The following is a 72,089-nucleotide window of genomic DNA, read 5'->3' on the forward strand; positions in this document are numbered from 1 at the left end:
AACCTAAGAAAACTTTGCCCTTTTAAACAGAGAGAAAACCAGCTTTTTTATACTAGTGTCTTTTCTCTTTTTTTTTTCAAACAACCATTTTATTTAGGATAAAATTATCTTTTAGCTTTAATAAAATGCATTTCCATTCCTTAAATATTTCTTACCTATCATCTACTTTTCCATAGAGTTGTTTCCCTTATTTCCATCAGTCTTAGTTACACTTAGCAGAATTTTGTACTCTTAGAAACACCTTAATCTCTAGTGAAGACTAAGTATTAACCAATTGTGAATTGTTACAACAGAATTCTTTAGATGGCAAATTTATGAATCAGTTAAGCACAAAACATGTTTACCAACAGATTTAAATATTCTTAGTTTCCTGCAATAAGAAATCAAAAGCACAAACCTATGTTCAGTAATCAATGACTTAGCATTTTATTTTCTTTGGAAAAGACCAAGATGTCCAACAAATTTAATTTTATTTCTTATTCAAGCAAAAGTTTAAACTTTTAGGTTACCAAAGACTTTGAAAGCTACTTTAACAATTACCAATTAAAACTGTGAGACAGATAATTAACCATCAGTTTAGTCATTTATTTGCTAACAAATTTTAACAAATAACATGAACTTATTTGACCTTCAGTAAACTTTGAAGTTTTACATTTACTGCTGATAACTTAAAAGACATGTCTATCTTAATTAAACCACCAAACTTAACTTAGGGTTAAGCAGTCCAAGTCAGGCCAGAGAAAGTAGGGAACGTCCCCAAAACAAAGGGAGTTTTGGCAGCTGCTTGGGAATATTCCTTAAGGTCTCTGTCCTGAGTTAGACCAACCCCAGTTGGCTCCAGTTACAGCTATTGGCTCCCCATGTCAATCTCATCTGGAGGTTTCCAGGAAGCTATAGAAACCAGCTCAAAAGAGTGTTGTGGATCTAATGCCTCATAAATATCCTCCCAAATCTTCATTGTTCCTTCAGGGCAAGCACTTGGCCCCCTAATTTTTAATTGATTTTTTGTTTCTTGTCCCACCTTCTGCCAAGCTTGCAGATTTATAGTTCCCTCTTTAGGGAACCAAGGACAGAGATCTGAAACTATCTCAAAAAATTGATGCAAAGCCTTTTTAGAGACTTTGGACCCTTTCTGCTTTAAAAGGGCCTAGAATGCAGTGACAAAAGATCCTACTCTAAAGACTGAGAATGCCCCATGTTATTTTACTCCTGCTGTTGCCCGTCATCCCGGGCTCCTCTTACCTGACTGTCGGTAACTACTTACCTGTATGTGCACTCCCTTGAAATGTGCTCAAGTCCCTGTTTGGATGCCACTTATCACAGCTGGCATGGCAAATCCACCAGAAACTTGAGGGTAAGAGGATGGTGAAAAGAATAAGTTCAGAGATAAAGAGATGGGACAGGAGGAGCACTGAGGAGGATGTCCAACAGTGCCAACTTTATTCAAGGCAGCAAGGCATTAATATAGCTAGCAGAAACAATTACAAGGAAGTTTCTTACTTGACTGATTGTAAAGGAAATTACTACATGTACATGCTAGCCCTCCAGGCCTCCCCTTGTCCTGTTTCCCATGCCCTAGCAACAGACCCTCTAACGCCAGTGATCTTTGTCTTTAAGTAATCTATTAACCAGGTACACTATCTTCCAAGTAACTCATGATCTTACAATGGTATGATTTATGGTCCGTGCAAGAACAGTACAAACCCACAATAGCTTAGTAGCCTAGCTAAAGACATGCAGGCAGTCATGTCGGGGAGTCTTGGAATCCATAGCTCAAGCCCCTTCTCAAGCATACTCTACTTTTACACCCACAAGGTTATTAACCCTTGAGCTTCAAGGAGGCGCGAGTTAGGGCCTGGTTTGGTCTCCTGACTCCAGCTCAGTCCATGGCTGCCTACAGTCTCTTCAACAAATGGCGTAGGGAAAATTGGACAACCACATGCAGAAGAATGAAACTGGACCATTTCCTTATACCACACACAAAAATAGACTCCAAATGGATGAAAGACCTCAATGTGAGAAAGGAATCCATCAAACTCCTTGAGGAGAACACAGGCAGCAACCTCTTTGACCTCAGCCGCAGCAACTCCTTCCTAGAAACATCACCAGAGGCAAAGGAAGCAAGGGGAAAAATGAACTATTGGGAATTTATCAAGATCAAAAGCTTTTGCAGAGTAAAGGAAATAGTCAACAAAACCAAAAGACAACCAACAGAATAGGAGAATATATTTGCAAAAGACATATCAGATAAAGGGTTAGTATCCAATATCTACAAAGAACTTATCAAACTCAGCACTCAAAGAATAAAGAATCTAATCAAGAAATGGCAGAGGACATGAACAGACATTTCTGCAAAGTGGACATCCAGATGGCCAACAGACACATGAAATAGTGCTCAACATACTCTGCATCAAGGAAATACAAATCGAAACCACAATGAGATACCACCTCACAAAAGTCAGAAGGACTAAAATTAACAGGTCAGGAAATGACAGACACTGGTGAGGATGTGGAGAAAGGGGAAACCTCCTACGCTGTTGGTGAGAAAGTAGCTGATGCAACCACTCTGGAAAACAGCATGGAGTTTCCTCAGAAAGCTCAGAATAGAGCTACCCTACAACTCTGCAATAACACTAATGGGTGTTTATCCTTAAGATACAAATGTAGTGATCTAGTGGGGCATGTGCATCTGAAAGTTTATAGCAACAATGTCCACAATAGTCAAACTATGGAAAGAACCTAGATGTCCATCAACAGATGAATGGATAAAGAAGAGGTGGTATATACAATGGAATACTATACAGCCATCAAAAGAAATGAAATCTTGCCATTTGCAAAGACGTGTATGGAAATAGAGGGTATTATACTAAACAAAATAAGTTAATCAGAGAAAGACAATAATCAGGTGACCTCTCTGATATGAGGAATTTGAGAGAAAAGGTGGAGGGTTTTGGGTGGGCAGTGAAGGAAAAAATGAAACAAGATGGGATCAGGAGAGAGGAAGACCACAAGAGACTCTTAATCTCATGAAACAAACTGAGGGATGCTGGTGGGTGGAGAGGTAGGGATAGGGTGGCTGGGTTATGGACATTGGGGTGGGTATGTGCTACCGTGAATGCTGTGAAATGTCAAGCCTGATGATTCACAGACCTATATCCCTGGGGGAAATAATACATCATATGTTAATTTAAAAAGTATGAAAGAAATTAAAAATTTCACAACCAAATTGAAAAACATGCATTATCACAGACTAGAAGAGGTAATAGTTTTAAAGTGTTCATACTACTCAAAGCAATCTACAGAGACAAAGCAATATCTATCATACCACCAATAGCATATTTTATAGAAACAAAAGAATAATAAAATTTGTATGGGACCACAGAAGACCCAAAATAACCAAAGCAATCCTGAGAAAGAAGAACAAAGCTGGACATATCACAATTGCACATTTTAAGATACACTACAAACTATACTAATCAAAACAGCATGGTACTGGTACAAAAGCAGACACAAAAATAAGTGGAACTGAATAGAGAGCTCAGATAGAAACCCACACTTATATGGTCAATTAATCTAAAAGGAATGAAGACTATATGATTGGGAAAAGACAGTCCTTCAATTAATGGTGCTGAAAAAACTGTACAGATACATGTAAAAGAATAAAACTGAACCACTTTCTTATACCATACAGAAAGATAAGCTCAAAATGGATTAAAGACCTAACTGTGTGACATGAAATCATAAAGCTCCTAAAAGAAAATAAAGGCAGGAATTTCTCTGACATTGTTTGCAGCAACATTCTTCTCGAATGTCTCCTCAAGCAAGGAAAACAAAAGCAAAAATAAACTATTGGGACTACACCAAAATAAGTTTTTGCACAGGGTAGAAAAGCATCAGCAAACCAAATAAGCAAGTAACAGAATGAGAGATGATATCCACAAATGACATATCCAATAAGGGGTTAATATCCAAAAAATGTAAAGAACTTATACAATGCAACACCAAGAAATGAAATAATCCTATTAAAAAATGGGCAAAGGACCAGAATGGACATTTCCCAAAGAAGACAGAGAGGAAGGGATGCGTGGCTGGCTCAGTCAGTAAAGCATGCAGCTCTTGATCTCAGGGTCATGAATTTAAGCCCCGCATTGGGCATGGAACCTTCTTCAGAAGAGGAAGGAGGAGAAGAAGAAGGAAGAGAAGGAGGAGGAGGAGGAGAAGGAGTAAAGAAGAAGAAGGAGAAGAGAAGGAGGAGGAGAAATAAAGGAAGGCACATAAAATAACTCCACATACTTTGAATGCGATATGTATTATATAATGTATTATTACAATAAAGCTAGAGAAAAAGAAAAAAAAATCATATGATCCAGTAATTCCACTACTGGACATTTACTTAAAGAAAACAAAAACACTAATTCAAAAAGATACATACACCCTATGTTTACTGTAGCATTATTTGCCATAGTCAGCATATGGAAGCAACCCAAGAGTACATTAATAAATCAATGGATAAAGAAGATGTAGTATATGTAGACAATGCAATATTATTCCACTGTAAAAAAAAATTATGTTAACTTACCATTTGTGATAACATGGACAGACTGTGAGAGTATTACGCTAAGAGAAGTAAGTCAGAGGGAGAAAGACAAATGTCATATGATGCCACTTATATACAGAAACTAAAAAAAAAAAAACAAAAGCAGAAAGACTCATCAATACAGAGAACTGATGGTTGCTAAAAAAAAAAAAAACAAAAAACAAAAACAAAAACAAAAAACAATACCCATGAGAGGGAAAGCAAAATGGGTAAGAAGAGTGGGAGATACAGGCTTCCAGTTATTAAATGAATGTCAGGAGGAAAAAAGGTATAACATAAGGAATATAGTCAAAGTTTTGGTAATAGTTGTGTACTGACAAATGGAATTTACACTTGTGAGAACAACATAGCAGAGAGACTTGCCGAGTCACTATGTTGTAACCTGAGACTAATGTAACAATATGTGTTAACTATGCTTTTAAAAAAGTAATAAAAAAAGATTTTTAAAAAGTCCTCACCACACACACACACAAATTCATGAGGTGTTGGATGTGTTAAATAATCCAGTGGTGCAAATATTTCACAGTATATAAGTGAAGCAAGTCAGCATGTTGTACACCTTAAATATGCACAATGTTATAATAATGATATCCCAATAAACTCAGAAAACAAATTCCTAATGTAAAACATTATGCTAATAAAGGGAGCCAGTCACAAAAGACAACATGTTGTATAATTTCATTTATATGAAATGTACAGAACAGATGGTAAATATGACAAAAAGTAGACAAAATATTGACTAAGGCTGGGAGATGAAGAAAATGCAGTTTCATTAGGGGGTAAAAGTTCCCATTTGAGGTGACAAAAGTGCTCTACAATTGATCATCATGGTGGTTGCACAATTCTGTGAATATAAGATGAACCACTGAATTGTACACTTAAAATCTGACAATTATATAGCATATGAATTACATGTCAACCAAATTTTTATGAACAAAACAAAACAAAAATCTCTTGAACCATCATATCCAAGAAATAATATTCACCTATAAAATACTTTTAATTCTTCTGTCAATGGGACTGCAATCAGTGACCTCTCAACACTGTCACTGACATTCTTTCAAAATATATTACATAAGACAGGTGACTTGCACATGTTCGGTCATTGGATCTTAATCAGATGACAGAACTTAAAAGCATGAAACAAATATTAAATGCATATGTGTACAGATGAAATCATCTGCCTTTGCATTTTTCCATTTGCCATCCAAATAATCTGACTGTTCACATCATCTGTTTACTTTGAAATGTAAGAGTTATACTTTAACTTACTGAGTGATTTCTCCTTGACTATAAATAGAGGCAATGGTACAAGGAAACAGGAATTTGAAAAGAAGCATTGCATTCCACCAGGATGTCTAAGAAGTGGATTTCCATTCTTCTGCTGCTACAGCTGAGTTGTTACTTCAGCTCTGGGAGTTGTGGAAAGGTGCTGGTGTGGCCCACAGAATATAGCCACTGGATCAATATAAAGGCAATCCTGGATGAACTTGTCCAGAGAGGTCATGAAGTGACTGTTCTGACATCTTCAGCTTCCATTCTTGTTGATCCGAGCAAATCATCTGCTATCAAATATGAGATTTTCCCTGCATCCATACTTAAAGATGATTTTAAGGATGTTTTCAGAAAAATGCTCACTACATGGATATATAATTTGCCAAGAGATACATTTTGGACATATTTTTCACAAATGCAAGACATGTTGTGGAAATATTCTGACTGTATTCAAAAGCTCTGTAAAGATGTAGTTTTGAATAGGAATCTCATGACCAAACTACGAGAATCGAGGTTTGATGTCATTCTTGCAGATACCGTTGGACCCTGTGGTGAGCTGCTGGCTGAGCTACTTAAAATACCTTTAGTGTACACTCTCCGCTTCTCTCCTGGCTATGAGTTTGAAAAGCACAGTGGAGGACTTCCTTTCCCTCCGTCCTATGTGCCTATTATCTTGTCAGAATTAAGTGATCAAATGACATTCATGGAGAGAGTAAAAAATATGATCTATGTGCTTTATTTTGACTTTTGGTTCCAGACATTTAATGAGAAGAGTTGGGATCAGTTTTACAGTGAAGTACTAGGTAAGTCATGTTTCTAGTTGGTAACATAAAGTCTTAATTCCTAGTGCCTAGGAAGGTGAGTTTGTATTAAGTCAGAGGAATTTATCTTTTATAAATGAAATGATGAAAGGATAATATAAAATGATCTTCCAATATCACAAATATTATGGAAAGACTTATATGACAGGACCAGTTCCAACTGTGTCATCCATTATTGAGTACATTACACTCCAGGAATTCAATAACCACAAATTAAAGCACTAAGAATTTCTTGAAGCAATTACATATCTATTCATTGTGTGTTTGTTTCTAATACTTTAAATTTTTTTTTAATTTTTTTCTAGATAAAGTGTTTTAAACTTCCTTTGTTATTTATTAAATACAGGCTGAAAATATTACTTTTGGTATGCTTTACTTTTTAGAATAATTTTAAATGACAGCATATGGAGTCAAGATTTCCCAGATAACCGTTGCCCCCACACATGCATAAGGTCCCCCATTATCAGCATCCCCCACCAGAGTGGTACATTTTTTACAACTGATGAACCTACACTGACACATTATCATCCAAGGTCTATAATTTATAGTGGAGTTCACTTTTGGTGGTGTATATTCTATAGGTTTTAGGAAATTTATAATGGTATGTATACACCACTATTACATAAGAGTAGTTTCACTGCCTTAAAAATCCTCTCTGCTGTGCCTATTTCCAACATATCCATTTTACTTTACTTTTCCCATTTAAAAAAAAAAAGGCATTAGAGGGATTCCTGGGTGGCTCAGTTGTTTAAACGTCTGCCTTCAGCTCAGGTCATGATCCCAGGGACCTCAGACTGAGCCCTGAATTGGGCTCTCTCTCAGCAGGGAGCCTGTTCCTCTCTCTTGTTCTGCCTGCCTCTTCCCCTGCTTGTGTGCGCTCTCTCTCTCTCTCTCTCTCTCTCTCTCTGTCAAATTGATAAAAACTTTTTTAAAGAAGACGTTAGAAATTTCACTATCTTGATGAAAGCAGAGATGTTAATTGAGGAGTCACATATTGCTAGTACAATTGTCTATAGAGTATTGAGGATATTATGTCCACTTGTTTCCCTTTTTTAATTTAAAAATAAAAATGTTTTGTCATATTACCTGAAAGATTCCTTCATAACTGGAAGAAATATTGGCTCTATTCCAGATTCAGGAATCTATGATAAGAATTTTCTAACGATCACAAATTCTTTCATCAGGGTTTATAAATCATGCTTTAAAGGCCTAAAATCTTGTTGAAGGGTGCACATACACATTAACAGTTCACATGTTTTGAAAGCTATGTTACTCCATTAAAGGAAACATGAGTCAAAATTAATAGTGCCCATATCTATTTCCATACTTGATGAAAATATTCCAGCTGTTATTTGCAAATATTATTTAATACACAGATACTATTATGCTCCTAATAAGAACTAAGGGCAATGATAAGTAGAAGGAGTCAAGCCATACTTTCAAAACTTCACAGTTTTCTTGGAAAATCTACAATCAAGGGAATAACTTGCTAAATTATAGAAACAGGACTGAGTATTCTGAGGAAGGAGTTTCCATTGCTTAATTGAGTGGGGAGCTCAAATAATTGTTTACATTTGCATCTGTTACTTCTGCAGCATTTCAAAGGAAATAAATGCATGCTTAATTTGATAGTGGCTTAGGCTTAATAATTGTTTATGATTTTGAATGCACTACAGTGTGATGCATTATGCAAACATGTATAATGCAGCATTATACATGTTTGTATCATATATGTGTTCTATTATCAAACTACAAATATGTTTAAACATTTTTACTAAATTATTCCAAATTACTTTCAGAAAATTTCCTAGTATATTCACATTACATTACCATTACCATTACTTCATTTCCTCTACCTATTGCTTGTTGTAGAGTTCATTACTAATTTATTTATTTACTTTTATTTTGCATTTACTTTTATTTTGCATTTATTTTAATTTTAATTCCAGTATAGTTAACAGAGAGTGTTATATTAGTCTCAGGTATACAATATAGTTATTCAACAATTCTGGACAGCACTCTGTGCCCATCAGAAGTGCCCTCCTTAATCCCTCATCATCTATTGAAACCATCCACTTACCCACTGCACCTCTAGTAACAGTTTGTTCTTTATAGTTAAGACTCTTTTTCTTGGTTTCTCATTGCAAATTGTGATATTTTATTTTTTTTAGATTTTATTTATTTATTTGACAGATAGAGATCACAAGTAGGGAGAGAGGCAGGCATAGAGAGAGAGAGAGGAGGAAGCAGGCTCCCTGCCAAGCAGAGAGCCCCATGTGGGGCTTGATCCCAGGACCCTGGAATCATGACCCGAGCAAAAGGCAGAGGCTTTAACACACTGAGCCACCCAGGCTCCCCGATATTTCATTTAAAAAAATATTTTATTTCTTCACTTGAGAGAGAGAGAAAGAGTGGAAGAAAGAGAGAGAGAAAATCTGAAGTATACTCCACACTGAACACAGGGCCCCACTTGGGGCTCCATCCCACGACCACTAGATCAGGACCTGAGCCAAAACCAAGAGTTGGATGCTTAACCAACTGAGCCAGCTGGGTGCCTTAAGATCTCATTCTTTTTTTATGGCTGAGTTATATTCATTGTATAAATATAAAATTTCTTCTTTAGCCATTCATCAGTTGATGAACAATTAACCTGTTCCGTAATTTGGCCATTGTAGATAATGCTGCTCTAAACATTGGGGTTCATGTATCCCTTGAATAAGTATTTTTGTATACTTTGGGTAAATACCTAGTAGTGCAATTGTTTAATCATAAGGTTCTTCTATTTTGAACTTTTTGAGAAATCTCCACACTTGTTTCTTGTGGCTTTGATTTTAACCTTTCTGAAAGATGTGAGGTGATCTCTCATTGGAGTTTTGATTTGCATTTCCTGCTGATGAGTAGTGTTGAGCATCTTTTCATGAGTCTGTTGGCCAAGTGTGTGCCTTCTTTGGAGAAATGTGTGTTCATGTCTTCTATCCTTTTTTTTTTTTTTTTTTTTTTTTTTTCTCATTTTATTTTTTTCAGCGTAACAGTATTCATTCTTTTTGCACAACACCCAGTGCTCCATGCAAAACGTGCCCTCTCCATTACCCACCACCTGTTCCCCCAACCTCCCACCCCTGACCCTTCAAAACCCTCAGGTTGCCCCAACCTCCCACCCCTGACCCTTCAAAACCCTCAGGTTGTTTTTCAGAGTCCATAGTCTCTTATGGTTCGCTTCCCCTCCCCAATGTCCATAGCCCGCTCCCCCTCCCCCAATCCCACCTCCCCGCAGCAACCCCCAGTTTGTTTTGTGAGATTAAGAGTCATTTATGGTTTGTCTCCCTCCCAATCCCATCTTGTTTCATTTATTCTTCTCCTATCTCCTACCCCCCCATGTTGCTTCTCCATGTCCTCATATCAGGGAGATCATATGATAGTTGTCTTTCTCCGATTGACTTATTTCACTAAGCATGATACGCTCTAGTTCCATCCACGTCGTCGCAAATGGCAAGATTTCATTTCTTTTGATGGCTGCATAGTATTCCATTGTGTATATATACCACATCTTCTTGATCCATTCATCTGTTGATGGAATCCATCCAAATCCTTGAGGAGAATGCAGGCAGCAACCTCTTCGACCTCAGCCGTAGCAACATCTTCCTAGGAACAACGGCAAAGGCAAGGGAAGCAAGGGCAAAAATGAACTGTTGGGATTTCATCAAGATCAAAAGCTTTTGCACAGCAAAGGAAACAGTTAACAAAACCAAAAGACAACTGACAGAATGGGAGAAGATATTTGCAAACGACATATCAGATAAAGGGCTAGTATCCAAAATCTATAAGGAACTTAGCAAACTCAACACCCAAAGAACAAACAATCCAATCAAGAAATGGGCAGAGGACATGAACAGACATTTCTGCAAAGAAGACATCCAGATGGCCAACAGACACATGAAAAAGTGCTCCACGTCACTCGCCATCAGGGAAATACAAATCAAAACCACAATGAGATATCACCTCACACCAGTCAGAATGGCTAAAATTAACAAGTCAGGAAATGACAGATGCTGGCGAGGATGTGGAGAAAGGGGAACCCTCCTCCACTGTTGGTGGGAATGCAAGCTGGTGCAACCACTCTGGAAAACAGCATGGAGGTTCCTCAAAATGTCGAAAATAGAACTACCCTATGACCCAGCAATTGCACTACTGGGTATTTACCCTAAAGATACAAACATAGTGATCCGAAGGGGCACGTGTACCCGAATGTTTATAGCAGCAATGTCTACAATAGCCAGACTATGGAAAGAACCTATCCTTTTTTTTTAATTGGATCATTTGATTTTGTGGTATTGAGTTATATAAGTTCTTTATATATTTTGGATACTAACTCTTTCTTTAGGGTTTTCTATAATATCTTGTCATCTGCAAATAGTGAAAATTTTGCTTCTTCCTTACCAATTTGAATGGATTTTCTTTCTTATTGTTGTCTGATTGCTATACCCAGAACATGTAGTACTACATTGAATAAAACTCTTTTTTTTTTTTTTTTTCAAATTTATTTACTTGACAGACAGAGACCACAAGTAGATAGGCAGGCAGAGAGAGAGAGAGAGAGAGGGAAGCAGGCTCACCGCCAAGCAGAGAGCCCGATGCGGGACTCGATCCCAGGACCCTGAGATCATGACCTGAGCCGAAGGCAGCAGCTTAATCCACTGAGCCACCCAGGTGCCCCCATTGAATAAAACTCTTAAGAGTGGACATTCTTGTCTTCTTTCAGACTTTGGGGGAAAAGCTCTCAGTTGTTCCCAATTGAATATGATGTTCACTGTGGGTTTTCCATATAAGGTCTTTATTTTGTTGAGATGTGTTCCCTCTAAACCAACTTTGTTGAGAGTTTTTATCATGAATGGATGTGTACATGGTCAAACACTTTTTCTGCATATATGGAAATGATCATATGATTTTTCTCTTTTCTCTTACTAATGAGATGTTTGTTTTGATTTTTCACCATTCAGGAAGACCCACTACATTGTCTGAGTTAAGGAGGAAGGCTCAAATATGGCTCATTCGAACCTACTGGGATTTTGAATTTCCTCGCCCAATCCTACCAAATTTTGAGTTTGTTGGAGGACTCCACTGTAAACCTGCCAAACCCCTGCCTAAGGTAACTGATTCCTGTCTCTTTTGTTTTATTTGCTCTGAAGCATTTAACCAGCATTCTACTTTGAAATATCATTCCTCAACAATGTTTGTGTGTCCCAACAATATCTGCAGTCAAATCCAATGTTCACTTGCTGTCACTCCAACATTTACACAATTCCTCATTTGAGATCCCAAGGCTTGACATCTTAGAACATTAATAGATTTGCTTAGATGATGAGAACATGTGTTTTCTGCCACATACCAAGGCAAGACAAAATCTCAGTAAAGATCACTGGGGGAGGGAATCCTGGGTGGCTCAGTTAGATAAGTGGTTCCCTACAGCTCAGGTCATGATCCCAGAGTCCTGGGATAGACATCCACATTGGGCTCCTTGCTCAGCGGGGAGTCTGCTTCTCCCTCTACCTCTGCCTGCCACTGGGTCTACTTGTGCTCTCTCCCTCTGACAAACAAATAAATAAAATCTTTTTAAAAAAAGGATTATCAGGGGAACGTGGTTCTCAACATAATAGCAGACTGACAAAATGAGCACAACAAAAACTATATTTTGTACATAATAAGTAACCCAGATTCTGCATATTTAGTGAGGACCAAATAAATTCAACCACTTAGAGCTGAAAAATATTCATAGCATAAAATTGCAAAATAATTCTGTTAATGTATAAGATGATACTTTATGAAGGAAAGCAATATGTTTTACGTTGACATTGTACCTTTAAGACGTAAGAAAAATAAGCATCACTTACTGAATGATTTTATGCCCTTTTCAACATCTTGTTGTCCACCTTTTTATTTGTAATAAGATGAAACTAAGATCTTGATGGTTAACCTAATACCAATTTTGATTAGAAAATGTTTAAGTGTTTATGGTAACTTACTGAAAGTCTAAATCCTGAAGTAAACCTAGCAAAAGTTCTATTCAGTCTAACACAAGCATCCAGGACAGATAAATCCATAAATATTATGTATTTACACACTATGGAATATTAGTCATAAAACAGAATAAATGTCTAACACATACTCTAACGTGGAAAAGCTTCAGGATGTTACAGAAAGTGAAAGGGGGCAATCACAAAAAGATGAATATGGTATGAATCCACTGCTATGAGGTATGCAGATTAGTCAAATTCATAGAAATACAAAGCATAATAATGGTTGATAAAGATGGTGAAGAAGGGAATGGGGAATTGTTATATAATGGGCACAGAATTTTGTGTATTTCACCACCATTTAAAGATAAAAACAGACATTACTCTAAAAATCCTCATACTATTTGGTATCTCTCTTTAGCTGTTTGAAGATTTTTTTAAAATTTCTTTTCAACATAACAGTATTCATTGTTTTTGCACCACACCAGTGCTCCATGCAATACGTGCCCTCCCTATTACCCACCACCTGGTTCCTCCAACCTCCCACCCCTTGCCCCTTCAAAACCCTCAGGTTGTTTTTCAGAGTCCATAGTCTCTCATGGTTCATCTCTCCTTCCAATTTCCCTCAACTCTCTTCTCCTCTCCATCTCCCCAGACTCTTTTTGTGAGGCCAGCATTACCCTGATCCCCAACCAGGCAAAGACCCTACCAAAAAGGAGAATTTCAGACCAATATCACTGATGAATATGGATGCAAAGATTCTCAACAAGATCCTAGCAAACAGGTTCCAACAGCACATTAAAGAGATTATCCACCATGACCAGGTGGGACTCATCCCTGGGTTACAAGGATGGTTAAACATTCGCAAATCAATCAATGTGATAGAACACATCAATAAGAGAAGAGAGAAGAACCACATGGTCCTCTCAATTGATACAGAAAAAGCATTTGACAAAATCCAGCATCCGTTCCTGATTAAAACGCTTCAAAGTATAGGGATAGAGGGAACATTCCTGAACTCCATAAAATCTATCTATGAAAGACCCACAGCAAATATCATCCTCAATGGGAAAAAGCCTGCAGCCTTCCTGTTGAGATCAGGAATGTGACAAGGATGTCCACTCTCACCACTCTTGTTCAACATAGTATTAGAAGTCCTAGCAACAGCAATCAGACAACAAAGAGAAATAAAATGTATCCAAATTGGCAATGAAGAAGTCAAAATCTCTCTCTTTGCAGATGACATGATTCTTTATATGGAAAACCGAAAAGACTCCACCCCCAAACTACTAGAACTCATAAGCAATTCAGTAATGTGGCAGGATACAAAGTCAATGTACAGAAATCAGTGGCTTTCTTATACACTAACAATGAAAATACAGAAAGGGAAATTAGAGAATCGATTCCATTTACTATAGCACCAAGAACCATAAGATACCTGGGAATAAATGGAGGTAAAGGATCTGTACTCGAGGAACTACAGAACACTCATGAAAGAAATTGAAATAGATTTTTTTTTGAGATTTATTTATTTGAGAGAGAGATGGGGGATAGGGGAAGGGAGCAGAGTGAGAGACAGGAGACCCAGCAGATTCTCCACTGAGTGTAGAGCCAGACTCGGGGCTCAAACTCACAACCCTGAGATCATGACCTGAGGTAAAATCAAGAGTCAGATACTTAACCGACTGAACCACCCAGGCACCCCTGTAGAAATTTTTTTTTTTTTTAATAGTGTTTGCTGTTGGTGTTCCTCTTTTGTAATGGAACAAATTCTTTCTTCACAGGAAATGGAAGAGTTTGTTCAGAGCTCTGGAGAAAATGGTATTGTGGTGTTTACACTGGGATCTATGATCACTAACATGCCAGATGAAAAAGCCAATGTGATTGCATCAGCCCTTGCACAGATCCCACAAAAGGTTAGATAAAGTAACTTAATCCTATACAACTACTTAATGAGTCTGTTAAACTGTGTAAAGAGTTTGTTTGCCCTTTCCTTCATGACATGGAAACCCTGATGATAGCTCCAATTTATCTCAGATATGAGCAAAATATACATGGCAGATGGTAAAGTGGTAGTACAGAAGGTGTTTTGACAATAACTTTGGCATTAACATTGAGATCAGAAAGAAATATATTTAGGAGGTATATGTTTAGGAGATACAGTGTAACGTTTGCTATTATAATGTATTATGGCAGATGCAGAAATCACCAAATTCTGTCCTGTCATTCACTCCTTCTCCTTACAGGATTTCCAAGGACACTGAAAAACACATAGATGTTCTCTGAAAGGAGCTAAATTTCAACAGTTATGTTAAGTAGGAACTGATAAAAGTCTGAAAATCTTCATGCATTTTATGCTTGCTGGATAACCCAGGTTTCTTTTCCTTCCACTAGCTTTTTGAGAAAAGCCAACTCAGTGTGCTGTTCAGAGAAAGGATGCCCAGGGCTTACCAAGCTATGTTTTGGCAATCATCCAGCCTAGATGATTCAGGAAAAGAGAAAAACTGACATGACTGGTGGAGTGGACTCTGTTAAGAGTAAAAGAGTAAAATAAATGAAAAGGGAGGAGATGAGTCCACCCCTCTAGGTGACTCTGTGCTTAGTAATAGTGGTTCCAAAAGGACTTTAACTTACCAGAATAGTAACTCCTCCTGATTAAGGAAGGAAATGGAAATATATTAAGGACTCAACCAGAAACAAGCTTAGGAAGGGAAAGTTCCAGATGCCTCTTTCTATGTAAAATATAGTGGTAAATTATATTCTGATACATAGAAAACACCTGGAGTATTTAGGTATTTGTGAACTACTTTTTGGTTTACTGATATAGTTTCTCTTTATGCTAATGTTCACTTAATATCTAAAGTTACTTGAACATTCGCATAACAAATACATGTTAACCAATGTAAACCATCATCCAGTTTATGTGGATTGGTGGGGAATTCTAAAATCAATCTATTTTTGGTACTGGGAATGGAAATTGCTTGGATATGGAACTCATATTAATCCATGCCATCAATGTTTTGTAGTGCATCACTGAAGTGTTAACAATCAGTTAAATAAAATGTTGCATCATCACAGTTTTGGATGCTTTTTAATAGCTGCACTTTTATTTCTGAAGTCCCAATAGGCTCTTCTTTGTAATATTTAAAATAATTTCCAAACCAAGAAATAGTAATAATAATCTGGGTTCATGTGAAAAATTACCTTTTTCTTGAAGGTAGTGCCTAATAATTAGTAATGTAAAAGAAATTATAGGTACTAAGAGAAGTTATTTATATTAATAAATTACTGGTAAGCAGAAATATTTATTACTCACAAACAAAAGATTGCATATTTAATTTTTTTGTATTTCAAAAGGTGTAAACTCTAATAAAATAACATATGGAACATAGTGGATATACATGAACTCCCTCCTGTAACCCTTCCAAAGAAATAGATAATATTACATTAGAAGATGATAGCAGTTATAATAGATAAAACAAAACAAATGTGTAGGCATTAGTAATTTCCAATTTGTTTGCACTAGAATTATAATAACTGCCTAAAAATTTCTTAAATACTTATATTTGTCACTGTTAATCACATTTGTCTAATCTCTATGTGTGAAACATCATGATTACATTCATACTTGATTGAATGTAAAAATAGGTAAGAAATGTGGGTATTTTATTATACCAGTATTTTGGTGTCTCATTTTTAATATTTTTGTCTTTTATCTATCAGTCAGTGAAAGGGGTCTAGCTAGATTATCTCTTAATCTTTTTAAAATTATAATATGCTATAACTTCAAAGTTTCAACTCATGAAATAAAGGATTCTCTTTAACAGGTTCTATGGAGATTTGCTGGCAAGAAACCAGACAAGTTAGGGCCAAATACTCGGCTATATGATTGGATTCCCCAGAATGACCTTCTTGGTAAGAATCTGGAAAACCTTGAATTAAAAGTAATGCTAAACAAAATGATAAGAGTTTCCAAGCAGCAAGTTGATTGAACATTCATTATTGAAAAATTTAAAAACAAGACTTAACTTCTTTACATTTACTTTGCCATGCTAGGAGGGAAAAGATCAGATATGGGATGTTATTATACACAGTCACGTTCCTTATGACCAGACTCAATGTATCTTTATTTCAGGTATAATTACTTCTAAAGGGTAATTTTCTAATTTTTAATTTAAATACAAATAGCCAACATAAAGTGCATCATTAGTTTCAGTTGTACTGTTTAATAATTTATCATTTGCATATAACACCCAGTGCTCACACCATCAAGTCCCCTCCATAAGGTCCAGAATTGTGATGCACCAACGCTGGTTTTTTTTCTTTTTTTTTTTAATTTTATTTTTTTATTTGTTTATTTACAGCATAACAGTGTTCATTGTTTTGGCATCACACCCAGTGCTCCATGCAGTACGTGCCCTCCCTATTACCCACCACCTGGTTCCTCAACCTCCCACTCCCCCCCCTTCTGCCGCCCCTTCATAACCCTCTGGTTGTTTTTCAGAGTCCATAGTCTCTTATGGTTCATCTCCCCTTCCAGTTTCCCTCAACTCCCTCTCCTCTCCATCTCCCCATGTCCTCCATGTTATTTGTTATGCTCCACAAATAAGTGAGACTATATGATACTTGACTCTCTCTGCTTGACTTATTTCGCTCAGGAAAATCTCTTCCAGTCCCGTCCATGTTGCTACAAAAGTTGGGTATTCATCCTTTCTGATGGAGGCATAATACTCCATTGTGTATATGGACCACATCTTCCTTATCCATTCATCCGTTGAAGGGCATCTTGGTTCTTTCCACAGTTTGGTGACCGTAGCCATTGCTGCAATAAACATTGGGGTACAGATGGCCCTTCTTTTCACTACATCTGTATCTTTTGGGGTAAATAGCCAGCACTGCAATTGCAGGGTCATAGGGAAGCTCTATTCTTAATTTCTTCAGGAATCTCCACACTGTTCTCCAAAGTGGCTGCACCAACTTGCATTCCCACTAACAGTGTAAGAGGGTTCCCCTTTCTCCACATCCTCTCCAACACACGTTGTTTCCTGTCTTGCTAATTTTGGCCATTCTAACTGGTGTCAGGTGGTATCTCAATGTGGTTTTAATTTGAATCTCCCTGATGGCTAGTGATGATGAACATTTTTTCATGTGTCTGATAGCCATTTGTATGTCTTCATTGGAGAAGTGTCTGTTCATATCTTCTGCCCATTTTTTTGATATGATTATCTGTTTTGTGTGTGTTGAGTTTGAGAAGTTCTTTATAGATCCTAGATATCAACCTTTTGTCTGTACTGTCATTTGAAAATATCTTCTCCCATTTCGTGGGTTGCCTTTTTGTCTTGTTGACTGTTTCCTTTGCCGTGCAGAAGCTTTTGATCTTGATGAAGTCCCAAAAGTTCATTTTTGCTTTTGTTTCCTTGGCCTTTGGAGACATATCTTGAAAGAAGCTGCTGTGGCTGATATCAAAGAGGTTACTGCCTATGTTCTCCTCTAGGATTCTGATAGATTCCTGTCTCACGTTGAGGTCTTTTATCCATTTCGAGTTTATCTTTGTGTACGGTGTAAGAGAATGGTTGAGTTTCATTCTTCTACATATCGCTGTCCAGTTTTCCCAGCACCATTTATTGAAGAGACTGTCTTTTTTCCATTGAATATTTTTTCCTGTTTTGTCTAAGATTATTTTACCATAGAGTTGAGGGTCCATATCTGGACTCTCCACTCTGTTCCACTGGTCTATGTGTCTGTTTTTATGCCAGTACCACGCTGTCTTGGTGATCACAGCTTTGTAGTAAAGCTTGAAATCGGGTAACGTGATGCCGCCAGTTTTGTTTTTGTTTTTCAATATTTCCTTAGCAATTCGGGGTCTCTTCTGATTCCATACAAATTTTAGGATTATTTGCTCCAGCTCTTTGAAAAATACCGGTGTAATTTTGATTGGAATGGCATTAAAAGTATAGATTGCTCTAGGCAGTATAGACATTTTAACAATGTTTATTCTTCCAATCCAAGAGCATGGAACAGTCTTCCATCTTTTTGTGTCTTCTTCAATTTCTTTCATGAGTGTTCTGTAGTTCCTCGAGTACAGGTCCTTTACCTCTTTGGTTAGGTTTATTCCCAGATATCTTATGGTTCTTGGTGCTATAGTAAATGGAATCGATTCTCTAATTTGCCTTTCTGTATTTTCATTGTTAGTGTATAAGAAAGCCACAGATTTCTGTACATTGACTTTGTATCCTGCCACGTTACTGAATTGCTGTATGAGTTCTAGTAGTTTGGGGGTGGAGTCTTTGGGGTTTTCCATATAAAGAATCATGTCATCTGTGAAGAGAGAGAGTTTGACTTCTTCCTTGCCAATTTGGATACCTTTTATTTCTCTTTGTTGTCTGATTGCCATTGCTAGTTCTTCTAATACTATGTTGAACAAGAGTGGTGAGAGTGGGCATCCTTGTCGTGTTCCTGATCTCAACGGGAAGGCTGCAAGCTTTTTCCCATTGAGGATGATATTTGCTGTGGGTGTTTCATAGATAGATTTTATGAAGTTCAGGAATGTTCCCTCTATCCCTATACTTTGAAGCGTTTTCATCAGGAACGGATGCTGGATTTTGTCAAATGCTTTTTCTGTATCAATTGAGAGGACCATGTGGTTCTTCTCTCTTCTCTTATTGATTTGTTCTATTACATTGATTGATTTGCGAATGTTGAACCAACCTTGCAACCCAGGGATGAATCCCACCTGGTCATGGTGGATAATCTTTTGAATGTGCTGCTGGATCCTGTTTGCTAGGATCTTGTTGAGAACCTTTGCATCCATATTCATCAGTGATATTGGTCTGAAATTCTCCTTTTTGGTAGAGTCTTTGCCTGGTTTGGGGATCAGGGTAATGCTGGCTTCATAAAAAGAGTCTGGAAGTTTTCCTTCTGCTTCAATTTTTTGGAACAGCTTCAGGAGAATTGGTGTTATTTCTTCTTTGAAAGTTTGGTAGAATTCCCCAGGGAATCCGTCAGGTCCTGGGCTCTTGTTTTTTGGGAGGTTTTTGATCACTGCTTCAATCTCATTACTAGATATTGGTCTATTCAGGTTGTCAATTTCTTCCTGGTTCAATTTTGGGAGTTTGTAGCTTTCCAGGAATGCATCCATTTCATCTAGGTTGCTTAGCTTATTGGCATATAACTGTTGGTAATAATTTCTGATGATTGTTTCTATTTCCTTGGTGTTCGTGGTGATCTCTCCCTTTCATTCATAATTTTATTAATTTGGGCTTTCTCTCTTTTCTTTTGGATTAGTGTGGCCAATGGTTTATCAATCCTATTGATTCTTTCAAAAAACCAGCTTCTAGTTTCATTGATACATTCTACTGTATCTCTCATTTCTACCTCATTGATCTCTGCTCTAATCTTGATTATTTCCCTTCTTGCATGTGGAATTGGTTTGATTTGTTGTTGATTCTCCAGTTCTTTAAGGTGTAGAGACAGCTGGTGTATTCTGGATTTTTCAATGTTTTTGAGGGAGGCTTGGATGGCTATGTATTTCCCCCTTAGAACCGCCTTTGCTGTATCCCATAGGTTTTGGACCGAAGTGTCTTCATTCTCATTGGTTTCCATAAATTGTTTAAGTTCATCTTTGATCTCCTGGTTGATCCAAGCATTCTTAAGCAAGGTGGTCTTTAGTTTCCAGGTGTTTGAGTTCCTTTTCAACATTCCTTTCTTCAACATTCCTTTCAACATTCCACTCTCAACATTTCTTTTTCAACATTTGGGGTCTTTTCTGGATCCTTACAAATTTTAGGATTATTTGTACCAGTTCTTTGAAAATTGTTGATGGTGTTTTAATCAGGATTTCACTGAATGTGTAGATTGCTCTGGGTACCATGGACATTTTAACAGTATTTATTCTTCCAATCCATGAGCATGGAATATTTTTTCATTTCTTTGTGTCCTCCTCAAATTCATTCACATGTCCTCTGTAATTTTTAGAGTACAGACCCTTTACCTCTTTGGTTAGGTTTATTCCCATGTATCTTATAGTTTTGGGTGCAATTTTAAATAGGATAGACTCCTCAATTTCTCTTTCTTCTGTTTCATTGTTAGTGTATAGAAATGCAACTGGTCTCTATGCATTGATTTTATTTTCTGCCATGTGACTGAATTCCTGTATCAGTTCTAGCAATTTGGGGGTAGAGCGTTTGGAGTTTTCCACATAAGGTATCATGTCATCAGCAAAGAGTCAGAGTCTGACTTCTTCTTTGTCAATTTGAATGCATTTGATTTCTTTTTGTTATCTAACTGCTGAGGCTAGGATTTCCAGTATTATGTTGAATAAAAATGATGAGAGTGGGCATCCCTGTCATATTCCTGACCTTAGTGGAAAAGCTCTGTTTTCCCCCCATTGAGAATTAAATTCGCTGTGGACTTTTCACAGATGGCTTTTATTATATTGAGATAGTTTCTCCTGTGCCTACACTGTGGAGAGTTTTAATCAAGAAACCTACTGTGTTTTATCAAATGTTTTTCTACATCAATAGAGAAGGACATATATGGTTCTTGCCCTTTCTTTTATTAATGTGATGTATTACATTGATTGATTTGTAGTGCAGAACCACCTTGCAGCCCAGGAATAAGTCTCACTTCGTTGTGGTGAATAATCCTCTTAATGCACTGTTGGATCTTATTGGCTAGTATCTTGGTGAGAAATTTTGCATTCATGTTCATCAGGGGTATTGCTCTGTAATTCTCCTTTTTGGTGGGGTCTTTGGTTTGGAGATCAAGATAATGCTGGCCTCATAAATTGAGTTCAGAAATTTTCCTTCCATTTCTATTTTTTGAAACAGCTTCAGAACAATAGGTATTATTTCTTCTTTAAATGTTTGGTAGAATTCCCATGAGAAGCCATTGGCTCTCATCTCTTGTTGGTTGGGAGATTTTTTTTCTTACTACTTCAAAATCCTTCCTGGTTATCAGTTTGTTCACATTTTCTATTTCTTCTTGTTTCAGTTTTAGTAGGTTATATGTTTCCAGAAATGCAGCCGTTTCTTCCAGATTGCCTAATTTGTTGGCATATAGTTGCTCATAATATGTACTTAAAATTATTTGTATTTCCTTGGTGTTGATCATGATCTCTCCTCTTTCATTCATGACTTATTAATTTGGGTCCTTTCTCTTTCTTTTTGATAATGTGGCTAGGGATTTATTGATGTAATTAACTCTTTGTAAGAACAAGCTCCTAGTTTCATTGATCTACTCTACTCTTTTGGTTTCTATTTCGTTGATTTGCACTCTAATCATTATTATTTTTTCTCCTGCTTGGTATAAACTTTATTTGCTGTTCTTCCTCCAGTTCCTTTAGTTTTAAAGTTAGCTTGTGTGTTTTAGACTTTTCTAATTTTTTAATAAAAAGGTCTGCATTGCTATGTACTTCCCTCTTAGGACCACCTTGCTGCATCCTAAAGGCTTTGAACAGTTGTGTTTTCATTTTCGTTGATTTCCATGAAACCTTTTAATTCTTCTTTAATGTCCTGGTCGACCCATTCATTCTTTAGTAGAATACTCTTTTACCTTCAAATGTTTGAGTTCCTTCCAAACATCCTCTTGTTATTGAGTTCAAGTTCAAAGAATCATGCCTAAAAATATGTCAGGGATAATCCCAATCTTTTGATATGGGTTGAAAAACAATTTGTGACCCAGTATGTGATTTATTCTGGAGTATGTTCCATGTGCACTTGAGAAGAATGTGTATCCTGTTGCTTTAGATGGAATGCTCTGTATATATCTGTGAAGACCATCTCATCCACTGTGTCATCCATAGCCCTTGTTTCCTTGTTTATCTTCACTTAGATGTCCATTACAGAGTGGGATATTGAAATTCCCTATTATTGCATTGTTATCAATGTGTTACTTTAATTTGGTTATTAATATATTTATATAAATCATTGTTTCCAAGTTAGAAGCATACATATTTTAATTGTTAGATCTTGTTGGAAAGACCCTTTAGTTATGATATAGTGTCTCTCTTCATCCCTTTCTACAGACTTTGGTTTAAAATATGCTTTTTGGACATGAGGACTGCCAACCCAGCTTTCTTCTGATGCCCATTAGCATGAAAAATTGTTTTCCACCCCCTCACTTTCAAACTGGAGGTGTCCTTGAGTCCAAAATGTGTCTCTTGCAGACAGCATATCAATGTGTCTTGCTATTTTTATGTAATCTGATACCCTGTGTCTTTCGGTTTGTCCACTTAGCCCATATCATTCAGAGTAACTATTGAAAGATATGAGTTTTGTGCTATTGTATTCCTGTAAAGTCACTGGTTCTGTAGGTTGTCTCTCTTCCTTTCTGGTCTATATTACTTTTGGACTCTCTCTTCACTTAAAGAATCTCCTTTAATATTACTTTCATAGCTGGTTTAGTAATCAGAAATTCTTGGAATTTCTGTTTGTCCTGGAAGCCTTTTCTCTCTCCTATTTTGAATGAAAGCCTTACTGGATAAAGTATTCTTGCCTTTGTATTTGTCTTATTTAGCACTCTAAATATATCATACCAGCCTTTTCTGGCTTGCCAGGTCTCTGTGGATAGGTCTGCTGTGAGTCTAATGTCTCTACTTTGTAGGTTATGGACCTCTTATCCCAAGCTGCTTTCAGGATTTTCTTTTCATCTCTGAGATTTGCAAGTTTCATTGTTATGTGTCAAGGTGCTGACCTATTTTTATTGATTTTCAGGGGAGTTCTCTGTGCCTCCTGGGCTTGAATGCCTGTTTACTTCCTCAGAGTAGGGAAATTCTCAGCTGTGATTTGCCCAAATATGCATCATGGACCTCTCTTTCTCTACCTCTGGGACCCCATAAATTCTAATATTATTCTGTTTTATGGGATCACTGATTTATGAAATCTCCCCCACCCTCTGGGTCCATTAGTTATTTTTCTTCTTTTTCTCTGGCTTCCTTCCTTCCTTCCCTCCTTTCCATCACTTTGTCTTCTATGTTACTGACTCTTCTGCCTCATTTACCTTAGCTGTAAGAGCATCCCTTTTAGATAGCATCTAGTTAAGTATTTTTTTTTAATTTTTTTAAAATTTTATTTATTTGACAGAGAAAGAGATCACAAGTAGGCAGAGAGGTAGGCAGAGAGAGAGGAGGAAGCAATGCAGGGCTCGATCCCAGGACCCTGAGATCATGACCTCAGCCGAAGGCAGCAGCTTAAACCACTAAGCCACCCAGGCGCCCCTCAGTTAAAGTATTTTTAATTTGTCTGATTAGATTTTATTTCTGCACTAAGAGATTCTCTAGTATGTTTTATACTTTTTTCCAGCCCACTTAGTAACTTTATAATCATTATCCTGAATTCCAGCTCTGGTATTTTACATATATCCATTTTGATTATATCTGTGGCAGAGAGTATCACCTATGGTTCCTTCTTTTGTTGTGATTTCCTCCTTCTAGGCATTTTACCCAGAGAAGAATGGAAGAATGAGACAACAAAATAAAAAATATCAACCGTGAATCAAATGAAACACACACTAGACAAATCCAAAGAGGTCAGAAACTATAAAAGACAAAGAAAAAAAAAAAAGGTGCTAGGGCAGTGAGATTATAATCTGCCAGGTGGACAAAACATGGTGATCGACTTGGTCCTGGGTGTATTTTGGTCTGTTAGAAAACACTACATCCCAAAATTATAAAGAAAGCAAAATTCATATAAACACAAAAATATAATTGAACAGTGAGAGGAAGCTAAAAATGAAGACTAAATCTATAAAATGTAAATTTAAAAATGAAAGCTAAAAAATACTTAAAAACAAATAATTGATAAAATAAGAAACCAGTTGGGGTGCCTGGTTGGCTCAGCCACTTAAGCTATTGACTTTGGCTCAGCTCATGATTTCCAGGTTTTTAGATCGAGCCCTGCATCTGGCTCCATCCTCAGCATGGAAATTGCTTCTCTCTCTCTTTCCGTCTGTGATTCCTCCCTGCTCATTCTCTCTCTCTCACACACATATAAACAATATGTTTAAAAAAAATGAAATAAGAGGAGGAGTCAAGATGGCGGAGAAGTAGCAGCCTGAGACTACATCAGGTAGCAGGAGATCAGCTCGATAGCTTATCTAAACATTGCAAACACCTACAAATCCATCGGGAGAGCGAAGAGAAGAAGAACAGCAACTCTAGAAACAGAAAATCAACCACTTTCTGAAAGGTAGGACTGGCGGAGAAGTGAATCTAAAATGATGGGAAGATAGACGGCGGGGGGAGGGGATGGCTCCCGGTAAGTGGCGGAGGAACAGAGCACAAAATCAGGACTTTTAAAAGTCTGTTCCACTGAGGGACATTGCTCCAGAGGCTAAACGAGGGTGAAGCCCACGCGGGGTCAGTGTGGCCCCAGGTCCCGCAGGGTCACAGAAGGATCAGGGTGTCGGAGTGTCGCAGAGCTCGCAGGTATTAGAACGGAGAAGCCAGCTGCAGAGACAAAGCCAAGGACTGAACTCTCAGCTCAGGGTTACCTTGAACTGGTCGCGGGCTGGGTGAGCTCGGAGCGCGGCTAGAGGCTGGGGATACAGGAGTGATTGGGTGCTGTCCTCTGGGGGCACACTGAGGAGTGGGGCCCCAGGCTCTCGGCTCCTCCGGGCTGGAAACTAGGAGACTAGGAGGCCGCCATTTTCATTCCCGTCCTCCGGAACTCTATGGAAAGCATTCAGGGAACAGAAGCTCCCAAAAGTGAACCCGAGCCGATTACTTAGTCCGATTACCGGCCGCCGGTAAGGGCGGTGCAATCCCGCCTCGGGCAAAGACACTTGAGAGTCACTACAACAGACCCCTCCCCCAGAAGATCAACAAAATATCCAGCCAGGACGAAGTTCATCTATCAAGGAAAGTAGGTTCAATTCCTAAGACAGCAAAGCAATTCCAGAGGAGGAGAAAGCAAAGCACGGAACTCATGGCTTTCTCCCCATGATTCTTTAGTCTTGCGGCTACTTCAATTTTTTTTTCTTTTTTCAATTTCTTTTTCTTTTTTCTTTTTTCTTCTTCTGCTAAATTTTTTAAAACTTTTACCCTTTTCTTTTTTAACGTTTTTTGACTAGTTTATCTAAATATATATATTTTTTTCTTTCTTTTTTATATTTTTTCTTTATTTGTTTTATTTTTTAAATTTTTTTCTTTTTTTTTTCAGAACCTGTTTTTATCCCCTTTCTCCCCCCCACAATTTGGGGTCTCTTCTCATTTGGTTACAGCGCATTTTTCTGGGGTCTTTGCCACCCTTTTAGTATTTTATTTGCTCCTTCATATCCTCTTATCTGGACAAAATGACAAGGCGGAAAAAATCACCACAAACAAAAGAACAAGAGACAGTACCGAAGGCTAAGGACCTAATCAACACAGACATTGGTAATATGTCAGATCAAGAGTTCAGAATGATGATTCTGAACATTCTAGCCAGGCTCGAAAAAGGCATGGAAGATATTAGAGAAACCCTCTCTGGAGATATTAAAGCCCTTTCTGGAGAAATTAAAGAACTAAAATCTAACCAAGTTGAAATAAAAAAAGCTATTAATGAGGTGCAATCAAAAATGGAGGCTCTCACTGCTAGGATAAATAAGGCAGAAGAAAGAATTAGTGATATAGAAGACCAAATGACAGAGAATAAAGAAGCCGAACAAAAGAGGGACAAACAGCTACTGGACCATGAGGGGAGAATTTGAGAGATAAGTGACACCATAAGACGAAACAACATTAGAATAATTGGGATTCGAGAAGAAGAAGAAACAGAGAGGGGAGCAGAAGAGATTCTCTCTATTGGAGAGAATCATTGGAGAGAATTTCCCTAATATGGCAAAGGGAACAAGCATCAAAATCCAGGAGATGCAGAGAACCCCCCTCAAAGTCAACAAGAATAGGTCCACACCCCGTCACCTAATAGTAAAATTTACAAGTCTTAGTGACAAAGAGAAAATCCTGAAAGCAGCCCGAGAAAAGAAGTCTGTAACATACAATGGTAAAAATATTAGATTGGCAGCAGACTTATCCACAGAGACCTGGCAGGCCAGGAAGAGCTGGCATGATATATTCAGAGCACTAAACGAGAAAAAGGTGCAGCCAAGAATACTCTATCCAGCTAGGCTATCATTGAAAATAGAAGGAGAGATCAAAAGCTTCCAGGACAAAAAAAAAAAAACTGAAAGAATTTGCAAACACCAAACCAGCTCTCCAGGAAATATTGAAAGGGGTCCTCTAAGCAAAGAGAGAGCCTAAAAGTAGTAGATCAGAAAGGTACAGAGACAATATACAGTAACAGTCACCTTACAGACTAATAATGGCACTAAATTCATATCTCTCAATAGTTACCCTGAATGTTAATGGGCTAAATGCCCCAATCAAAAGACACAGGGTATCAGAATGGATAAAAAAACAAAACCCATCAGTATGTTGCCTACAAGAAACTCATTTTAGACGCGAAGACACCTCCAGATTTAAAGTGAGGGGGTGGAAAACAATTTAACATGCTAATGGGCATCAGAAGAAAGCTGGGGTGGCAATCCTTATAGCAGATCAATTCGATTTTAAGCCAAAGACTATAATAAGAGATGAGGAAGGACACTATATCCTACTCAAAGGGTCTGTCGAACAAGAAGATCTAACAATTTTAAATATCTATGCCCCTAACGTGGGAGCAGCCAACTATATCAACCAATTAATAACAAAATCAAAGGAACACATCAACAATAATATAATAATAGTAGGGGACTTTAACACTCCCCTCACTGAAATGGACAGATCATCCAAGCAAAAGATCAACAAGGAAATAAAGGCCTTAAATGACACACTGGACCAGATGGACATCACAGATATATTCAGAACATTTCATCCAAAGGCAACAGAATACACATTCTTCTCTAGTGCACATGGAACCTTCTCCAGAATAGATCACATCCTGGGTCACAAATCAGGTCTCAACTGGTATCAAAAGATTAGGATCATTCCCTGCATATTTTCAGACCACAATGCTCTGAAGCTAGAACTCAATTACAAGAGGAAAGCTGGAAAGAGCCCAAAAACATGGAGACTAAACAGCATCCTTCTAAAGAATGAATGGGTCAACCAGGAAATTAAAGAAGAATTGAAAAAATTCATGGAAACAAATGATAATGAAAGCACAACAGTTCAAAATCTGTGGGACGCAGCAAAGGCAGTCCTGAGAGGAAAATATATAGCGGTACAAGCCTTTCTCAAGAAACAAGAAAGGTCTCAAGTACTCAACCTAACCCTACACGTAAAGGAGCTGGAGAAAGAACAAGAAAGAAACCCTAAACCCAGCAGGAGAACAGAAATCATAAAGATCAGAGCAGAAATCAATGAAATAGAAACCAAAAAAAAACAATAGAAAAAATCAATGAAACTAGGAGCTGGTTCTTTGAAAGAATCAATAAGATTGATAAACCCCTGGTCAGACTCATCAAAAAGAAAAGAGAAAGGACCCAAATCAATAAAATCATGAATGAAAGAGGAGAGATCACAACTAACACCAAAGAAATACAGACAATCATAAGAACATACTATGAGCAACTCTACGCCAACAAATTTGACAATCTGGAAGAAATGGATGCATTCCTAGAGACATATAAACTACCACAACTGAACCAGGAAGAAATAGAAAACCTGAACAGGCCCATAACCAGTAAGGAGATTGAAACAGTCATCAAAAATCTCCAAACAAACAAAAGCCCAGGGCCAGACGGCTTCCCAGGGGAATTCTACCAAACATTTAAAGAACTAATTCCTATTCTCCTGAAACTGTTCCAAAAAATAGAAATGGAAGGAAAACTTCCAAACTCATTTTATGAGGCCAGCATCACCTTGATCCCAAAACCAGACAAGGATCCCACCAAAAAAGAGAACTACAGACCAATATCCTTGATGAACACAGACGCAAAAATTCTCGCCAAAATACTAGCCAATAGGATTCAACAGTACATTAAAAGGATTATTCACCACGATCAAGTGGGATTTATTCCAGAGCTGCAGGGTTGGTTTAACATCCGCAAATCAATCAATGTGATACAACACATTAATAAAAGAAAGAACAAGAACCATATGATCCTCTCCATAGATGCTGAAAAAGCATTTGACAAAGTACAGCATCCCTTCCTGATCAAAACTCTTCAAAGTGTAGGGATAGAGGGCACATACCTCAACATTATCAAAGCCATCTATGAAAATCCCACCGCAAATATCATTCTCAATGGAGAAAAACTGAAAGCTTTTCCGCTAAGGTCAGGAGCACGGCAGGGATGTCCATTATCACCACTGCTATTCAACATAGTACTAGAAGTCCTAGCCTCAGCAATCAGACAACAAAAAGAAATTAAAGGCATCCAAATTGGTAAAGAAGAAGTCAAACTATCACTCTTCGCAGATGATATGATACTATATGTGGAAAACCCAAAAGACTCCACTCCAAAACTGCTAGAACTTGTACGGGAATTCAGTAAAGTGTCAGGATATAAAATCAATGCACAGAAATCAGTTGCATTTCTGTACACCAACAACAAGACAGAAGAAATAGAAATTAAGGAGTCAGTCCCATTTACAATTGCACCCAAAACTATAAGATACCTAGGAATAAACCTAACCAAAGAGGCTAAGAATCTATATGCAGAAAATTATAAAATACTCATGAAAGAATTGAGGAAGACACAAAGAAATGGAAAAATGTTCCATGCTCCTGGATTGGAAGAATAAATATTGTGAAAATGTCTATGCTACCTAAAGCAATCTACACATTTAATGCAATCCCTATCAAAATACCATCCATTTTTTTCAAACAAATGGCACAAATAATCCTAAAATTTATATGGAACCAGAAAAGACCTCGAATAGCCAAAGGAATATTGAAAAGGAAAGCCAAAGTCAGTGGAATCACAATTCCGGACTTCAAGCTCTATTACAAAGCCGTCATCATCAAGACAGCATGGTACTGGCACAAAACAGACACATAGATCAATGGAACATAAAAGAGAGCCCAGAAATAGACCCTCAACTCTATGGTCAACTAGTCTTCGACAAAGCAGGAAAGAATGTCCAATGGAAAAAAGACAGCCTCTTCAATAAATGGTGCTGGGAAAATTGGACAGCCACATGAAGAAAAATGAAACTGGACCACTTCCTTACACCACACACGAAAATAGACTCCAAATGGATGAAGGACCTCAATGTGAGAAAGGAATCCATCAAAATCCTTGAGGAGAATGCAGGCAGCAACCTCTTCGACCTCAGCTGTAACAACATCTTCCTAGGAACAACGGCAAAGGCAAGGGAAGCAAGGGCAAAAATGAACTGTTGGGATTTCATCAAGATCAAAAGCTTTTGCACAGCAAAGGAAACAGTTAACAAAACCAAAAGACAACTGACAGAATGGGAGAAGATATTTGCAAACGACATATCAGATAAAGGGCTAGTATCCAAAATCTATAAGGAACTTAGCAAACTCAACACCCAAAGAACAAACAATCCAATCAAGAAATGGACAGAGGACATGAACAGACATTTCTGCAAAGAAGACATCCAGATGGCCAACAGACACATGAAAAAGTGCTCCACGTCACTCGGCATCAGGGAAATACAAATCAAAACCACAATGAGATATCACCTCACACCAGTCAGAATGGCTAAAATTAACAAGTCAGGAAATGACAGATGCTGGCGAGGATGTGGAGAAAGGGGAACCCTCCTACACTGTTGGTGGGAATGCAAGCTGGTGCAACCACTCTGGAAAACAGCATGGAGGTTCCTCAAAATGTTGAAAATAGAACTACCCTATGACCCAGCAATTGCACTACTGGGTATTTACCCTAAAGATACAAACATAACGATCCGAAGGGGCACGTGTATCCGAATGTTTATAGCAGCAATATCTACAATAGCCAAACTATGGAAAGAACCTAGATGTCCATCAACAGATGAATGGATAAAGAAGATGTGCTATATATACACAATGGAATACTATGCAGCCATCAAAAGAAATGAAATCTTGCCATTTGCGACGACGTGGATGGAACTAGAGCGTATCATGCTTAGTGAAATAAGTCAATCGGACAAAGACAACTATCATATGATCTCCCTGATATGAGGACATGGAGAAGCAACATGGGGGGTTAGGGGGATAGGAGAAGAATAAATGAAACAAGATGGGATTGGGAGGGAGACAAACCATAAATGACTCTTAATCTCACAAAACAAACTGGGGGTTGCTGGGGGGAGGTGGGATTGGGAGAGTGGGAGGGGGCTATGGACATTGGGGAGGGTATGTGCTATATTGAGTGCTGTGAAGTGTGTAAACCTGGCGATTCACAGACCTGTACCCCTGGGGATAAAAATACATTATATGTTTATTAAAAAAAAAAAATTGGAAGGCGAGGTGAACCATAAGAGACTATGGACTCTGAAAAACAACCTGAGGGTTTTGAAGGGTCAGGGGTGGGAGGTTGGGGGAACAGGTGGTGGGTAATGGGGAGGGCACGTTTTGCATGGAGCACTGGGTGTTGTGCAAAAACAATGAATACTGTTACGCTGAAAAAATAAATAAAATGGAAAAAAAATGAAATAAGAAACCATTTGAGAAGGAAAAAAGAATAAAAGAACAAGAGATTTTAAACTGAAAGTTAAATGAATCTTCAGAAAAACTGATTCTATATAATATTTTCTTCCTGTGCTGGAGTTTTATACTCCTCTGTGTCCAGAAACTGAGTGTTCCCTGTTGTTTCTGCTGGTCTTCTAGTAGAAGGACCAGCTGCACAGATTCTCAGGTGTCTTCCTGGGCAGATTTGCACAACATCTTGCCAGAGGCTGGGCTCAGTGTAAGCCTTCTGATTTTTCTATGTGGCTTTTGCTCACTGACGATCCTCTGTGCCTCTTTGGAGGATGAAAATACAAATGGTTGCATGCCAGTCTTCAGCCCTGGAGCTGAAACATCACAGCCCCTTCTCTTCAGCAAATCTTCAGGAATAAGCAGTTTTCAGTTCTGTGTGTGCCAAACTGCAGACACATGTGGTGTGTACCCACACTGATCCTCCCAGGGGAAGGTGGAGGGTCACCACATTTCTGCCCTTTGGAGGTCGCCCACACAAAGAATGGTCATTCAATCACGGTGCAGTTTGCAGCAAATGCAGTTTGCAGTTATGGCAAACTGAGCTGAGAGCCCCCTCCCTGTCTGACTGAACATAACTGGTTTCTCTGCTCTCATGGATTGGGAATTCTGCAGCTCAGGCACCCCTGTTCTTTCTGTGACCCCAGGGATCCTGAGACCACATTGTCCCACCTTGGATTCTGCCCCACGTTGCCACCTGAGCACCTTTCAGGCAGGGACATCTCTCCCTGGAACAGACTTCTAAAGAGTCTGAATTTGCCCTCCAGAGCTAAATCACTTTCTGGTAGCCAGCTTATGGACACTCCCTCCCCCTCCCATTTATCTTCCGAATAAATTCAGATTCATTTTTCTGCACCTCCCACCTTGCAAAAAGTGCCCACTTTTCTAATTGTAAAATTTCAGCAATTCTTTTCTTGCATCTCAAGTTGAATTCATAGGTGGTCGGAATGGTTTGATAGTTATCTGGCTAAATTCAGGGACAAGATGAAACGAAGTCCCTACTCTTTTGCCATCTTGCCTCTCCCAATACATTTTTAATAACTAAATAGATCATCATTTTGTCTCCTAATTCTCCCAATTTATTCTTATCTTTTCTCATTCTGCAAAGGAATTCAGTGCTAATGAAAAATTATTCCCAGTGACTCTACACTTTCTCCAGAAAAACACCATAATCCTTTTCATTAAGTCATAACATATTTCATGATAACGTGCAGTCTGTCTTTCCCCTGATTTGAACCACCACTTGTCATACTTCCTGTTGCCTTGACACTCTACATGTTAAACTCAGTGAGTTTACTGTTGAAGAGAATATGTTCTAATGTGCCAACTCCTTTTCTTTCTTTTCTTTCTTTTTTTTTTGCACATGCTATTCTTTATCCAAAATTTTCCCTTTCAATCTGTCTGTTCAGCCATCTTCTAACCATTTTTCAAGTTACAACTACCACATCAATTTTCATTGACTTCTCCAGCAGCTTTATGTACTTCTTCCTCTGGGATCTAAAAGACATTTTAATGCGATTTCATATGTCTTGTACTATGTGCCTTATGTTGCTAAACTCTCTTTTTTTTTCTAAGAATTATAATTACTAATGTGCTGAGATTCATCCAATCCTAGGTCATCCAAAAACCAAAGCCTTTGTAACTCATGGTGGATCCAATGGCATCTATGAGGCGATCCACCATGGGATTCCAATGGTGGGCATTCCCTTGTTTTCGGATCAACCTGATAACCTTGCTCATATGAAGGCCAAGGGAGCAGCTGTCAGTCTGGATTTCCACACACTGTCTAGTACAGATTTGCTCAATGCATTGAGGATGGTCATTAATAACTCTTCGTGAGTATTATAATTTTTTTCATTAATAGTATTTATAGATAGGGTCTTCTATCCATGATGACTATGCATTTCATCCTATATTTAAGAAGCTAATTTTGAAATTTTAATATGTATAACTGATCTTAAACCTACCTTTATTTTTAACCAGACATTTATTCCAAAGTTGCTTTTTAACCCCACTGATTAAATGGGCTACAACAATTTCCTATATGAGCAAATGCAAAAGGTATATATGAAATTGTAAGAACACATCTTTAAAAATATGATAGAATTCCTGGAATGAAAGGATGAAGAATTTGCAGTTATGTAAAATAACTTTCAATTCAGCAGCAAAAATTTCCAAAACTATAAATCTTTTTGGCCAAGAATTAATTTTGATATTTATTTTAATATATTTTATAATATGTGATTTTTGTACCATAATATTTAAAGTACAAAAATCAAACATATGTAGTATGTTATAGAATTGTGAAGCCATGACTATAATCTAAATTTGGGACATTTTCATTAACCCAAAAAGGAATTACATATGACTTAGAAGTCATTTCCCATTCCTCTTGCCTTAAGTAAACAATCTACTTTCTGGCTCTCCTAATTGCTGTATTCTGGATATTTCATACAAATGGAATTATACAATTTATGGCCTTTTGCACATGGCTTCTTTCTCTTGGCATGTTTCTGAGTTTCACTGATATGGTAGTTTTGCATTGCCGATTAATAATCTATGTTATGGATATATTACAATCTATTTATTCATTCATCATTTATTTCCACATTTAGGAATTATAAATATTACTACATATGTTATTGTGTGAACAAAATTTGTCACTTCTTTTGGAAATGACAGGAAATTTTTTGGAAATTCTTGGACTAGAATTGCTGGTCATATGTTAACTCTGCAAAGAACTGCCAAATTGATATCCAAATGAGATGCATCATCTTAGTTTCCATCAGCTGAGAATGGGAGATCCAAGTTCTCCACATCATTATCAACACTTGTTATCATCTGTTTTTTTTTAAGTTTTTTTATTTATTTATTTGACAAACAGAGATCACAAGTAGGCAGAGAGGCAGGCAGAGAGAGAGGGTGAAGCAGGATCCCTGCTGAGCAGAGAGCCAATGCAAGGCTCGATCCCAAGACCCTAAGATCATGACTCGAGCCGAAGGCAGAGTCTTAACCCACTGAGCCAGCCAGGTTCCCCTATCATCTGTTTTATTGTAGACATCCCGGTGGGTGTGAAGTGGTCTCTCCTTGTACTCTTGATTACCATTTCCCTTATAGTCAAAGTTATTAAGCATCTTTACATATGCCAATTGCCATCCATGTGTCCTCTTTAGATAAATGTCTATTCCATTTCTTTGATATTTTTAAATTTATTTGTCTAAGCTTATAAAGAGTTTGTTTTGTGTTATGAATATAACACACTAACAGAAATATGATTTGTTAATGTTTTCTTCCATTCTTTTTTTTTACCATTTTAATTTTTTTTTTCAGCATAACAGTATTCATTGTTTTTGCACAACACCCAGTGCTCCATGCAATACGTGCCCTCCCTATTACCCACCACCTGTTCCCCCAACCCCCCATCCCCGACCCTTCAAAACCCTCAGGTGGTTTTTCAGAGTCTATAGTCTCTTATGTTTCACCTCCCCTTCCAATTTTTTTTTTTATAAACATATAATGTATTTCTATCCCCAGGGGTACAGGTCTGTGAATCGCCAGGTTTTTTTCTTCCATTCTGATTGACTTGATTTTTTTCACTTTCTTGATTGTGTCTTTGAAGACAAAACTTTTTAAAGATGATAAGATAAATAAAGAAATTTTCTATATTACACAGGAAAATAATGTGTGGGGATTTGTAGTGCCTAGCACAGCAACCATGAATTCAGTATTTGTTACTACTATCAATATTAATATTATATTAGGAGGGTATCATCTAAAGAAATACCAAAAAATGTATTATTGAGAAGAAAATGGTAGAACAATGAATTAATAAAATACTTTAAAATAGACAAGAAAGAAAAAGAAATATATACCAGGTTGGAGAAATAGAACAGAAAATAGAGAATAAGACAGTAGTTAAAAATATAAATATGCCAGCACTTACATTAAACTTAAACAGATTATATAATTTAAAGACAAAGATTGTTAGAATGCATTTTAGAAACTATAAGCTGTTTATGAGACATGTTCAAACAGAAATGTAGAAAAGGATTTTAAGTACAAATGTAGAAAACGATCTATTTTAACTATAACTATTTAGAAAGATGTTGTGCCTATGCAACTATCAGACACAGTACTCCAGAATCACTAACAAAAATAAAGATATATATTTCATAATGATACATAGATTGATCTGTCAAAACAATACAAATTAGTAACTGGTGACACCTACTATGAAAATATCAAAATGCAACAGACATAGACAAAAGAACAAACAAAGACACAACTCTATAGTCATAATATTGAGTTTTCAAACATCTTTCTCAATAACATAGAAAAAGAAGACAAAAAAAAGAAAGAAAGGAAGAAAGGACGGATGGATGGACGGAGAAGATAATGGAATGACTAAATTCCTAAATGATTTAAAGGATTCAATTTGAAATATAACCTATCCAACATACATATACATCAAAATATATAAAACAACAGAGAATACATATATTTCAAGAATGGAATAGATACTGGAATTAACCATATGCTGGGCTATACACCAAGAGTAAATTTGGAAAATATAAATCATCAACAGTATACTGTCCAGCCTTACTGGAATTCACTTAGAAATTGTCACAAAGACAGATAACAGAAACAACTCTAAATTTTGGAAATTAAGCAATATACTTCTACATAATTCAGTCAATAAAGAAATCACAACCCTAAACAACCTTATTCTCAGCAATTCCACTTTCACCTTATATACAAAAACAACTGTATAAACATGCAAATCTAAAGAAATACACAAGATTTTTAGGACAGCTTTAGTAATAACAGCTAAAAAATTGTTAACACAAATGTCCACTGATCGATAAATGAAGAAATACTCTGTGGTATTGCCAAACAATGGAATACTATACAGTAATAGAATTAACCGACAACTGTTAGACAAAAGACAAAAGGGAATGAGTGTTATCTTGTGATTCTGATACATAAATAATAAAAGCTAATCTATGGTGACTAAAAGGGTCAGAGAAGATGTAATCCTGGGTAGCGTGTGATACCCTATATCAATATCTTTGTAGTAGATGTATTATTACATCCACTTCACAATAATAGTCTAGCTAATTTTGAATTTATGAGCTATTCAGTTAAGACTATGTACATTTTCTTATGTTATATATTTAAATGTTATTATGGAAAATATGTTTTAAAATTCTAGGTTTCAAGGAGTAGCACACACACGCACACACGCACACACACACATCCCAAACGTCTAAGGGTGCTTTGATAGTGTGGCCCAGATAAGCCTGAGATGGAACACAGAGCCGGGTCATCTATCAAAATGTAAAAGCAGCTGTGGAGTGTTGCCGGGAAAAATGTCCAGCAGAGAGACAGAGGCCACAGAAATTGCAAAGGTGCTAACGTGAGGACATGTTTGGCAACTTTAGTGAACTCCTAGCAGGCCTTTATGCCCACAACAGAGTGTACATGGGACAAAGTGACAGGAGGAGATGTTGCCTGGGGGCTGTATCTGTAAGATCCTATAGTTCAAATCCATAGCTGGATTTTATTCTATAGCTAATGAGAAGCCAGATGGAAATTTTGAGCAGGGAAGTGCCATGATCTGATATCGGCTTCAAAAATCAGACTGGCTACAGGATGGAAAATAAAGAGCAGAGGGTAGAAGAGTGGAGGCACAGGGACCAGTGAGGTGGCATTTTACTTCCCATGACACAATTCCCTTCACTGCTTCCTGAGATCATTCTATAAGTGCATTCCCACCATCTCATTTACAGCTGTACAAGGGCCCATAGCATTTTCTCTGTTAGAAAAGATCAAACTATCCTCACTGCACTTCCATTTTCACTTAGAATAGTTGGTGATGCGAAAATTCCAATTTAAATGCCAAATCTCCAGTGCGGATCCAAATAAAAAACATACGGCTTCTGTAATTCTATGACCTATATTTTGAATCATGTGTATGGCTCTTTTCAAAAACCTTTCATGGGAATTATACGATTAGGCAAATGAGTTTCCTTTCAATGTTGGTATCTTTATGTTTCTGCTTTAGATACAAAGAGAATGCTATGAGATTATCAAGAATTCACCATGATCAGCCTACAAAGCCCTTGGATCGAGCAGTCTTCTGGATAGAGTTTGTCATGCACCACAAAGGAGCCAAACACCTCAGGCCAGCCTCCCATGACCTCACCTGGTTTCAGTACCACTCTTTGGATGTGATTGGGTTCCTGCTGGCCTGTGTGGCAGCTGTCTTATTTGTCACCACACAGTGTTGTCTGTTGTGTTACCGGAAGTTTGTAAAAGCAGGAAAGAAGGAAAAAAAGGAGTAGTTGTATTTGGGGTCTCAAACTGGTATGCCTCATAAATCAGTCTCATCAAGTTTATTCTAGCAAGAAGTTGTGACAGAAGGTTTCTTCCTCCTGTGACAAAATGACTTTTCACAACTTAAATTCTCAGATCAAAATATGTTTTCAAGGGATTTATAACCTATTTAAGAGTTAGAAATGTCATGCCAAAAGGAAAACTGGGAAAAATAAATAAAATAAAAATAACACTGTATGGGTATTTATTGAAACTTATTATTCTAAATCAAAAGTCATCTCCCTCCAAATATTATTGATCTTAACTGTGTTTCAAACATTGCATATGGACACAAGAATATTATGAAAGCTATTCACAAAATCTCTATTATTGTACAAATACTCAGAATATGTTAACTTAAGTTGGGGCCAGAATTTTGTAGTTTTCTCCTTTGCTAGAGAAACGACAGGTATTTAAAATTGTGTAAAATTATTTACTCGTCCATTTCAATTTGGCAGACCACTAATTCTCTACAGTAAGATCCAAGCCTCAGCATCACTCCTTACTTAAGAACAGGGCAAGTTCTTGGGTTTCATCCAGCTTGTCACTTTCCAGCAGAATGTATGTGAGTTTAGAAGTCTAACAGCTACCCCTTTCCTATTATAAAACTGAGTTGCTCAACTGGTTAAGCTTCTGACTCTTGGTTTCTGCAAAAGTCATGATCTCAGGGTGGTGAGATTAAGAGATCTAGCCCCTGAGTTGGGCTCTGGGCTAAGCAAGTAGTCTGCCAAAGTTTATCTCCGTCTGCTTCTCACTCCCCCTGCTCTGGGGCACTCTCTTTCCAAAATAAATAAAATCTTTAAAAACAAAAACAAAAAGAATACTGAACAATTTATGACAGACCTCGTTTCATTAGCGTATTCTCTTTACCTCACAGTCCTTTAAAAAGATTCAACTGGGGGCACCTGGGTGGCTCAGTGGGTTAAGCCTCTGCCTTCTGCTTGGGTCATGATCTCGGGGTCCTGGGATCGAGCCCCACATTGAACTCTCTGCTCAGCGGGGGCCTGCTTTCCTTTCCCCCCTCTCTCTGTCTGCCTCTCTTCTACTTGCAATCTCTCTCGGTGTGTCAAATAAATAAATGAAATCTTAAAAAAAAATCAAAAAGTTTAAAAAAAATTCACCTGGTGGCTTCCACACATATTCTACTGTTTGATAATGGATGGAATGTCTCAATTGTAGGTTGGATAATATAGGAAACACTCCTTAAAGGAGCGTTTCCTGTATTACTATATATTACCTAAACTTACTGAACTTTCACTCTCTCCTATTGAGAGGGAAGAGGCTGTGATGCCTACCAGGGAGGGAGTCATCACCTTGTAGGCCAAAGTGGTCCATTAGGAGGAGCACCTGATCCCCTGAAGCAGAGGCTGGTGGCCGGAGTCTGATGACTGGTTCTTGTGGCCCAGAAAGATGCCCGGTGTGGATGTGAGATGCAGCTCCAAAGCCCATAGCGAGTGCTGCCTCAGCTGGGTGTGTCAAGCACTGGCACCTGGAGGTAGCCTCCATGTTAGTAGTGGTTAGTAGTTAGTAGTTAGTAGTATCATGGAGTTGGCTACCCCCAGACCTGTTTCGGTCCTCAGCAACCCAGCCCAAGGCCCCTGGACACTGTGGACTATGACACAGCAGGAATGAACAGCCTGGTCCGCCAAGTGCTGCATGGCTGGCAGCCCTCGGCCAACCCAGTCTTTACAACCCCAGCCTGGCTGTATGCCTCAGTTCACCCAAAGGCATACATGCCCTACATGGTGCTTAGTCAGATGCCGCCATTTCTAGTCTGCGACTGGGGCATGTGGCTGGTTGCATAGATGACCGCACATTTGCTACCTGGTGTACGTCTCCTGTGTGCTAGCCACATGGCTTCTGCCATGGGCCACTTCTCTGAGCTTAAAGGGTCCAATCACAGCCCACCACTCCTTCAGTGGGCCTTGCCATGCCTTTGTATTCTGCCAAGCACCTCCAGCGAAGACTGGTGACCAATGTGCAGATAAATGTCTGGGTACTTGGTGCCATTACTGAGATCCTTGCTGTCTGCAAGCTCTGAAAGGGTTCATGGATCACTGCAGACCTAGTCTTTCTTGACAGGACAGACTGTTCCTCTCTGATACCTTCAGAGGACACTGCTGCTGTATTGAGCTGCAGAGCCACAATCCCACATGTGGCTTGTGAGAGCGGCCCCCTGTGAAGCTCTCTATGGCTCATGAGCTGTGGCTAACATATACTTAAGGTCAGGATGTTGTCCAGTAAGACATGCTTTGGCTTTTATTTCTACTTCAAGTGGTAGAATATATCCTACAGGAATATGTGTTTAAAATGTAAATTGTTTTATTTATCTGTGAAGTGGTCATTATAGTAGATATTTTTAATTAACGCCAGAGTGAGATAATTACTACTTAGCAAGCTAAGGAAACCACCTTTATATTCTGTCAGTTTCTCTTATAAATGGTTGATGTTGTTTTTTAATTAGCTTCAGGGTTCATCTTATGTTGAAAACATATAACACTTTATTTTATGGCCAGAACCCCAAGTACAATACTGAATTGAGGTGGAAGAGTGACCATTCTAATCTCCTTCACAATCTCAGTGAAAACCTTTGACTGTTTCACCAATATTTCCTGGTATTGCCTTACTGTAGATAAATATTCTATCAAATTAAGGAAATTCCCTTCCAGTAAAAGAAAAAAAATAGAATCTGAGAAAACTATTTTTATGAAATAAAATGCAGAATGAGGCTTTCAAATAAAAATTTTTTAAAAGATTTTATTTATTTATTTGACAGAGAGAGAGATCACAAGTAGGCAGAGCAGCAGGCAGAGAGAGAAGAGGAAGCAGTCTCCCCACCGAGCAGAGAGCCCAATGTGGGACTCGATCCCAGGAATCCAAGATCATGATCAAGCCAAATGTGGAGGCCCAATGTACTGAGCCACCCAGACACCCTCAAATAAAATTTAAACATACTGTTTAACCATGCATTTCTACTTCTAGGAATCAGTCATGTAGAATTACACATGCACATGTTTATGCACAGCATATTCCTGAAGTACCTAAATATCTATCAAACATACCTCCAATGAAAAACATCATGTACACAGTAATTACACAGAAGATTTTGTTACAAGCAGTATTGTTGCATGTTCCCCACATCACATTTGTAAATGAACACGTTCCAGGAAAAATATATGCATGATTCTCTTTATTGGAAATAAAATAAAATACATGTATATTTGTATAAACACAAAAGAAACATTCTGAAAGAACACCCAGAATATTAAATGATGGTAATTTAGACGTTTATACCTGTCTTCATCTTTTGACATTTCACAACATGGTTTTCATGTATTAATTATACTGAATAAAAAAATCTGCTAATGAACTAAACATATGATTTCAATATAACAAATTCCAAGATTTTGCTATTGTGCTATCAGGTCAGTAATGTCATTCAGAATACTGGAATTGACCAAAATCTGATATACCATCTATTGTTACAAATTTTGACCCCTTTCTCATGTTTAAGAAATCCTTCATCTAAAATATCTAGTAATAAATATGTTAGGATGTTTATTAAAAATTTTAATGCATGTGAAGATCTAAATGCACAATTCTTAACAATTTTACTGTGTTTTTAATGTCAATATTACATGAATTTTATAGTAGTTTACTGAACTCTGCTGGCTGGTTTCCAAAAGATTATAGAATGATGGACACTGAGGAGGATATGTGCTATGATGAGTGCTGTGAATTGTGTTAGATTAATGAATCACAGATGTGTACCCCTGAAACAATAATACATTATATGTTAATAAAAAAGATTATTTTATGGTAATTTTAAAACATGACTACAAATAGCAGCAACTTGAGTATTCCCTAATTATCTCTAGATGTGTGAATGAAGATCCTTTGGATGATTACCTCCCAGCCATTATATGACTGTACCCACTGAAAAACACAAGAATCAATGGAAAGAACCTACTGCATGAACCCAGCTGCTACCCAGAACTATGAGAGATAATAATAAAAAGATTATTGGTATTGTAGGCCCCTACATATGGGGGCAGGTTGTTATGAAGAGAAAGCACTCAGGAATGACATTTCTACATTTTTTAAAAATTATACATATGTGACAATATCACAACTAAGAAACATCTAAGAAGAAATTGGAGCTACAAATGTTACATTTTGAAAATAACTGTAGCTTAGAATGCACACAACATACACCAGAAACACTCCATGAAGCACCAGGCCCTGGACAGTACAGACCTATTCTTGATATAACTATTACTCTCAGGAACAGGAAGCAAAACAGTCTTTCCTAACACAGAAAAGACAAAGACCTCTACAGAATGCCAAGACAGAGAAATTCACCATAAAATTAAGAACAATAAGACATCACAGCCAGGGATCTAATCAACACAGATATCAGTAATATGCCTGAACTGGAATTTAAAATAAACATCATAAAGATACTAGCTGGGATCAGGAAAAGCATACAAGATACCAGTGATTCCCTTACCAAACAGATAAGAGCTAGTCAGACCAAAGGGCGGGGGGGGGGGGGGGGAAGAAAAAGAAAAAGAAAAAGGGTCTAAACATGATTCAAAACCATTTGGATATAATGACCACAAGGATGGAAGTGGCAGAAGAATGACTAAGTGATACAGAAGATAAAATTATGGAAAATAATGAAGCTGAAAAGAATAGGGAAAGAAAAATATTGGACATGAATGCAGACTTTGGGAATTCAGTGACTGCAGAAAGTGTAGTACCATTCATATCATAGGAATCCCAAAGAAGAATAAAGGGAAAAGAGTGCAGAAGGTTTATTTGAGAAAAGTATAGCTGAAAACTTCCTTAATCTGAGGAAGGAAGCAGACATCCAAATCCAGGAAGCACAGAGAACACCCAACAAAATCAGGCCAACACCAAGACTTATTGTAATACAGTTTGCAAAATATAAAGATAGGGAAAGAATTCTGAAAGCAGTGTGGGAAAAGATATCCCTAAACTACAAGGGAAGACAAATCCAATTAGCAGCAGATCTCCACAGAAACTTGTCAGACCAAAAGAGATTGGCATGATGTATTCAACAAACTGAATGGGAAACATATGCAGCCAAGAATACTTTATCCAGCAAGACTGTTATTCAGAAAAAGAGAGATAAAGAGTTTCCAGGACAAACAAAAACTAAAGGAGTTTGTGGCCACTAAACTAGCCCTGCAAGAAATAATATAGGGGACTCATTGTGTAGGAGAGAAAGACCAAAACTACAAGACTAGAATGGAACAGAGAAAATCATGGGAAACAATGAAAAAACAAGTAATAAAACAGCACTGAATACATATCTATCATAATTACTCTGAAAGTAGATGGACTAAAATTGTAAGACAAAACCCATCTGTAATGTGCCTACAAGAAACTCATTTTAGACCTAAAGACACCTGCAGATTGAAAGTGAGGGAATGGAGGAATATTAAACATGCAAAGGAATGAAAAAACAGAAACAAAAACAAAAAAACAGAGTAGTAATTCATATATGAGACAAATGAGATTTTAAAGATTTTTATTTATTTATTTGACAGATGGAGATCACAAGTAGGTAGAGAAGCAGGAAGAGAGAGAGGAGGAAGCAGGTTCCCTTTTGAGTAGAGAGCCCGATGCAGGGCCTGATCCCAGGATCCTGGAATCATGACCTGAGCCAAAGGTAGAGGCTTAACCCATTGAGCCACCCAGGTACCCCGACAAATGAGATTTAAAACCAAAGATTGTAACAAGGGATGAAGAAGGGCATTATATCATAATAAAGGGGACTATCCAACAAGAGTATCTAACAATTGTAACTATTTATGCCCCCACCTTGGAAGACCAAAATACATAAAACAACTAATAACAGATATAAAGGAACTCATTGATAATAAAACAATAACAGTAGGGGACTTTAACATTACACTCACAATAATGGACACATCACATCAGGAGAAGCTCAACAAGGAAACAATGGCTTTGAATGACACACTGGACCAGATAGACTTAACAGATACATTCAAAACATTTCATCCTAAAGCACCAGAATACATTTCTTTTCAAGTGCACATGGGACAGTCTCCGGAAAAGATCACATATGAGGTCACAAATCAGGTCTCAAGATGTACAAAAAGATTGAGATCTTTTCTGACCCCAATACTAGGAAATATGAAGTCAACCACAAGAAAAAATATGGAAAGACCACAAATGCATGGAAGTTATAGAGCATGCTACTAAGGAAAGGATGGGTCAAAGAGGAAATTAAAGAAGAGATTTTAGATGGAAAAAAATGAAAAAGAAAATATAACAATTGAATACCTTTGGGATGCAGTAAAAGCAGTCATTAGAGGGAAGTATATTGCAACACAGGTCTACCTCAAGAAGCAAGAAAAGTCTCAAATACACAACTTAACCTTACATCTAATGGAGATAGAAAAAGAACATGTAAATCCTAGAGCCAGCAGAAGAAAGGAAATAATAAAGATTAGAGCAGAGATAAATAATATAGGGAAAAAACAGATCAATGAAAATAAGAGCTTATTCTTTGAAAGAATTAATAAATTAAAAAACCTCTAACCAAGTTTATCAAAAAAGGAGAGAAAGGACCCTAATAAATAAATAAAACCATAAATGAAAGAAGAAGGATACAACCAACACCACAGAAATACAAACAATTATAAGAGAACATTATGAAAACTTATATGCCAACTAGTTGGGCAATCTGGAACAAATGGATAAATTCCTAGAAACATACAAACTACCAAAACTGAAAAAGGAATAAGTAGAATATTTGAACAGACCCAAAACCAGGAAAGAAATCAAATCGTAATCAAAACTCTCCCAACAAACAAAGTCCAGGGCCAGATGGCTCCCCAGGGGAATTCTACCAGACATTTAAGAAGAGTTAATACCTATTCTTTTCAAACTGCTCCAAAATAGAAATGTAAGGAAAACATTCAAACTCATTTTACAAGTCAAGCATTACCCTGATTCCAAAACCGACAAAGACACCACTTAAAAGGAGAAATACAGACCAATACCCCTGATGAACATGGATGTAAAAATTCTCAACAAGATACTAGCAAATAAAATCCAATATCACATTAACAGATTTAGTTGCCATGATCAAATGGGATTTATTCCTTGGGCTGCAGGGGTGGCACAATAGTTCGAAATCAATCAATATGATACACAACCCATGATCCTCTCAATAGATACAAAAAAGCATTTGACCGAATACAGCAACCATTCTTAAAACTTCAACAAAGTAGAGGGACACCTGGGTGGCTCAGTGGTTTAAGCCACTGCCTTCAGCTCAGGTCATGATCTCAGAGTCCTGGGATCAAGTCCCACATTGGGCTCTCTGCTTGGCAGGGAGCCTGCTTCCCTCTCACTCTCTCTGCCTGCCTCTCTGCCTACTTGTGATTTCTCTCTGTCAAATAAATAAATAAAATCTTAAAAAAAAAACTTCAACAAAGTAGAAACAGATGGAACTTAACTCAACATCATAAACGTCATATACAAAAGATTCACAGCTAATATCTTCAATAGGAAAAAACTGAGAGCTTTTCGCCTACGGTCAGGGACATGACACAGATATCCACTCTCACCACTGTTCAACAGAGTACTAGAAGCCCCAGCTGCATCAATCAGAAAACAAAATCATCCAAATTGGAAAGGATAAATTCAAACTTTCACTCTTTGCAGATGACCTGATACTCTATGGAGAAAACACAAAAGACTCTACCAAAAATTTGCTGGAACTGATACATGAATTCAGCAAAGTTGCAGGATATAAAATCAATGTACAGAAATCTGTTGCACCATTATCTATTCACCAATAATGAAGCTGTTGGAAGAAAAATCAAGGAAACAATTCCATTTATAAATGCACCAAAAACTATAACATACCTAAGAATAAATCTAATCAAATGAGTGAAAGATGTGTACTCTGAAAACCATAGAATACTCATGAAAGAAATTGAAGAACTGAAGAATGTGTGAAGAACTTACACAACTCAACACCACCACCAACAACAACAACAAAAGTAATCCAGTTAAAAAGTGGGCAGAAGACATAAACAGACATTTTTCCAAAGAAGACATATAGAAGGCTAATAGACTCATGAAAAGATGCTCAACATCACTCACCATCAGGAAATATGAATCAAAATTATAATGAGATATTAACTCACAACTGTTAGAATGGCTAAAATCAACAACATGCGAAACAACAGGTGCTGGCAAGGATGTGAAGAAAGGGGAACCCTCTTGCACTGTTAATGGAAATGCAAACTGAGGCAGCCTGTCTGGAAAACAGTATGGAGATTCCTCAGAAAGTGCAAAATAGAACTACCCTATGATCCAGGGATTGCTCTACTAGATATTGACTCAAAGAATGCAAAAATACTGATTCGAAGGGACACACACACCACTATGTTTATAGCAGCATAATCAACAATAACGAATAATGGAAAGAGTCTAAATGTTCATTGATTGATGAATGGATAAAGAAGAGATGGTTCATGTCTACAATGGAATATTACTCAGCCATAAAAATAATGAAATCTTGCCATTTGCAACAACATGGATGGAGCTAGAGAGTAGTATGCTAAGCGAAATAAGTCAGAGAAAGACAAATACCCTATGATTTCACTCATATGAGGAATTTAAAATCAAAAGAGATTAACATAGAGAAAGGAAAAGAGAGAGAGAGAGAGAGAAACAGGCAAACCAGACAACAGAAACTTAACTACAGAAGACAAATTGATGGTTACAAGGGGAGGTGGGTAGGGAATTGGTTAAATGGGTGATGGACATTAAGGAGGGCTCTTGATGTGATGAGCACCAGGTATTGTATGGAAGTGGTGAATCACTAAGTTCTATACCTGAAACTAATATTATACTCTATATTAACTAACTGGAATTTAAGTAAAAACTTGGAAGAAAAGATCAACAAGGACCTATAGCATTTGAAATATGACCCACTCTTTCATCATGCTTCAACTCATTGCAACAGAAACTCCAATGCAAGTAGATGCAGATAAGATGAACTATTAAATAGACTCGAGATGAAAATGAAAATCTGAATAGGCCTACAACAAAAATAGATTGAATCTGCAATCGAAAAACTACCTAGAAAGTAAAGTTCATGCCCAAATGACTTCACTGATAATTCTAAGAATTTAAAGGATTCAGATCAGTTCTTCAAAAAATCTTCCAAATAATAGAAAAGGAGTAAACATTTGCCAACATATTCAATAAGGTCCTGGTATTACCAATACATAAGGACATCACTAGAAAACACTACAGACCAATATTTCTTATGAACATAGATTAAACAGTCCTCAACAAATGCTAGTTAGCCAGTTCCAAGGATATGCAAAAGGAATTATACACCAAGAAAAACTGGGATATATCCCAGGAATGCAAGAGTTACCTTAACCACTGAAAAATCAATTATTACTATACCCCATACCAATAGAATGAAAAACAAAAACTTCCTGGTTATCTCAATAAATGCAAAAAATTATTACAAAATTCAATACCCTCATGATACAAATACTCAGTAAACCAGTAATAGAAGGGAACTTCCTCAAATGGATAAAAGGCATCTACAAAAACCCACAGCCGGCATCATACTTTCTGCTTCAGACTAAATGTTTCCTTCCTAAGATAAGGAACAAGAATATGACATCCATTCTCACCCTTTCAGCATCGTACTGAAGGTTCAAACCAAAACAACTAACTAGGCAAGAACATAAAATAAAGAAATCCACATTGGGTAGGAGGACATAGCACTATTGAAATGGGCAGATGCCATGATCTTATATAGGGAAAAACTCTGGAAAATATATAATACACAACTGTAATAAACAACCTAAAATGAAATTAAGAGTCCCAGTAAAATACTGTCAAAAGAACGAATTATTTCATAAATCGAACTAGAAAGTGCAAAATGTATACTATAGAAACCACAAAACATTGCAGGAAGATACTTTAAAATTTCTAAATAAAAGGAAGGCCTCACATATCCATGGATTTAAGCAGCATTTTTGTAATAGCAATTCTTCAATTGATATATAGCTCAACAAAATCTCTACCAAAACCCCAGCTGACTCTTTTACATGAATCATAAGTCAGTCTTAAAATTTGTATTGATATACTAAAGTACCTAAAAAGAAATAGTCAAACAACTTCAAATTGGAAGAATTACACTGGTTTTAAAAATAATTACGCTGCACAGGGTATTGTATGTAAGTAATGAATCATTAAATCCTACATGTGAAACTATTATACTGTATGTTAACTAACTGGAATTTAAATAAAAACTTAGAAGAAAAAAATACTAAATTACAGTAATCAAGAGAGTGTGACATGGGCATACAGATAAGCATATGGATCAATAGAAAAGTTTTAGAACCAGAAATAGTCTTACACAGTGATGGCCCATTCATTTTTGAGAAGGGAATAAACACTCTTTTAATTTTTTTTCCATTTTATTTATTTTTTCAGCATAACAGTATTCATTGTTTTTGCACAACACCCAGTGCTCCATGCAATACGTGCCCTCCCTATTACCCAGCACCTGTTCCCCCAACCTCCCACCCCTGACCCTTCAAAACCCTCAGGTTGTTTTTCAGAGTCCATAGTCTCTTATAGTTCGCCTCCCCTTCCAAATTTTTTTTAATAAACATATAATGTATTTTTATCCCCAGGGGTACAGGTCTGTGAATCTCCAGGTTTGCACACTTCACAGCACTCACGATAGCACATACCCTCCCCAATGTCCATAGGCCCCTCCCCCTCTCCCAATCCCACCTCCCCCCAGCAACCCCTAGTTTGTTTTGTGAGATTGAGTCATTTATGGTTTGTCTCCCTCCCAATCCATCTTGTTTCATTTATTCTTCTCCTATCCCCCTAACCCCCCATGTTGCTTCTCCATGTCCTCATATCAGGGAGATCATATGATAGTTGTCTTTCTCCAATTGACTTATTTCACTAAGCATGATACGCTCTAGTTCCATCCACATTGTCGCAAATGGCAAGATTTCATTTCTTTTGATGGCTGCATAGTATTCCATTGTGTATATATAGCACATCTTCTTTATCCATTTATCTGTTGATGGACATCTAGGTTCTTTCCATAGTTTGGCTATTGTAGACATTGCTGCTATAAACATTCGGGTACACGTGCCCCTTCGGATCACTATGTTTGTATCTTTAGGGTAAATACCCAGTAGTGCAATTGCTGGGTCGTAGGGTAGTTCTATTTTCAACATTTTGAGGAACCTCCATGCTGTTTTCCAGAGTGGTTGCACCAGCTTGCATACCCACCAACAGTGGAGGAGGGTTCCCCTTTCTCCACATCCTTGCCAGCATCTGTCATTTCCTGACTTGTTAATTTTAGCCATTCTGACTGGTGTGAGGTGATATCTCATTGTGGTTTTGATTTGTATTTCCCTGATGCCGAGTGACGTGGAGCACTTTTTCATGTGTCTGTTGGCCATCTGGATGTCTTCTTTGCAGAAATGTCTGTTCATGTCCTCTGCCCATTTCTTGATTGGATTGTTTGTTCTTTGGGTGTTGAGTTTGCTAAGTTCCTTATAGATTTTGGATACTAGCCCTTTATCTGATATGTCGTTTGCAAATATCTTCTCCCATTCTGTCAGTTGTCTTTTGGTTTTGTTAACTGTTTCCTTTGCTGTGCAAAGCTTTTGATCTTGATGAAATCCCAATAGTTCATTTTTGCCCTTGCTTCCCTTGCCTTTGCCAATGTTCCTAGGAAGATGTTGCTACGGCTGAGGTCGAAGAGGTTGCTGCCTGCATTCTCCTCAAGGATTTTGATGGATTCCTTTCTCACATTGAGGTCCTTCATCCATTTGGAGTCTATTTTCGTGTGTGGTGTAAGGAAGTGGTCCAGTTTCATTTTTCTTCATGTGGCTGTCCAATTTTCCCAGCACCATTTATTGAAGAGGCTGTCTTTTTTCCATTGGACATTCTTTCCTGCTTTGTCGAAGACTAGTTGACCATAGAGTTGAGGGTCTATTTCTGGGCTCTCTTTTCTGTTCCATTGATCTATGTGTCTGTTTTGTGCCAGTACCATGCTGTCTTGATGATGACAGCTTTGTAATAGAGCTTGAAGTCCGGAATTGTGATGCCACTGACTTTGGCTTTCCTTTTCAATATTCCTTTGGCTATTCGAGGTCTTTTCTGGTTCCATATAAATTTTAGGATTATTTGTGCCATTTGTTTGAAAAAAATGGATGGTATTTTGATAGGGATTGCATTAAATGTGTAGATTGCTTTAGGTAGCATAGACATTTTCACAATATTTATTCTTCCAATCCAGGAGCATGGAACATTTTTCCATTTCTTTGTGTCTTCCTCAATTTCTTTCATGAGTATTTTATAATTTTCTGCATATAGATTCTTAGCCTCTTTGGTTAGGTTTATTCCTAGGTATCTTATAGTTTTGGGTGCAATTGTAAATGGGACTGACTCCTTAATTTCTATTTCTTCTGTCTTGTTGTTGGTGTACAGAAATGCAACTGATTTCTGTGCATTGATTTTATATCCTGACACTACTGAATTCCCGTACAAGTTCTAGCAGTTTTGGAGTGGAGTCTTTTGGGTTTTCCACGTATAGTATCATATCATCTGCGAAGAGTGATAGTTTGACTTCTTCTTTACCAATTTGGATGCCTTTAATTTCTTTTTGTTGTCTGATTGCTGAGGCTAGGACTTCTAGTACTATGTTGAATAGCAGTGGTGATAATGGACATCCCTGCCGTGTTCCTGACCTTAGCGGAAAAGCTTTCAGTTTTTCTCCATTGAGAATGATATTTGCGGTGGGATTTTCATAGATGGCTTTGATAATGTTGAGGTATGAGCCCTCTATCCCTACACTTTGAAGAGTTTTGATCAGGAAGGGATGCTGTACTTTGTCAAATGCTTTTTCAGCATCTATGGAGAGGATCATATGGTTCTTGTTCTTTCTTTTATTAATGTGTTGTATCACATTGATTGATTTGCGGATGTTGAACCAACCCTGCAGCCCTGGAATAAATCCCACTTGATCGTGGTGAATAATCCTTTTAATGTACTGTTGAATCCTATTGGCTAGTATTTTGGCGAGAATTTTTGCGTCTGTGTTCATCAAGGATATTGGTCTGTAGTTCTCTTTTTTGGTAGGATCCTTGTCTGGTTTTGGGATCAAGGTGATGCTGGCCTCATAAAATGAGTTTGGAAGTTTTCCTTCCATTTCTATTTTTTGGAACAGTTTCAGGAGAATAGGAATTAGTTCTTTAAATGTTTGGTAGAATTCCCCTGGGAAGCCGTCTGGCCCTGAGCTTTTGTTTGTTTGGAGATTTTTGATGACTGTTTCAATCTCCTTACTGGTTATGGGCCTGTTCAGGTTTTCTATTTCTTCCTGGTTCAGTTGTGGTAGTTTATATGTCTCTAGGAATGCATCCATTTCTTCCAGATTGTCAAATTTGTTGGCGTAGAGTTGCTCATAGTATGTTCTTATGATTGTCTGTATTTCTTTGGTGTTAGTTGTGATCTCTCCTCTTTCATTCATGATTTTATTGATTTGGGTCCTTTCTCTTTTCTTTTTGATGAGTCTGGCCAGGGGTTTATCAATCTTATTGATTCTTTCAAGGAACCAGCTCCTAGTTTCATTGATTTTTTCTGTTGTTTTTTTTTGGTTTCTATTTCATTGATTTCTGCTCTGATCTTTATGATTTCTGTTCTCCTGCTGGGTTTAGGGTTTCTTTCTTGTTCTTTCTCCAGCTCCTTTACGTGTAGGGTTAGGTTGTGTACTTGAGACCTTTCTTGTTTCTTGAGAAAGGCTTGTACTGCTATATATTTTCCTCTCAGGACTGCCTTTGCTGTGTCCCACAGATTTTGAACCGTTGTGCTTTCATTATCATTTGTTTCCATGAATTTTTTCAATTCTTCTTTAATTTCCTGGTTAACCCATTCATTCTTTAGAAGGATGCTGTTTAGTCTCCATGTTTTTGGGCTCTTTCCAGCTTTCCTCTTGTGATTGAGTTCTAGCTTCAGAGCATTGTGGTCTGAAAATATGCAGGGAATGATCCTAATCTTTTGATACCAGTTGAGACCTGATTTGTGACCCAGGATGTGATCTATTCTGGAGAAGGTTCCATGTGCACTAGAGAAGAATGTGTATTCTGTTGCCTTTGGATGAAATGTTCTGAATATACCTGTGATGTCCATCTGGTCCAGTGTGTCATTTAAGGCCTTTATTTCCTTGTTGATCTTTTGCTTGGATGATCTGTCCATTTCAGTGAGGGGAGTGTTAAAGTCCCCTACTATTATTATATTATTGTCGATGTGTTCCTTTGATTTTGTTATTAATTGGTTGATATAGTTGGCTGCTCCCACGTTAGGGGCATAGATATTTAAAATTGTTAGATCTTCTTGTTCGACAGACCCTTTGAGTAGGATATAGTGTCCTTCCTCATCTCTTATTATAGTCTTTGGCTTAAAATCGAATTGATCTGCTATAAGGATTGCCACCCCAGCTTTCTTCTGATGCCCATTAGCATGTTAAATTGTTTTCCACCCCCTCACTTTAAATCTGGAGGTGTCTTCGCGTCTAAAATGAGTTTCTTGTAGGCAACATACTGATGGGTTTTGTTTTTTTATCCATTCTGATACCCTGTGTCTTTTGATTGGGGCATTTAGCCCATTAACATTCAGGGTAACTATTGAGAGATATGAATTTAGTGCCATTATTAGTCTGTAAGGTGACTGTTACTGTATATTGTCTCTGTACCTTTCTGATCTACTACTTTTAGGCTCTCTCTTTGCTTAGAGGACCCCTTTCAATATTTCCTGGAGAGCTGGTTTGGTGTTTGCAAATTCTTTCAGTTTTTGTTTGTCCTGGAAGCTTTTGATCTCTCCTTCTATTTTCAATGATAGCCTAGCTGGATAGAGTATTCTTGGCTGCACCTTTTTCTCGTTTAGTGCTCTGAATATATCATGCCAGCTCTTCCTGGCCTGCCAGGTCTCTGTGGATAAGTCTGCTGCCAATCTAATATTTTTACCATTGTATGTTACAGACTTCTTTTCTCGGGCTGCTTTCAGGATTTTCTCTTTGTCACTAAGACTTGTAAATTTTACTATTAGGTGACGGGGTGTGGACCTATTGTTGACTTTGAGGGGGGTTCTCTGCATCTCCTGGATTTTGATGCTTGTTCCCTTTGCCATATTAGGGAAATTCTCTCCAATGATTCTCTCCAATAGAGAGAATCTCTTCTGCTCCCCTCTCTGTTTCTTCTTCTTCTCGAATCCCAATTATTCTAATGTTGTTTCGTCTTATGGTGTCACTTATCTCTCAAATTCTCCCCTCATGGTCCAGTAGCTGTTTGTCCCTCTTTTGTTCGGCTTCTTTATTCTCTGTCATTTGGTCTTCTATATCACTAATTCTTTCTTCTGCCTCATTTATCCTAGCAGCTAGAGCCTCCATTTTTGATTGCACCTCATTAATAGCTTTTTTTATTTCAACTTGGTTAGATTTTAGTTCTTTAATTTCTCCAGAAAGGGCTTTAATATCTCCAGAGAGGGTTTCTCTAATATCTTCCATGCCTTTTTCGAGCCCGGCTAGAATGTTCAGAATCGTCATTCTGAACTCTTGATCTGACATATTACCAATGTCTGTGTTGATTAGGTCCTTAGCCTTCGGTACTGTCTCTTGTTCTTTTGTTTGTGGTGATTTTTTCCGCCTTGTCATTTTGTCCAGATAAGAGGATATGAAGGAGCAAATAAAATACTAAAAGGGTGGCAAAGACCCCAGAAAAATGCGCTGTAACCAAATGAGAAGAGACCCCAAATTGTGGGGGGGAGAAGGGGGATAAAAACAGCTTCTGAAAAAAAAAAGAAAAAAATTTAAAAAATAAAACAAATAAAGAAAAAATATAAAAAAGAAAGAAAAAATATATATATTTAGATAAACTAGTCAAAAAACGTTAAAAAAGAAAAGGGTAAAAGTTTTAAAAAATTTAGCAGAAGAAGAAAAAAGAAAAAAGAAAAAAAATTGAAAAAAGAAAAAAAAATGAAGTAGCCGCAAGACTAAAGAATCATGGGGAGAAAGCCATGAGTTCCGTGCTTTGCTTTCTCCTCCTCTGGAATTGCTTTGCTGTCTTAGGAATTGAACCTACTTTCCTTGATAGATGAACTTCGTCCTGGCTGGATATTTTGTTGATCTTCTGGGGGAGGGGTCTGTTGTAGTGACTCTCAAATGTCTTTGCCCGAGGCGGGATTGCACCGCCCTTACCGGCGGCCGGACTAAGTAATTGGCTTGGTTCGCTTTTGGGAGCTTCTGTTCCCTGAACACTTTCTGTAGAGTTCCGGAGGACGGGAATGAAAATGGCCTCCTAGTCTCCAGCCCGGAGGAGCCGAGAGCCTGGGGCCACACTCCTCAGTGCACCCCCAGAGGACAGCACCCAATCACTCCCGTATCCCCAGCCTCTGGCCGCGCTCCGAGCTCACCCAGCCTGCGACCAGTTCAAGGTAACCCCGAGCTGAGAGTTCAGTCCTCGGCTTTGTCTCTGTAGCCGGCTTCTCCATTCTAATACCTGTGAGCTCTCCGACACTCCGACACCCCCGATCCTTCTGTGACCCTGCGGGACCTGGGGCCATGCTGACCCCGCATGGGCTTCACCCTCGTTTAGCCTCTGGAGCAATGTCCCTAAGTGGAACAGACTTTTAAAAGTCCTGATTTTGTGCTCCGTTCCTCCGCCGCTTGCTGGGAGCCGGCCCCTCCCACCACGGTCTATCTTCCCGTCATTTTAGATTCACTTCTCCGCCAGTCCTACCTTTCAGAAAGTGGTTGATTTTCTGTTTCTAGAGTTGCTGTTCTTCTTCTCTTCGCTCTCCCGATGGATTTGTAGGTGTTTGCAATGTTTAGATAAGCTATCGAGCTGATCTCCTGCTACCTGATGTAGTCTCAGCCTGCTACTTCTCTGCCATCTTGACTCCTCCCCCTAATTTTTATTTATTTTTCATTTTATTTATTTATTTGACAGAGATCACAAGTAGGCAGAGAGGAAGGCAGGGGGAGGGGGGAAGCAGGCTCCCTGCTGAGCAGGGAGCCCAATGCGGGGCTCAATCCCAGGACCCTGAGATCATGACCTGAGCTGAATGCAGAGGCTTTAACCCACTGAGCCACCCAGGTACCCCTGAACACTCTTTTAAATAAGTTCTTCTGGAAAAACTGATTATGCATATGTAAAAGAATGAAGTTGGACACCCTACATCAAACCATATGCCAAAATTACTCAAAATGAATCAAATATCTACATGCAAGACTAGAAGTATACAACTTTTAAGGAAAAAAAAAACATAGGGTAAAATCTATGATCTTGAATCTGGCAATGCTTGCTTAGATATGGTACCAAAAGCACAAGGAACCAAATCAAAAAGAGAGGAATTGGATGTTATCAAAATTTAAAACTTCTATTCTATAAAGGACACCACAAAGAAAGTGAAAAGACAATCCACAGAATTGAGTATGTATTGCAAATTATATCTCTCATTAGAGATTTATATCAGGCTATATGAAAACCTGCAATTCAATAAGACAATTGAGTTTTTAAAATTAACAAAAGAGACCAATAATGAGTCAAAAGATTAAGTCAGTAATCAAAATGCTCTTAACACAGAAACTCCAGAGCCAGGCAGGTGAATTGTGCCAAACACTTACAAATTGACTAAGAAGCCTCAAACTCTTGCAAAATGTCAAAGAGGAGGACACATTTTCACTCATTCTATGAAGCCAACACTACCTTAATACCAAAACCAGATAAAAGAATACACTGACTGCAATTGTAAATGGGATTGACTCCTTAATTCCTCTTTCTTCTGTCTTGTTCTTGGTGTACAGAAATGCAACTGATTTCTGTGCATTGATTTTATATCCTGACACTTTACTGAATTCCTGTACAAGTTCTAGCAGTTTTGGAGTGGAGTCTTTTGGGTTTTCCACATATAGTATCATATCATCTGCGAAGAGTGATAGTTTGACTTCTTCTTTGCTGATTTGGATGCCTTTAATTTCTTTTTGTTGTCTGATTGCTGAGGCTAGGACTTCTAGTACTATGTTGAATAGCAGTGGTGATAATGGACATCCCTGCCATGTTCCTGACCTTAACGGAAAAGCTTTCAGTTTTTCTCCATTGAGAATGATATTTGCGGTGGGTTTTTCATAGATGGCTTTGATAATATTGTGGTATGCACCCTCTCTCCCTACACTTTGAAGAGTTTTGATCAGGAAGGGATGCTGTACTTTGTCAAATGCTTTTTCAGCATCTATTGAGAGGATCATATGGTTCTTGTTCTTTCCTTGATTAATGTGTTGTATCACATTGATTGATTTGCAGATGTTGAACCAACCCTGCAGCCCTGGAATAAATCCCACTTGATCGTGGTGAATAAACTATAAGATACCTAGGAATAAACCTAACCAAAGAGGCTAAGAATCTATATGCAGAAAACTATAAAGTACTTATGAAAGAAATTGAGGAAGACACAAAGAAATGGAAAAATGTTCCATGCTCCTGAATTGGAAGAATAAATATTGTGAAAATGTCCATGCTACCTAAAGCAATCTACACATTTAATGCAATCCGTATCAAAATACCATCCATTTTTTTCAAAGAAATGGAACAAATAATCCTAAAATTTATATGGAACCAGAAAAGACCTCGAATAGCCAAAGGAATATTGAAAAAGAAAGCCAAAGTTGGTGGCATGACCATTCCGGACTTCAAGCTCTGTTACAAAGCTGTCATCATCAAGACAGCATGGTACTGGCACAAAAACAGACAAATAGATCAGTGGAACAGAATAGAGAGCCCAGAAATAGACCCTCAACTCTATGGTCAACGAATCTTTAACAAAGCAGGAAAGAATGTCCAATGGAAAAAAGACAGCCTCTTCAATAAATGGTGTTGGGAAAATTGGACAGCCACATGCAGAAAAATGAAATTGGACCACTTCCTTACACCACACACGAAAATAGACTCCAAATGGATGAAGGACCTCAATATGAGAAAGAAATCCATCAAAATCCTTGAGGAGAACACAGGCAGAAACCTCTTCGACCTCAGCCACAACAACATCTTCCTAGGAACATTGGCAAAGGCAAGGGAAGCAAGGGCAAAAATGAACTATTGGTCTAGTTCCATCCACGTTGTCGCAAATGGCAAGATTTCATTTCTTTTGATGGCTGCATAGTATTCCATTGTGTATATATACCACCTCTTCTTTATCCATTCATCTGTTGATGGACATCTAGGTTCTTTCCAAAGTCTGGCTATTGTAGACATTGCTGCTATAAACATTCGGGTACACGTGCCCCTTCGGATCACTATGTTTGTATCTTTAGGGTAAATACCCAGTAGTGCAATTGCTGGGTCGTAGGGTAGTTCTATTTTCAACATTTTGAGGAACCTCCATGCTGTTTTCCAGAGTGGTTGCACCAGCTTGCATTCCCACCAACAGTGGAGGAGGGTTCCCCTTTCTCCACATCCTCGCCAGCATCTGTCATTTCCTGACTTGTTAATTTTAGCCATTCTGACTGGTGTGAGGTGATATCTCTTTGTGGTTTTGATTTGTATTTCCCTGATGCCGAGTGACGTGGAACACTTTTTCATGTGTCTGTTGGCCATCTGGATGTCTTCTTTGCAGAAATATCATGCTTGGTGAAATAAGTCAATCGGAGAAAGACAACTATCATATGATCTCCCTGATATGAGGACATGGAGAAGCAACATGGGGGTAGGGGGATAGGAGAAGAATAAATGAAACAAGATGGGATTGGGAGGGAGACAAACCATAGATGACTCTTAATCTCACAAAACAAACTGGGGGTTGCTGGGGGGAGGTGGGATTGGGAGAGGGGGAGCGGGCTATGGACATTGGGGAGGGGAGGTGAACCATAAGAGACTATGGACTCTGAAAAACAACCTGAGGGTTTTGAAGGGTCAGGGGTGGGAGGTTGGGGCAACCTGAGGGTTTTGAAGGGTCAGGGGTGGGAGGTTGGGGGAACAGGTGGTGGGTAATAGGGAGGGCACGTTTTGCATGGAGCACTGGGTGTTGTGCAAAAAGAATGAATACTGTTACGCTGAAAAAATAAATAAAATGGGGGGAAAAAAAAGAACTATTGGGACTTCATCAAGATCAAAAGATTTGCACAGCAAAGGAAACAGTTAACAAAACCAAAAGACAACTGACAGAATGGGAGAAGATATTTACAAATGACATATCAGATAAAGGGCTAGTATCCAAAATCTATAAGGAACTTAGCAAACTCAACACCCAAAGAACAAACAATCCAATCAAGAAATGGGCAGAGGACGTGAACAGACATTTCTGCAAAGAAGACATTCAGATGGCCAACAGACACATGAAAACCTGCTCCGCATCACTCGGCATCAGGGAAATACAAATCAAAACCACAATGAGATATCACCTCACACCAGTCAGAATGGCTAAAATTAACAAGTCAGGAAATGACAGATGTTGGCGAGGATGTGGAGAAAGGGGAACCCTCTTCCACTGTTGGTGGGTATGCAAGCTGGTGCAACCACTCTGGAAAACAGCATGGAGGTTCCTCAAAATGTTGAAAATAGAACTACCCTACGACCCAGCAATTGCACTACTGGGTATTTACCCTAAGGATACAAACATAGTGATCTGAAGGGGCACGTGTACCCAAATGTTTATATCAGCAATGTCTACAATCCCAAACTATGGAAAGAACCTAGATGTCCATCAACAGATGAATGGATAAAGAAGAGGTGGTATATATACACAATGGAATACTATGCAGCCATCAAAAGAAATGAAATCTTGCCATTTGTGACAACGTGGATGGAACTAGAGGGTATCATGCTTAGTGAAATAAGTCAATCGGAGAAAGACAACTATCATATGATCTCCCTGATATGAGGACATGGAGAAGCAACATGGGGGGTTAGGGGGATAGGAGAATAATAAATGAAACAAGATGGGATTGGGAGGGAGACAAACCATAAATGACTCAATCTCACAAAACAAACTGGGGGTTGCTGGGGGGAGGTGGGTTTGGGAGGGGGGAAGGGATTATGGACATTGGGGAGGGTATGTGCTATCGTGAGTGTTGTGAAGTGTGTAAACCTGGTGATTCACAGACCTGTGCCTTGGGGATAAAAATATATTATATGTTTATTAAAAAAAAAAAAAAGGATCAATACCCAACTTTTGTAACAACATGGACGGGACTGGAAGAGATTATGCTGAGCGAAATAAGTCAAGCAGAGAGAGTCAAGTATCATATGGTTTCACTTATTTGTGAAGCATAACAAATGACATGGAGGACATTGGAAGATGGAGAGGAGAAGGAAGTTGGGGGAAATTGGAAGGGGAGGCGAACCATGAGAGACTATGGACTCTGAGAAACAACCTGGGGGTTTTGAAGGGGCAGGGGTGGGAGGTTGGGGGAACCAAGTGGTGGGTAATAGGAGGGCACGCATTGCATGGAGCACTGGGTTTTGTGCAAAAACAATGAATACTGTTATGCTGAAAAATAAATAAATAAATTATAAACTGTTAAAAAAAAAGAATACACTGACATTCCTGATGAATATAGATGCAAAAATTCTCAACAAAATATCAGCAATCAGAATTCAAGAACTATAACCGAAGAGATAAATAATAAGTGGTGGCAAGATACAGAAAATTGAAACCACTGAAGGTTACAGGTGGGATTTGTTTCACATTGTTCCAGTCATCAAACGTAGAGTTACCATATGACCCAACAATTCTACTTCTAGATATAAATGGAAGAGAAAGAAAAACATGCCCACACAAACCATTTACATCCACCTTTTACCTCTTAAGTTTTCCACTTGCCATCAAAACAGTTTATATAATGTGTTTACTGTGAGATGTAGGAGTTATATTTTAACTTCCTGATGGATTTCTCCTTGGACATAAATACAAGTAATGACAACAGAGAGGTGGAATTTGAAAAGAAGCAGAATGTCTATGGAAAGGATTTCAGTTCTGCTACTGCTATAGCTGAGTTGCTACTTCAGCTCTAGGAGTTGTGGAAAGTGCTGCTGTGACCCACAGAATATAGCCACTGGATGCATATAAAGAAAATCCTGGTTGAACGTGTCCAGAGAGGTCATGAAGTGACTGTTTTGATATCTTCAGCTTCTCTTCTTATTGTTCCCAAGAAACAATTTCCTCTTAAATTTGAGATATGCCCTTCATCTTTAAGTAAATATGACACTGAGGTTTCTATGATGCATTTCTATGATGCTTTCTATGATGCAATTGCTTTAGCGGTTGCCTTCAGCTCAGGTCATGATCCTGGAGTCCTGGGATCAAGTCCTGCATCACGAGTCCCTGCTTAGCAGGGGGTCTGCTTCTCCCCCTGCCCTTCCTCCTCGCATGCTCACTCATTCTCATTTTTTCTCTCTCTCAAATTAATAAATAAAATGTTAAAAAAAAGATGCAGAGTTTAAACAAGAAACTTATGACAAGACTACAAGAATCAGTATTTGATGTCATTCTTGCAGATGCCATTGGACCCTGTGGTGTACTGCTGGCTAAGCTACTTAAAATATCTTTAATGCACAGTCTTTGCTTCTCTCCTGGCAATGCATTTGAAAAGTACAGAGGAGGATTTCCTTTCACTCCATCTTCTGTACGCGTTACTATGTCAGAATTAAGTGAGCAAATGACGTTCATGGAGAGACTAGAAAGTATGACATATGTGCTTTATTTTGATTTTTGCTTCCAAACATTTAATGAGAAGAGTTGGAGTCAGTTTTACAGTGAAGTTCTAGGTAAGTCATGTTTTTAACTGGTAGCATTGTCTTAATTCTAAGTGGCTCAGAAGGCAACTTTGTATAAAGTTAAAGGAAATTGTCTTTTATAAGTGAAATGAAAACAAAATGATCTGTCAATCTCACAAGTATTAAGGAATGCTTAAATTATAAGGTCAGTTAAAACCCTGTGGCCCATTGCTAATACAGAACACTCCAAGTATAAACCACAGATTGAAGCACTGAGGAGTTCTTTAAGCAATCACGTATTTGTTCTTCTTCATTTGTTTGTAGCAGGCTTTATTGAGGAGTTTACGTCCACAGCCATATTAAGTAGAGTCTCACCCTAAATGCCCAGTCCCCTCACATTCATCACTCCCTGTATTATCAACATCCCCTAGTGGAGGAGGACATGTGTTACAACTGATTAAACTATATGGACAGATCACTATCCCCCAAAGTCCAGAGTTCATATTAAGGTTCCTTCCTGGGGTTGTACATTTGATAAGTCTGGACAAAAGTGTAATGTTATGTATTCACCACTATAGTGTTGTACAGAGTAGTTTCAGTACCCTAAAAATTCTCTATGCTCTTTCTAGTCATTCTACGTATAAACTTTACCATACTTTTTTAATAGAAGGCATTAGAAATTTCATGAACTATCTTTATCAAAGCAGACATTTAGACTTAAGATTTACATATTTCTAGCACAGCTATCTATGGAGCATTGAAGGAAATTGTTTTCTCCTTGTTTAGTTTCCTTTAAAAATTAAACTGTTTTTCCAGATTATTTGAAGGTCTCCTTCACAACTGAAAGGTATAGAGGCTCTATCCCAGATTCAGGAACCTATAATTTGAAGTTTCTAATGGTTGCATGATCCTTAACTAAATACTCACAAACCTTGTTGAAGTATGGACACACACGTTATTAGTCTGTATTTTGTCAGAATTACACTTCTCCATTAAAAAGAAAATGAGCCAAAATTAAGGGTGGACATATCTATTTCCATACCTTATGATAATATCCAGTTACTTTTGCAAGTATTTTTATTTAATGCACAATTATTATTAAACTCTTAACAGGAATCTGATATAGTAAGAGGCATACTCTCAAAAACTTCACAATGTTTTTGGAAAATCTGGTATTGAATGGCTTGCCAAATTATAAGAAACTAGGCCATAGAACTCTAGTAGAAAGTGTTTCCATGAGTGTGGTAGTGATTGAGGAGATGAAATCAGATTTTACATTTGCATTCATTATTTTGCAGCTGCACAGAGTAAACAAATGCATGTTAAATATTGTAGTGGCTTAAGTTTAAAAATTATTAATGATTGGGGTGCCTGGGTGGCTCAATGGGTTAAAGCCTCTGCCTTTGGCTCCGGTCATGACTCAGGGTCCTGGGATTGAGCCCCACATTGGGCTCTCTGCTTAGCAGGGAACCTGCTTCCTCCTCTCACTCTCTCTCTCTGCATGCTTCTCTGCCTATTTGTGATCTCTGTCTGTCAAATAAATAATCTTTAAAAATATATTAATGATTATTAATGAGTGGATGTGATATTAGAGATGACTGTCCATTGCACTTTTTCTTCTGTACCTATTTTTATGAACTATATATATATATATATATATATATATATATATATATATACATATCTTAATTTTCAAACCACAGGCACTTTTTTTTACTTATTTTATTTTATTTTATTTCATTTCATTTTTTATTAATATATAATATATTATTAGCTCCAATGGTAAAGTTCTGTGAATCCTCAGGCTTACACACTTCAGAGCACACACCATAGCACATACCCTCCCCAATGTTCATAACCCAACCACCCTCTCCCTATGCCCCTCCCCCAGGCAACCCTCAGTTTGTTTCGTGAGGTTAAGAGGCTCTTATGTTTTATCTCCCTCCCGATCCCATCTTGTTTCATTTTTTCCTTCCCCACCCTCCAAAATCACCACATTGCCTCTCAAATTCCTCATATCCGGGAGATCATATGGTAATTGTCTTGATCTGATTGACTTATTTCTCTCAGCATAATACCGTATAGTCCATCCATGTCATTGCAAATGGCGAGATATCATTTCTTTTCATGGCTGGATAGTATTCCATTGTATATATATACCACCTCTTCTTTATCCATTCATCTATTGATGGACATTGAGGTTCTTTCCATAGTTTGCCTTTTGTGGACATTGTGGCTATAAACATTCAGGTGCACTTGCCTCTTCAGATCACTATATTTGTATCTTTAGGGTAAATACCCAGTAGTGCAATTGCTGGGTCGTAAGGTAGCTCTAATTTGAACTTTTTGAGGAACCTCCATGCTGTTCTCCAGAGTGGTTGCACCAGCTTGCATACCCACCAACAGTGTAGGAGGGTTCTCCTTTCTCCACATCCTCGCCAGCATCTGTCATTTCCTGACTTGTTCATTTTATCCATTCTGACAGGTGTGAGGTGATATCTCGTTGTGGTTTTGATTTGTATTTCCTTGATACTGAGTGATGTGGAGCATTTTCTCGTGTGTCTGTTGGCCATCTGGATGTCTTCTTTGCAGAAATGTCTGTTCATGTCCTCTGCCCATTTCTTGATTGGATTATTTGTTCTTTGGGTGTTGAGTTTGATAAGTTCTTTATAGATTTCGGATACTAGCCCTTTATCTTATATGTCATTTGCAAATATCTTCTCCCATTCTGTCAGTTGTCTTTTGGTTTTGTTGACTGTTTCCTTTGCTGTGCAAAAGCTTTTGATCTTGATGAAGTCCCAATAGTTCATTTTGGCTTGTTTCCCTTGCCTTTCATGTTTCTAGGAAGAAGTTGCTGTGGCTGAGGTCAAAGAGGATGCTGCCTGTGTTCTCCTCAAGGATTTTGATGGATTCGTTTCTCACATTGAGGTCCTTCATCCATTTGGAGTCTAGTTTTGTGTGTGGTGTAAGGAAATGATCCAGTTTCATTCTTCTGCTTGTGGCTCTCCAATTTTCCCAACACTATTTGTTGAAGAGACTGTCTTTTTTCATTAGATATTATTTCTCGCTTTGTCAAAGAACAGTAAACCATACAGGTGAGGATCTATTTCTGGGCTCTCTATTCTGTTCCATTGATCTATGTGTCTGTTTTTGTGCTGGTACCACACTGTCTTTATGATGACAGCTTTGTAATAGAGCTTGAAGTCTGAAATTGTGATGCCACCATCCCTGGTTTTCCTTTTCAACAGTGCTCTGGCTGTTTGGAGACTTTTCTGGTTCCATATAAACTTTAGGATTATTTGCTCCATTTATTTGAAAAAAATGGATGGGATTTTGATAGGGATTGCCTTAAATGTGTATATTACTTTAGGTAACATAGATATTTTCACAATATTTCTTCTTACAATCCATGAGCATGGGACGTTTTTCCATTTCTTTGTGTCTTCCTCAATTTATTTCATGAGCACTTAAAAATTTTCTGAGTTTAGACTCTTTGCTTCTTTGATTAGGTTTATTTCTAAGTATTTTATCATTTTGGGTGCAATTGTAAATGGGTTTGACTCCTTAATTACTCTTCCTTCTGTCTTGCTGTTGGTATATATAAATACAACACTGATTTCTGTGCATTGATTTTACTTCCTGACACTTCACTGAATTCCTGTACAAGTTCTAGCAGATTTGGAGTGGAGTCTTTTGGGTTTTCCACAAAAGTGTCATATCATCTGCAAAGAATGATAGTTTGACTTCTTCTTTACCTATTTGGATTTCTTTTTGTTGTGTGATTGCTGAGGCTAGGACTTCTACTTCTATGTTGAATAGCAGTGGTTATCATGGACATCCCTGCCATGTTCCTGACCTTAACGGAAAAGGTCCCAGTTTTTCTCCATTGAGAATGATATTCGCTGTGGGTTGTTCATAGATGACTTTGATGATATTGAGGTATGTATGCTCTATTCCTACACTGTGAAGTGTTTTGATCAAGTAGGATGCTGTACTTTGTCAGTGCTTTTTCAGCATCTATTGAGAAGAAGATATGGTTCTCATTCTTTCGTTTATTAATGTATTGTATCACTTTGATCAATTTTTGGATGTTGAACCAATCTCACAGCCCAGGAATAAATCCCACTTGGTCATGGTGAATAATCCTTTTAATGTACCATTGGATCCCATTGGCTGGTATTTTGGTGAGAATTTTCACATCTGTGTTCATCAAGGATATTGGTCTGTAATTCTCTTTTTTTGATGGGATCTTTGTCTGATTTGGGGATCAAGGTGATGCTGGCCTCATAAAATGAGTTTGGAAGTATTCCTTCCATTTCTATTTTTTGGAACAGTTTCAGGAGACTAGGAATTAATTCTTCTTTAAATGCTTGGAAGCCATCTGGCCCTGGGCTCTTATTTGTTGGGAGATTTTTGATAACTGCTTCAGTCTCCTTACTGGGGATGGGTCTGTTCAGGTTTTCTGTTTCTTCCTCATTCAGTTTCAGAATTTTATACATCTCTAGGAATGCATCCATTTCTTCCAGGTTGTCAAATTTGCTAGCATTTAGATGCTTATAATATGTTCTTATAATTGTTTGTATTTCTTTGGCACTGGTTGTGTGATCTCTCCTCTTTCATTCATGATTTTATTAGTTTAGGTCCTTTCTCTTTTCTTTTGGCTATGTCTGGCCAGGGGTTTATCAATCTTATTAGTTGTTTCAAAGAACCAGCTCCTAGTTTTGTTGATTTGTCCTATTGATTTTTTGGTTTCTATTTCATTGATTTCTTCTCTGATCTTTATTATTTTTCTTCTCCTGCTGGGTCTAGGCTTTCTTTGCTGTACTTTCTCCAGCCCCTATAGGTGTAGGGTTATGTTGTGTATTTGAGACCTTTCTTGTTTCTTGAGAAAGCCTTATATAGCTATATATTTTCCTCTCAGGACTGCCTTTGCTGTGTCCCACTGATTTTGAAAAGTTGTGTTTTCATTATCATTTGTTTCCATGATTTTTTTCAATTCTTCTTTAACTTTCTGGTTCACCCATTCATTCTTTAGTAGGATGCTCTCTAGCCTCCATGTATTTGAGTTTTTTCCAACTTTCCCCTTGTGATTGAGTTCTAGTTTCTGAGCATCATGTTCTGAAAATATGCAGGACATGATCCCAATCTTTTGGTACCAGTGGAGACCTGATTTGTGACCCAGGATGTGATCTCTTCTGGAGAATATTCCATGTGCACTAAAGAAGAATGTGTGTTCTGTTACTTTGAGATGGAATGTTTTGAGTATATCTGAGATGTCCATCTAATCCACTGTGTCTTTTAGGGCCTTTATTTCCTTGTTGATTTTTGTTTGGATGATCTGTCCATTTCAGTGAGGGAGGTGTTAAAGTCCCCTACTATTATTGTATCATTGTCTATTTGTTTCTTTTATTTTGTTATTACTTGGTTTATATAATTGGCTGCTCCCATGTTAGGGATATAGATATTTAATATTGTTAGATCTTTGAGTATGATATAGTGATTGGACAGGCACTTTGAGTATGATATATAGTGTACTTCTTCATTTCTTTTTATAGTCTTTGGCTTAAAATCTAATTGATCTGATATAAGGACTGCCACCCCAGCTTTCTTTTGATGTCCATTAGCTGATAAATTGTTTTCCACCCCCTCACTTTAAATCTGGAGGTATCTTTGGGTCTAAAATGAGTTTCTTGTAGACAGTGTATTGATGGGTCTCAGTTTTTTATACATTTTGATACACTGTGTCTTCTGATTGGGGCTTTTAACCCATTTACATTTAGAGTAACTATTGCGAGATATGAATTTAGTGCCATTGTATTGCCTGTAAGGGGACTGTTACTGTATATTGTCTATTTTCCTTTCTGGTCTACTACTTTTAGGCTCTCTCCTTGCTTAGAGGACCCCTTTCAATATTTCCTGTAGGTCTGGTTTTGGTGTTTACAAATTCTTTTAGTTTTTTATTTTTGTCTTGGAAGCATTTATCTCTCCCTCTATTTTCAACAATAGCCTATCTTGATTTACTATTCCTGGCTGCATGTTTCTTTTTTTTCCATTTAGTGCTCTGAATGTATCATGCCAGTTCTTCCTGGTCTGATAGGTCTCTATGGATAAGTCTGCAGCCAATCTAATATTTTTACCATTGCATGTTATAGACTTCTTGGCCTGGGCTGCTTTCAGGATTTTCTCTTTGTCATTAAGACTTGTAAATTTTACTATTGGATGATGAGGTGTGGACCTATTCTTACTGATTTTGAGGGGGTTCTCTGTGCCTCCTGGATTTTGATGCTTATTCCCTTTGCCATATTAGGGACATTCTCTACAATAATTTGCTCCAATATACCTTCTGCTCCCTTCTCACTTTCTTCTTCTTCTGGAATCCCAATTATTCTATTATTGTTTCATCTTATGGTATCACTTATCTCTCAAATTCTCCCCTCATGGTCCAGTAGTTGTTTGTCTCTCTTTAGCTCGGCTTCTTTATTCTCCATCATTTGGTCTTCTATATCACTAATTCTCTCTTTTGCCTCATTTATCCTAGCAGTAAGAGCCTCTACTTTTGAGTGCACCTCATTAATACCTTTTTTAATTTCAGCATGGTTAAATTCTAGTTCTTTTATTTCTCCAGAAAGGGCTATTATTGCTTCAGACAGGGTTTCTCTAAAATTTTCCATGCCTTTTGAACCCAACTAGCCCTTTGAGAATCGTCATTCTGAACTCTAGATCTGACATATTACAAATGTTCATATTAATTCGGTCCCTAGCCTTTGATACTGCCTCTTGTTCTTTGTGTGTGTGTGTATGTGTGTGTGTGTGTGTGTGTCGTTAGTTGTTCAGCCTTGTCATTTTATCCAGATAAGAATATAAGAAAGAAAAAAAAAAGTAGAAAGAAAGAAAGAAAAAGAATATATCAATGAGAGAAATGAGAGAATAAAATAGTAAAAGGGTGACAAAGACCCCTGAAAAATGTATGCTAACCATATCAGAAGAGACTGTATATCAAGGGGAATATAAAGGGGGTAAAGATAAGTTTAAAAAAAATTTTAATTAAAAAGTATGTGTGGGGGATGCCTGGGTGGCTCAGTTGGCTAAGCGGCTGCCTTTGGCTCAGGTCATGATCCTGGCGTCCTGGGATCAAGTCCCACATCAGGCTCCATGCTCGGCGGGGAGCCTGCTTCTCTCTCTGTCTCTGCCTGCCACTCTGTCTTCCTGTGCTCACTCACTCTCTCTCTGACAAATAAATAAATAAAATCTTAAAAAAAAAAGTATGTGTGGGGGTTTGGAGGTTGGGTGAACCAGGTGGTGGGTAATACAGAGGGCAAGTATTGCATGGAGCACTGGGTGTTGTGCAAAAACAATAAATACTGTTACACTGAAAAAATAAAGTAATTAATTAAAAAATTGTGTGTGTATAATCAATTATATCATTTATAATCAACAATTTGCTAAAATTCACTCAATCTCAAGTAATTCAAAACCAAAGACTCTCATAACTCATGGTGGAACCAAAGGCATCTATGAGGCAATCTATTATGGGATCCCTTGGTAGGCATTCTTTTGCTTGCAGATCAACATGATAATATTGCCCATATGAAGCCAAGGGAACAGCTGTCAAATTGGACTTCCACACAATGTCTAATACAAATATGCTCAATGCAAGGACAGTCATTAATGACCCCTCATGAGTATTACAATTTTTTTCAATAGCTAGAACTATTGATAGGTTCTTCTGTCAACAGTGAGTGTATGAGTTTCATCCCATTCTTGAGGCTAATTTTGAAATTAGCAACATGAATTAGCTGATCTTAAATCCACTTTTATTTTCAACCATCCATTTCAAAGTTACATTTTAATCTCATTGATTTAATAGACAATGAGTGCAACAACTTTCTACCCCCAAAATGTAAAGTAATATACATAAATTTAAAAGGGCGCTTCTTTAAAAATAGGATAGAGCCCATTGAAGGAGAGAATGATGAATTAGTAGAAAAATCATAGATTATATCAACTCAGTATCTAGAATTTCTGAAATTAAAAATCCCTTTTTGCTCAAAGGTTGATTATATTATCATTATTTGAGTAGATATTGTAATAAAATGTAATTCACATACCATAATTCGCCTGTTTAAAGTACAAAATTCAAATATATATAGCACGCTTACAAAGCTATGAAACCATCCCCACAACATAAATTTAGAACAGTTTCATCATCCTAAAAAAAAACCTCATATGTCCCGAGTTTATTTTGTATTCTCCCTCCTCAAGCATCCATTAAACAAATTTCTGTCCCTATAGATTAGCTTTTCTGGACATTTATGTAAAAGGGATCTGCCATCCATGGTCTTTTGTAGCTAACTTCTTTTATGTAGCACATGGATTGTTAAATGTTTTAAATTTATTATTAAAGAATAATTGGCATGAGATGTTATATTAGTTTCTGTTGCTGATTTTTAAAATTGAGGTATCTTCTCATGATTGGATTGTAAGTATTCTTTATATACTGTGGATACAAATATCCTATCAGAAATTTGATATATTTTCTCCCTTTCTGGGAGGTTGATTTTTCACTCTCTAACTAGTGTCCTCTCAAGCAGAAAACTTTTTAGTTTTGATAAAATAACATGTTGGTAATTAAGTCTTTCAGTACTCCAAAGGAAAATATTATTTTGTGGCATTTGTAGTGCCTAACATAGCAACCATCAACAGTATTTGTTACTACTATCAGCATTATTATTTTAGGAGGATATCACCTAAGGAATACATTAAAAATGAACAGAATAGAGAACCCAGAAATGGACCCTCAACTCTGTGGTCAACTAATCTTTGACAAAATAGGAGAGAATGTCCTATGGAAAAAAGACAGTCTCTTCAACAAATGATGTTGGAAAAGTTGGACAACCACATGCAGAAGAATGAAACTGAATTATTTCCTAACATCAAATAGACTCCAAATGGATGAAAGACCTCAATGTGAGATAGGAATCCATCCAAATCATTGAGGAGAACACAGGCAGCAACCTCTTCACCTCAGCCACAGCACTTCTTCCTAGAAACATCACCAAAGGCAAGGGAAGCAAGGGCAAAAATGAACTATTGGGACTTCATCAAGATCAAAAGTTTTTGCACAGCAAAGGAAACAGTCAACAAAACCAAAAGTCAACCAGCAGAATGATTATATTTATTTATAAATATATGTATTTATATATAACATAAGATATTTGCTAATGACATATCAGATAAAGGATTAGTATCCAAAATCTCTAAAGAACGTATCAAACCCAACACACAAAGAACAAATAATCCAATCAAGAAGTGGGCAGAGATATGAACAGATATTTCTGCAATGAAGACATCCAGATGGCCAAAACACCCATGTAAAAATGCTCAACATCACTTGGCATCAGGGAAATACAAATGAATATCACAAGGAGATGCCACATCACACCAGTCAGAAGGACTAAAATTAAAAACCTAAGAAATAACAGATGTTGGCAAAGGATGGAGAGAAAGGGGTGCCCTCCTACATGGTAGGTAGGAATGCAATCCAGTACAGCCACCCTGAAAAATAGTCTGGAGGATTCTCAAAAATGTAAAAATAAAAAATAAAGCTACCATATGGCACAGAAATTGCACTACTGGGTATTTACACCAAATATCCAAATGTAGTGATCCAAAGGTGCATGTGCACCCCAATGTTATAACAGCAATGTCCACAATAGCCAAACTATGGAAAGAGCCCATATGTCCATTGACATATTAATGGAAAAAGAAGCTGTGGAGGTTGAGGAACCAGGTGGTAGGTAATAGGGAGGGCACGTACTGCATGGAGCACTGGGTGTGGTGCAACAACAATGAATACTGTTACACTGAAAATAAACAAATAAAAAATTCTATTAAAAAAAGATATGCAGTGGAATATTATGTAGCCATAAAAAAATGAAATCTTACTATTTGCAACAACATGGATGGAACTAGAGGATATTATGCTAAGTTAAATAAGTCAGTCAGAGAAAGACAATTACCATATGATCTCACCAATCTATAGAATTGAGAAACAAGGCAGAGGATCATAGGGAAAGAGAGGAAAAAATGAAACAAGAAGAAACCAGAGAGGGAGACAAATCAGAAGAGACTCAATCTCCCTCTCAAGAAACCAGAGAAGGAGACAAATCAGAAGAGGCTCAATCTCAGGAAACAAACAGGGTTGTTGGAGTGGGGGTGAGGGATGGGGTTCTGAGTGATGGAAATTGGGGAGGGTATGTGTTGTGGTGAGTGTTGTGTGAGACTGATGAATCACAGACCTGTACTTCTGAAAGAAATACTATATTATATATTAATAATAATTATAAAAATATTCACCTGGCTGCTTTCACTCTCATGTTCAGCCTTTGCTAATGGATGTAAAGTCTTATTAACTCACTAACCCCTCAGGGATCAGCAGAGGCAACAGACAGAAAAGCCCATCTCCCAGTTTTTCCCTGAAAAAGCCCTATTTGCATACCTTAAAGGCTGCTGCATGAGGAATAGCCTTCAAATTCAGCACACATCTAGCAACAGACTGAAATGCTCCCTGGAGTTCAGAGGGTGCTATCCTCAAGCTCACACTTTCACCCATTCCAGGTCACCACTGTCTCACCAGAATGATCTTGTACCCATGTCTGGCAGGCTGACTTTGGGGGCAGGTGCACGGGAGTCATAAAACTTGATCAGCTGGCTCAAATGTAACAAAAACATTATATGTTAGGCCACAAAAATGTCTAAATAAATTTTAAAGAATTGAAATCATATCATGCAAATTTCTTGCTTTGGTGCACAGATGTGTCAGAAGTGGTGTATTGTGAAGTAATAAGTAATACATATACTGGTCTCAGCTCCCAGTTTCTGACAGAGAGTCCCTAAAATCCTTATACATTCCTTAGTGAAAAGTGCACTAGGAGCATCTTTTGTTCTAATATTTTGTCTTTGACCCCAGTCCCTGACACAGGGCTCCTAAGACCTTGTAAATTCCTAAGTGATAAGAGCACTCTTTTATTCAAATGAGGTAATTCTAGGTGGGCTCCTAGAGGGAGGAGGGGGTAAACCAGGAAAACCACAGCATAATTGGAGCTTGGGATTTTTCAACCTCACCCCCCACTTCTTTAGAGGGAAGAGATGCTAGAACTGGAGCTAATATTGATCATGCTTCCACGAGAAAGCCTTCATAAAAACCTCAAAGATACAGGGTTCAGAAAGATTTCAGATTGGAGAACATATCCAATTCATCGGGGATGGTATACCCCTTATTCACCAATATAGAGCCTGCTATACTCCAAAACCAAATAGACCTTGTTTTACGAATCTCTTCATTTGGCTGTCCATATCCTTTAATAAACTGATAAATGTAATTTAGTGTTTCCCTGAATTTTATGAGCTGTTCCAGCAATTAATCAAAACCAAGGGGGAGGAGGTCACGAAAACTTCCAATTTTTATCCAAGTTGAACAGAAGCTATAGGTAACCAGAGGATGTACTACCTGTAATTAGCATCTGAAGTGGCATTTTATGAGACAAGAGCCC

At 37.8% G+C, this 72,089-nt stretch overlaps 1 protein-coding gene and 1 pseudogene across 3 annotated transcripts; both read left to right on the forward strand.

Moving 5' to 3' along the window:
- The first annotated feature begins 5,933 nt into the window (after positions 1–5,933).
- On the forward strand, positions 5,934–38,082 carry LOC123933666 (UDP-glucuronosyltransferase 2B31-like). 3 transcript variants are annotated; one of them, XM_045993104.1, is made up of 6 exons: positions 5,934–6,675; positions 11,691–11,839; positions 14,489–14,620; positions 16,532–16,619; positions 32,946–33,165; positions 37,395–38,082. In XM_045993104.1, the coding sequence occupies exons 1-6, from the start codon at positions 5,952–5,954 to the stop codon at positions 37,672–37,674; spliced, it is 1,593 nt and encodes a 530-aa protein (XP_045849060.1). In that variant the 5' UTR covers positions 5,934–5,951; the 3' UTR covers positions 37,675–38,082. The 3 variants fall into 3 exon arrangements, with proteins under 3 accessions (XP_045849060.1, XP_045849051.1, XP_045849041.1); XM_045993095.1 differs by lacking the exon at positions 32,946–33,165 and having other exon boundaries at positions 5,935–6,675; positions 37,395–37,560; XM_045993085.1 differs by lacking the exons at positions 32,946–33,165; positions 37,395–38,082 and adding an exon at positions 24,136–24,230 and having other exon boundaries at positions 5,935–6,675.
- Positions 38,083–70,275: 32,193 nt separating this feature from the next.
- The window catches only part of LOC123936786, a 3,175-nt pseudogene continuing 1,361 nt past the window's right edge, over positions 70,276–72,089 (forward strand).

This window comes from Meles meles, chromosome 2 (genome assembly GCF_922984935.1).
Source record: "Meles meles chromosome 2, mMelMel3.1 paternal haplotype, whole genome shotgun sequence".
Lineage (NCBI taxonomy): Eukaryota > Metazoa > Chordata > Mammalia > Carnivora > Mustelidae > Meles > Meles meles.

Excerpts from the sequence above, each read along its gene's own strand:
- LOC123933666 (XM_045993104.1), top strand. The coding sequence starts at position 5,952 with ATGTCTAAGAAGTGGATTTCCATTCTTCTGCTGCTACAGCTGAGTTGT. Across the intron at positions 16,620-32,945 it reads TCCCCAGAATGACCTTCTTG|GTCATCCAAAAACCAAAGCC; the intron begins GTAAGAATCTGG and ends ATCCAATCCTAG. Across the intron at positions 33,166-37,394 it reads ATGGTCATTAATAACTCTTC|ATACAAAGAGAATGCTATGA; the intron begins GTGAGTATTATA and ends TTTCTGCTTTAG.